This window comes from Miscanthus floridulus, chromosome 15, assembly GCF_019320115.1.
Source record: "Miscanthus floridulus cultivar M001 chromosome 15, ASM1932011v1, whole genome shotgun sequence".
In the NCBI taxonomy this organism is placed as follows: Eukaryota; Viridiplantae; Streptophyta; class Magnoliopsida; order Poales; family Poaceae; genus Miscanthus; species Miscanthus floridulus.
This window is the reverse complement of record NC_089594.1, coordinates 23,677,872-23,749,960: the sequence shown is the minus strand read 5'-3', so window position 1 is coordinate 23,749,960 and position 72,089 is coordinate 23,677,872. Positions and strand designations below refer to the sequence as shown.

Sequence of the window (72,089 nt, the reverse complement as noted above, 5' to 3'; positions counted from 1 at the left end):
CACCCTGGGCTTGGTCTAGAGCTTCGAGCATGGACGCGACTCCCACATCGAGGCTCTCCTGCTCCATGCTCTCGGCAGCGGCGTCGAGGGTGAAGAACGTCGACGCCAGGTCCTTCAGATTTGTCCACCAGAGTAGGGGTTTGCCCTGCATAGGCAAGTCACCACCAACCAACATCAGGGCCAAAGATGACTCCTTGCCAGCTCCAAGCGCCGCTGAGCCCTCTCGCCGTGACATTCCCTCCAGGACGCCCCCTTGAAAGGTCCTAATGGCTAGAGGGGGTGAATAGCCTATTAAAAATTTCTACAACAACACTTAACAAACCGGTTAGATAATTATGAGGCAAAGCAAGTGTTGCGCTAGCCTACAAAAATGCAAGCCACCTACCACAATTCTAGTTTCCATTGTTTCTAACCACACAATGACTAAGGCACTACACTAAAGAGCTTGACAATTAGTTTGTGGTAATGTAAAGAGAATGAGCAAGATAGTTATACCGCCATGTCGAGGAGTGAACCAATCAATCACAAGGATGAATACCAATAAAGACCAATCACCTCAGAATCAAATGATGACACAATGATTTTTTACCGAGGTTCACTTGCTTGCCGGCAAGCTTATCCTCGTTATGGCGATTCACTCACTTAGAGGTTCATGCGCTAATTGGCATCACATGCCAAACCTTAATAGGGTGCCGCACAACCAACATAAGATGAGAATCACACAAGCCATGAGCAATTTACTAGAGTACCTTTTGGCTCTCCGCCAGGGAAAGGTCAAGAACCCCTCACAATCACCATGATCGGAGCAGGAGACAATCACCAACCTTCACTCGACGATCCTCACTGCTCCAAGGCATCTAGGTGACGGTAACCACCAAGAGTAACAAGCGAATCTCATAGCAAAACATGAACACCAAGTGCCTCTAGATGCAAACACTCAAGCAATGCACTTGGATTCACTCCCAATCTCACAAAGATGTTGAATCAATGATGGAGATGAGTGGGAGGGCTTTGGCTAAGCTCACAAGGTTGCTATGTCAATGCAAATGGCCAAGAGAGTGAGCTTGAGCTAGCCATAGGGCTTAAATAGAAGCCCCCACAAAATAGAGCCATTGTACCCATTCACTAGGCACTGCTCGGGGTGACCGGATGCTCCAGTCAGATCAACCGAACGTTATACCTCAGCGTCCGGTTGCCTGATGCTTGCCACATGTCATCGGCTTCAAATGATGTTCATCAGATCTCAACGGTCAAGTGTTGACCGGATGCTCTGCATAAACTAACCGGATACTCCAGCACCAGTGTCCGGATGTTTCTAGTAAGGTACCAACTATGACCGGATGTGTCAGTTAGATCACGACCGGTCGTAGGACCTCAATGTCCGGTCGATTCCAGTAAGCTTCCACGCATGACCGGACGCGTTCGATCAAGCCCGACCAGACGCACCTAGCATCCGGTCACACACTGCCTCTTAGTGTGCTACCATGTCAGTGCGACCGGATGCAGCCATCTAGCGTCCTTTTCAACTCTATCTTCTTCACCCTTGCTCAAATATGCCAACCACTAAGTGTATTTCCTTGTGCACATGTGTTAGCATATTTTTACAAACATTTTTAAGGGTGTTAGCATTTCACTAGATCCTTTTCAACTCTATCTTCTTCACCCTTGCTCAAATGTGCCAACCACTAAGTATATTTCCTTGTGCACATGTGTTAGCATATTTTCACAAACATTTTTAAGGGTGTTAGCATTCCACTAGATCCTAAATGCATATGCAATGAGTTACAGCATCTAGTGGCACTTTGATAACTGCATTTCGATACGAGTTTCACTCCTCTTAATAGTGCGGCTATCAATCCTAAATGTGATCATACTCGCTAAGTGTCTTGATCACCAAAACAAAATGGCTCCTATGATTTATACCTTTGCCTTGAGCCTTTTGGTTTTCTCTTTCTTCTTTTCAAGTCCAAGCACCCGATCATCACCATGGCATTGTCATTGTCATGTCATGATCTTCATTTGCTTCACCACTTGGAGTGTGCTACCTATCTCATGATCACTTGATAAACTAGGTTAGTACTTAGGGTTTTATCAATTCACCAAAACCAAACTAGAGCTTTCAATCTCCCCCTTTTTGGTAATTGATGACAACACTTTCACAAAGATATGAATTGAAATTCAATTAAATCCGTGTTGCTTGTCCAAGCATATTTACTATGTGTCAAAGGATATGGACAAGTTTCATGAACCCCAAATGGTAGCAATTTCTCCTCCTACATATGTGCTAAGAGTTTGGATTGTAGCTTGCACATATGCTTAAATAGGAAATATAGGAGACAATGTCTACCAAATGATGCTAAGGTATAAAAGATGGACCTTTGAAGCGTGATACCAATCAGAGTGCACCAATATACCATCCTTAGCACCATGGTTAGCTCTATACCACTTGGAAATGAAGTCACTATATAACCTATGTATGCTAGTTTTTTATTTTATCATCCAAACCTACAACTAGCATATACCACACAATCATGGATATTGAAATTTAAAACTTGTGCCATGCAAGCAAACATATGAAATGCACATTCAAAAGCACTATACAAGTTCATGAGCTTGCCCCCCTACTTGTGTGCTCAAAATTTTAATTGATCCCCTTCCTTTGTCATTTCTCTCCCCTATGACAAATTCTCCTTTGTTGTCTTTTCACTATCTTTGTAAACTATTTCTCCCCATGTACTAATATTACTAATATCTTTGTTTTTCTCCCCCTTTATCATCAATGACCACAAAGGCTTAAATTATAGATAGGTTACGATTATCAATGTCAATCAATGGGGTGAGGATCATTTTCCCAAATTTGGTTTAATATAGATCATTTGCCAAAGATATTTAACTCGGTTTGATCCGAGGACAAGCTTCTTCACACCTCCAAATAAGGGTTATCTTGTACCATGTTGAGTTAAACACTTAGAGCTCATTGTCTAGATTAAACACTAGGTTTACAATCCCACAAACATGTCATATGCTACCACTAGATCAAAATAAGCATAGAAGCAATAGTGGTACCATATAATCATCAAATTCATTTGATTTTCATGAATGACCCTATTAAATGTGAAAGATGTCTAGATGCACAAAGCATGTCCTTAGCAAGGATGTATGCCATGCCAATCAACTTTTACCTTGGATTGCTCAAAGGAGAGGCATGCCATATAAGTGGGGGGTGCATCAACACATATTTGAGAAATCCATTATGTTCAACTCATTCCTTAGCTTGCAAAACCTTTTCTCATCCAATGGCTTGGTGAATATATCGGCAAGTTGATCTTCGGTGCCTACACTCTCAATGCAAATATTCCCTTTTTGTTGGTGATCTCTTATGAAATGATGGCGGACATCAATGTGCTTTGTTCTTGCATGTTGAACCAGATTCTTGGTCAACTTGATTGCACTCTCATTGTCACATAGCAATGGCACTTTCTTGAACTTGATTCCAAAGTCACTCAAAGTAGCCTTCATTCAAAGTATTTGTGCACAACAACTACCGGTGAAAATGTATTTGGCTTCGGCGGTAGATAATGCAATACTATTTTGCTTCTTTGATGACTATGAAACAAGTGATCTTCCCAACAATTGACATGTGCCCGAGGTGCTCTTCCTTTCAACCTTACATCCCGCAAAATCCGAGTCAGAGTAACCAACTAGCTCAAACTTTGCTCCTTTGGGATACCACAAACTAATATTTTGGGTATGCTTTAAGTACCTCAATATTCTCTTTGTAGCCTTCAAATGACTTTCTCTTGGTGAGGATTGAAATCTTGCACACATGCATACACTAAACATGACATCCAGCCTCAATGCGGTTACATAGAGTAGACTTCCAATCATAGACCGATACAATTTTTGATCCACCATATTTCCACTTGCATCACTATCCAAGTTGCCATTTATTCTCATTGGTGTGCTAATGGCTTTGCTATCACGCATGTCAAACTTCTTGATCATGTCCTTGATATACTTTCCTTGACTTACAAATATACTATTCTTCAATTGCTTGATTTGAAGACCAAGGAAGTAACTCAACTCTCCAATCATGGACATCTCAATCTTAATTGGTTGATCTAAATATGATGTCATCAAGATAGATTTGCAATACAAACAAATCTTTTCCAATCTTCTTGATGAAAAGAGTGGTGTTAACCTTGCCTATTATGAACCTTTTAGAGAGTAGGAAGTCCCTCAATCTCTCATACCATGCTCTAGGTGCTTGCTTCAAGCCATACAATGCCTTCCTCAACTTGTACACAAGGTCAGGCTTCTTGTCATCTTCAAATCTGGGAGGTTGCTCAATATATACTTCTTCATTGATATAACCATTGAAAAATGCACTCTTAATATCCATTTGATAGAGCTTAATATTGTGGGCACAAGCATAGGCTACCAAGATTCTAAGTGTTTCTAATCTAGCAACTGGGGCATATGTTTCTCCAAAATCAAGACCTTCAACTTGTGTATATCCTTGTGCTACCAATCTTGCTTTGTTCCTTACTACTATCCCATCTTGATCTTGCTTGTTTCTAAAGACCCATTTTGTTCCAATCATATTGTGTCCCTTTGGTCTCTCCACTAGTTCACATACTTGATTTCTTATGAAATTATTTAATTCTTCATGCATAGCATTCACCCAATCAACATCCTTCAATGCTTCATCTATCTTCTTTAGTTTGATAGATGACACAAATGAGAAATGCTCACAAAATGAAGCCAATCTTGATCTAGTTTGCACACCTCTTGAAATATCACCAATGATAGTGTCCAATGGATTATCCCTTGCAACATTGGTTGGTTGGAGGATTGGAACTTGATTGCTTATACTTGTTTGATCATTGGGTTGAGATGATGTACTAGCCACTTGATCTTGTTCATTATCATGAAGGCTACTTGTACTAGCTTGATTTGTATCATCTTGCACATTTGAGTTAGAGAGCACTTGCACTTGATCATCTTCATCATCATTCAATTGCCTAGGCCTCAATTCACCAACATCCATGTTCTTCATGGCATTTGAAAGTTGAATGCCTCTAACATCTTCCAAGTTCTCATTCTCTTCATGTGAACCCTTGGTTTCATCAAATTCAACATCATAAACTTCCTCAAGAGTACCACTATTCAAATTCCAAACTCTATATGCTTTGCTTGTAGTGGAGTATCCAAGTAGAAATCCTTCATCACATTTCTTGTCAAACTTGCCCAATCTAGTGTCTTTCTTTAAGATATAACATTTGCAACCAAAGACCTAAAAATATGCAATATTGGGCTTTCTACCATTCAAGAGCTCATATGGTGTCTTCTGTTTTAATGGGTGACAATAGATACAGTTGCTACAAGAGCAAGCGTGTTGATAGCTTCAGCCCAAAAGGATTGACTCACATTGTATTCACTAAGCATAGACCTTGCCATATCAATGAGTGTTCTATTCTTCCTCTCAACAAGGTCATTTGATTGTAGAGTGTACTTGGTCGAGAATTGATGTCTAATTCCAAATTCATCACACAACTCATCAATTCTAGTGTTCTTAAACTCACTACCATTGTCACTTTTAACTCTCTTGATGATTGTTTCAAACTCATTGTGAATGCCCTTGACAAATGATTTGAATGTTGCAAACATATCACTTTTATCCACTAGAAAGAATACCCATGTGTATCTAGTGTAATCATCCACTATCACAAAGCCATATTTATTACCACCAATGCTAGTGTATTGTGTTTGCCCAAACAAATCCATGTGCAATAACTCAAATGCTTTACTAGTGCTCATCATGCTTTTCTTAGGATGGGTGTTTTCAACTTGTTCGCCGGCTTAACAAGAGCTACAAAGCTTATCATTTTCAAACATAACATCTTTCAAACCTCTAACTAAGTCATGCTTAACTAATCTATTCAATTGTTTCATTCCAACAAGACCAAGCCTTCTATGTCATAACCAACCCATGCTAGATTTAGTGAACAAACATATAGATAATTTAGCTTCACTAACATTGAAATCAACTAAGTATAGATTCTCATATCTAAAGCCTTTGAAGATCAAGTTAGAGCTATCTACACTTATGATCTCTACATCATCTATCTCAAATATGCATTTGAATCCAAGATCACACAATTTAGCCACAGATAGCAAATTGAAGTTCAAGCTCTCTACTAGCAACACATTAGAAATGCTCATGTCATTAGATATTGCAATCTTACCAAGCCCCTTGACCTTGCATTTACCATTGTCACCAAATGTGATACTATCATAACCATCATTGCCATTGGTGTTGATTGAGTTGAACATTCTCGCATCACCAGTCATGTGTTGAGTGCACCCACTATCAAGAACCCAATACCTTCCTCCGGCTTTGTAATTGACCTACAAAAGAAGATCAATTCTTTTTAGGTACCCAAACTTGCTTGGATCCTTGAAGGTTAGTGACCAAGCTCTTTGGCGCCCAAATGACTTTCTTCTTTGAGCCCATCCATGGTTTATCAATGAACTTAGCCTTTATACCATTTTCACCCTTGGTAAGCATATAGAAAGAATCAAGCTTAATGAAGGATACATTAGCTTGTGACTTCTTGTTCATGCACTTTTGCTCTACATGACCAACTTGCTTGCAACTAGTGCAAAACCGACCATTGTTCTTCACAAAACTAGTCTTGTGAGGAGCAAAGGTCGCCTTGGCTTTCTTGGGGATATAGCCCAATCCCTCTTTGTAGAGAGAAGCTCTTTGGCTACCCAAGCACATAAGCAAGCGGTCCTCACCACCATAGGCCTTAGCCAAGGTGTGAGTGAGCTTATTGACCTCCTTCTTGAGGTTCTCATTCTCAACCATTAGTGAGGCATCACAAGTGAGATCATCACTACTAGATGAGGTGGAGGTAGAAGTACTACAAGAAGAGTTAGTGGGAGCAACAATGATAGGCATAGATTGTGAATCGTCAATTATATCACAAGTTAAACCTATATTACAAGTTTTACCATGCTTCTTTTTATTTTGCTCATTAAGCAAAGAGGAATGAGCTTTTTCAAGCTTCTTGTGAGCCTTGCCAAGCTTCTCATGGGCTTCCTCTAGCCTCTCATGAGTTTCTTTGAGCTCATCAAGGGCTTGCTTAAGGGCTTTTACCTCCTTATTCAAGCTCTTGCATTCCCTTCTCTTAATGTCCAAGTATTCTTTAGCATCTTCTAGCATGTCAAATAATTCATCCTTAGTAGGTTCATCATCATCACTATCACTATCATTTTCATTATCATGTTCATCATCACTTTCATCATCACAAATTTATACCTTAGTGGCCTTAGCCATGAAGCATGATGGAGTGTCGAAGAGAGAAGGCTTCTCATTGATAGCAATGTTTGCAAGTGCCTTCTTCTTGGTGGTCTTGTCATGATCACTATCATCATCATCACTTGAGGAAGCATCACTATCCCAAGTGACCACATATGAACCACCCTTCTTCTTCAAGGTCATCTTGTCCTTCTCTTTCTTTTTCTTCTTCTCCTTCTTCTTGTTCTTCTTGTCATCATCTTTGTCACTATTGTATGGACATTGAGCAATAAGATGATCTTTGCTTCCACAATTGAAGCACCTTCTTGACTCTTCCTTGTTATTGGATGAAGATTTTCTTTCTTCTAGCATGGTAGCCCTTCTTCACCATGAACTTGCTAAATCTTTTGACAAAGAGAACCATCTTCTCATCATCATCATCCCATGAACCATCATCTTCACTTGATGTTTCTTGCTTTGCCTTGCCCTTGAATGGTGTGACCTTGAATGCCACACTCTTCTTCTTCTCATCTTTCTTCTCCTTCTTTTCTTCCTTCTCATCATCATCTCTATATGTATCATGGGTTATTATATCTCCCAACACTTGGTTTGGTGTCATGGCATCCAAATCACTTCTCACTAGAATAGTGACCAATGTGCCAAATCATGAAGGTAAGCATCTTAATAACTTATGGGAGAAGTCCTTGTCCTTCACCTCTTCTCCAAGTGCTTTGAGATCATTGACAAGCACTTGAAGCCTATGGAACATCTTCGGCACACCCTCATCCTCCTTCATCTTGAAGTTTGCAAACTTCTCTTTGAGAATGTATGCCTTTGCACCCTTCACGGCTTCAGTGCCCTCAAATGATTCCTCCAATTTCTTTCAAGCCTCATGAGCTCTCTCAATATTCTTGATTTGCTCAAATGTTCTTTGATCCAAAGCATTATGGATGGCACTAAGAGCAATGTCATTATTTTGGAGTAGCATCTCTTCGGCAGCGGTGGGAGCCTCTTCATCCTCAATCTCAATCTTGGTCTCCACCACTTTCCAAACCTTCCTATTGATTGACTTGATATATGTTGTCATCTTAGCCTTCCAATAGGGATAGTTGGAGCTATCAAATTGGGGTGGCTTCTTGATGTTGTTGATTTGAGCCATTTTTACACCGAAGGTTGTTAAGCCTCAAATTATGATGACCTCGGCTCTAATACCACTTGAAAGGTCCTAATAGTTAGAGGGGGGTGAATAGCCTATTAAAAATTTCTACAACAATACTTAACAAACTGGTTAGACAATTATGAGGCAAAGCAAGTGTTGCACTAGCCTACAAAAATGCAAGCCACCTACCACAATTCTAGTTTCTATTATTTCTAACCACACAATGACTAAGGCACTACAATAAAGAGCTTGACAATTAGTTTGCGGTAATGTAAAGAGAATGAGCAAGATGGTTATACCACCGTGTTGAGGAGTGAACCAATCAATCACAAGGATAAATACCAAAAAAGACCAATCACCTTGGAATCAAATGATGACATAATGATTTTTTACGGAGGTTCACTTGCTTGCCGGTAAGCTAGTCCTCGTTGTGGTGATTCACTCACTTAGAGGTTCACGCGCTAATTGGCATCACATGCCAAACCCTCAATAGGGTGCCACACAACCAACACAAGATGAGGATCACACAAGCCATGAGCAATTTACTAGAGTACTTTTTGGCTCTCCACTAGGAAAAGGTCAAGAACCCCTCACAATCACCATGATCGGGGGCGAAGACAATCACCAACCTCTGCTTGACAATCCTCGCTGCTCCAAGCCATCTAGGTGGCGGCAACCACCAAGAGTAACAAGCGAATCTCACAAGGTTGCTATGTCAATGCAAATGGCCAAGAGAGTGAGCTTGAGCCGACCATAGGGCTTAAATAGAAGCCCCCATGAAATAGAGCCATTGTACCCCTTCACTAAGCACTGCTAGGGGTGACTAGATGCTCTGGTCAGATCGACCAGACGCTGGACCTCAATGTCCGGTCGCCCGATGCTTGCCACGTGTCATCGGCTTCAAACGCTGTTCATCAGATCTCAACGGTCAAGTGTTGACCGGACGCTCTACACAAACTGACCGGATGCTCTAGCACCAGCGTTCGGTCATTTCTAGTAAGGTACCAATTGTGACCGAACGCGTTAGTTGGATCATGACCGGACGTAGGACCTCAGCGTTCGGTCGATTCCAGTAAGCTTCCACGTGTGACCGGACGCGTCCGATCAAGCCCGACCAGACGCACTCAGCGTCCGGTCACACACTATCTCTCAGTGTGCTACCATGTCAATGTGGCTAGATGCAGCCATCCAGCATTCGGTCACATCAACGCCAACGTTCGGTCGAAGACCGACGCTGTGCGTCTTCAGCAGCAACTGACCGGACACGCCAATCCATCTGAGACCAGCGTCCGGTCACTACATGACCAGCGTGACTAACTCCTTTTCAACTCTATCTTCTTCACCCTTGCTCAAATGTTCCAACCACTAAGTGTATCACCTTGTGCACATGTGTTAGCATATTTTTATAAATATTTTCAAGGGTGTTAGCATTCCACTAGATCCTAAATGCATATGCAATGAGTTAGAGCATCTAGTGGCACTTTGATAACCACATTTCGATATAAGTTTCACTCCTCTTAATAGTAAGGCTATCAATCCTAAATGTGATCACACTCGCTAAGTGTCCTGATCACCAAAACAAAATAGCTCCTATCATTTATACCTTTGCCCTGAGCCTTCTGTTTTTCTCTTTCTTCTTTTCAAGTCCAAGCACCCGATCATCACCATGGCATTGTCATTGTCATGTCATGGTCTTCATTTACTTCACCACTTGGAGTGTGCTACCTATCTCATGATCACTTGATAAACTAGGTTAGCACTTAGGGTTTCATCAATTCACCAAAACCAAACTCGAGCTTTCACCCCTCCGGCGACAGAAGGGGTTAGCGGTACGAGCGCTGACCTCTCTCCCAGCACCACGACGTCTAGGGACCCCTTGGCCATGTCCCCCTCCATCTGGCACACGCCAAACTCTGTTGCCTAGGCTACCGACGCCATTGGTCGTGCTGGTACATCAGGCATCACCATGATAGCGCCCGACTATGACCCACCTATCACAGCCGCTGCCACCTCCACCTGTGTTGGTGGGGTCATGATTGGCTATGTCGTGACCACCATAGTTAGTGCCACGAGCACGGTTGGTAGCCCCATCCACCCCGTCATTGGCAGCGATGTCGCTACCATCGCTGGCTGCTCAACGATCTCCAAAGGCACCACTTTTGTCCCATGTCTGCCCATCCCGCAAAGGGCACAGGCACCACCATCAGCGGTGCCTGCCTAGCCGACGACGCAGTCACACTAGCACTACTCCTGCCCAAAACAAGCATGACACCAGCCAATGGTTGCCGCCTTGCTTGAAGGGCGACGCTCCTCTTTGGCGCCAGCGCCAACGGGTTATGCCACCTCTCGACGCTGCAACAAATGAAAAACATAAGTCATGATGAAATCCACCCAAAGCAGAGGAAGCAAGAGAGCTGATGACTCACATTAGTGTTGTTGGGCAACAAAAAAGTTTGGGGGTGAACCCCTAGGCCTCTGCACGGCCTCATCAGGGAGAGACCATTTCAAGCCTGCCCCTTGCTCCTAGGCAGAGGGGCTCATTCTCATTGGATCTTGGGGCACGACGGCAGAGCCACCTGCCTCTGCTGGCACCTCGGGCGCAGCAGCAGAGCTGCCCACCCCTATTGGCTCCTAGGGCGGGCCAACGGTTTAGCCCGTCTCCGCCGGCTCCACGAACATGCCCTCCCCTCTATGGAACGGGAAAGGTCTCGACTCCTACTTGGACAAAGGTGATGTGATGATCCGATGATCAACACCTTAAGCAAGACCTTAGGAGCACAAGAGAAGACCCAAGATATCAAGCAAAGTCCAAGCATAAAGATAGGAACCAAGCTGCACATAAGATCATGAAGAAACGAGCTCACAGAGGTGACCGGACGCTGGAAGAAAGTGACCGGATGCTCCGACCAGTGGCTCGACAACAGTAGGCGTTAGCAATAGTGACCGGACGCCAAACAAGTGAATCGACCGGACGCACCGATGACACTGTTCATCAGTCCAGCAACACACTTAGCAAGTGACCGGACACTGGTGATAAACTGACTGGACATAGGATAGCAGCGTCCGATCGAGTACAGAGAGGTTCCACAGTGGTGAACTTATGATCGGACGCATCCGGTGGCAAGTGATCAGATGCTGGCAGTGTTCGATTAGTTGTTCGTGGCTCCAACAGTCGGGACGACTGGATGCGTCAGATCTGGACGACTCCAGCGTCTGGTTAGTAGCAGAAAAGCGGGATTTCATCCCCAACAGCTACTTTCTCAGTGGGGCTTATAAATACAACCCCCAACCGGCCAAACGAGTTATGTAGAGCTAAGGAAACATACCAAGGGTGTTGATACACTATTTTAGTGATATCCACTTGCATAGTGCTTAGTGTTTTATTAGGTGATTAGCGTAGGTACTTTGCGAAGTGCTTAGGTTGATTAGACCACCGCTTATGCGCTTGCTCTAGGTTTAGGCCTAGTGTTTAGTGAGGTTTGTATACCTCTTACCACTCGGTGCTTGTGCGCACCATTGTTGTATAATGGAGGGGCCTGTAGTCTTGCGAGATCACACCAACCGAGTTTGTGGTGTGGCCCCACCGTGTACCAGAGGGAACAAGGCCCGCGGCGTTTCGGTTGGAAGCTTGATAGTGAAGACGGCAGGGAGCATCCGGGAGAGGCTTCCCGAAAGGCACGTCGGAGACCCACTTGTGCCTGGGGAAGGCCCGAGGCTATCCACGGAGTTACCCGACCGGGAGCTTGGCCCTTGCGAGGGGCTCCAACGAGGACTAGGGGGAAGCTTGCGCGCTTCTTGATACCTCGGTAAAAATACCAGAGTCATCGACGGGAGTTTACATATCTCTACCTTGCTCTTTAGCTTCCACATTTACACTGATTGTATTACTCTTTTGCGGTAGAGATAGCAACACACTAGCCAAACTGTTGTTGCACATTTAGATAGTTTATCTTTTGCATAGGTTTTGCTAGGGTTAGAAAAAGAGACCATAGTTTAGAGTTCGATTTTTAAATTGCCTAATTCACCCCCCCCCCCACTTAGGTGTCACGGTCCCCTACAATTGGTACCAGAGCTGGTTGGCTCAATTTGGACCTTTGGCTTAACCGTTGTTGAGCCAACGCTATTTAGAGTGGTTGGGATGGATACCTCTAGGCCTCCGCACTTTGACGGCACTAACTTCACCTATTATAGAGCTAGAATGGCTTGCTACCTTGAGGCGGTTGATTTAGGAGTTTGGAGAGTCACACGTGATGGGATGAAACCCATTAAGAATCCCAATAAACCCACAAAGAGTGATGAAAAGAAAATTCATTTCAATGCTAGAGCTAAAATTGCTTGTTTGAATCTTTTAGCATGGATGTATTTAACCAGGTCTTCACTTTAAATACAGCACATAAAATATGGTTAAAACTCCAAGAGCTCCATGACGGCACATCTAATATCCATGAGCAAAAGCATTGTCTAGCTAAGCAAAATTATGATTCCATTACAATGAATGATGATGAGCTTGTTCATGATATGTATTCTTGTTTGAATCTAATTATCAATGAGCTCCATTCAATAGGACTAACAAAGCTAGATGATGCGGATATCGTGAGGAAGATCATCTCCGTGCTACCACAAAAAAAATATGCAAGCATCATCACCATCCTTCACAACATGGAGGACTTGAGCACCATGACCCTGGCCATAGTCATTGGCAAGATAGTGGCATTTAAAATATCATGCAAGATGGGTCAAGAAGAAGCCTCTTCATCAAGCAAAGGCAAAGCCCTTGCATGTGGTGAGAAAAAGAAGATGAAGAGTAAGCTAGTTGAGACAAGCTCAAGCTCAAGTTCCTCAAGTGAAGAAGAAGAAGAAGAAGAGGATGATGAAGATTCAAGTGATGATGATCAATCTTCCTCCTCCACCTCTGACTTTGATGAAGAATCAATCAAACTAATCAACAAGGTGGAGAAGATGATCCAAAAGCTCAATGTCAAGGGTATGCCCATCCAAATCCAAGATCTCATTTTCACCAATCAAAGAAATGAGCAAAGAAAGAGAGGATGCTATGGATGAGGCGAGTTGGGGCACTTTGTTGAAGTTTGTCCAAACAATCCCACACCCAAGATAAAGAAGAAGGCGTGTAAGAACCAAGCCCTCACATCAATAAGATCATGGGATGATTCTTCAAGTGAAGAAGAACATCATCACAAGAGGCAAGGGCACAAGCACTCATCATCAAGCTCTTCTCGTATGTGCCTTATGGCACAAGGTAATGAAAGCTCATCCTCTAGTGAGAGCGATGTGATGATGAAATGCCTTCTTATGAAGAAATTGTGCAACAAATCTTAATTATGCTAAAGTTTGCACTAGTGAACAAAAGAAGCTCGAAAAAATAAAAGAAAAGCTAGATAGTTCACAATAAGCATATAAAACTTTGCTTGAACAATATGAAAATTTTTCTAATCTAAATGTTGAACTATCTATTATAATTGAGCAACTTAAGGCTAGTGCAACAACAAATGCATGCACAATTAATGATGAGCAACTTGTTAAGAAAAATGGAAAATTAAAAGAAAAATTAGCTAGCTCACAAGATGCTTATAAAAGTTTGCTTGCTAAAATGGAAACCATGTGTAAACATTGTGATGAGCTAACTAATAAAGTTGCTAATCTTGAAGCCATTAGTGCAATGCCTGGCATCTAAAAAGAAAAGTTCTAATATGTCTAAAAAGGATGCCTCTACTTTTTGTAATGATTTATGTTTAGACTCATCCTTGTGCAACCAAGTTTGTGTTGAGAAAGTTGTTGTAGATACATGCACACAAGAGATTGTAAAGGAGAATGAGCAACTCAAGCAAGAAGTAGCTCGCCTCACCAAGGACTTGACTCAAGTGAAAGGCAAGGCGAAGCAAGCCTAACTTCATCAAGATAACACCATCAAGGGAGTGAAGAAGCTTGATGAAGGACAAACCGTGGTTTGCTACGTGTGCCACAAGGAAGGTCACAAGTCCTATGAGTGTAAGGTGAAGAATGGGGGAGGAGCAAAGAAGAAAGAGAAGAAGCAAACAAGTAAGCTCTCCAACACCTACACCAACAAGGTGGACAAGAAGGCCTCCACACCATACTTGCTAAAGAAGAAGAAAAATGACAAGGTGGTGGCCATCAAGGTAAACAAGCAAGCCAACAATGGGGTCAAACGCTTTTGGGTACCAAAGAAAATCATCTCCAACATGAAGAGCACCAAAAAGGTTTGGATCCCAAAAGAAAAGTGAGAAGTCCTATAGACTTTGGGGAATTTGGAGACTTGGCAAAGTATGGATGCATTTCATGGGGTGCATCATGATGGATAAAATCATTGCCAAGTGGGTTAGTGAATACTATGAACCCAAATTTCTCTTCCCATGTTAGGTAACTAGATCCAATTTCCTTCAAATGGTATTAGATTTAAATTTTCCTACAATTGGTATTTTTTAGCATCTAGTTACTCTTCATGCCTAGGTTTGCATTTGCATAATTATATCCTTTGTCATGCATACACTGGGTATATCATATGGTAGGCTTGCTCGGTTTCATTCTTAACACTTGGAGCAAACATACATGGTTTAAATTTCTTAGAAGCACGGCACATAGCTTGTCTTACATTTGTTCATCTAATATGTGCCAAAGTCCAAATTATAGATAACTTCTCCCAAATATCATCTTCAAAAATGACTCTCACATTCATGTGATGTCATCTTTCAAGTGGTATTTTTATTCTAAAATCAATGTACATGTTTCCTACAAGTATTCCATACTTGTGTGCACAAATTTAGGGGGAGATTGCTCTACAAGTTGGATGCTTTGAGACTAACACCTTTTCAAGCTTATCATGTGTGTAGTAGTCTCATTGCAAGGAAAATGGAGTCCCCGGAGTTAAGCATCATACTTTAAATATCCACCACCGATTACAAGTGGTAGAAATCAAATTGGTTTCCACATGTGGTATTTCTAAACCGATATCATGTTAATTTCATTTTATAATTTATATGCTTTCTCCATGCATTATATAGATTAAATTCCCTTGAGCAAAAATTTGCCAATTGTGCATATGCTTTGTCTTCTACCATATGTATGCATATATTTAGGGGGAGCTTAGTCTATATAATGTGAGAGTCAAATTTTATGATCTACTTCACTCTACACTCAAAGGATCACAAAGTTTGACTCTCCCTTGTGCTACTAATGTCTTCCTTTTTGGTGTTTGATTCCAAAGGGGGAGAATTTAGAGGACCAAAAGCAAGCATTAATTTATAGTAATGGTCCGAGAAAGGGAGGATAGTGGATTATGGATTAGCCTATGTAATGGGGAGAATTTGTAGGAAGCAAGGCTTAAATCCATAATACAACATGGGGACATTTGCAAGGGCAAGTTGAGTTTTTATGTAGTCTTACAAGTAGTATCTTTTAGCATCATATAATCTTGTCCCTTGCATTGCATCCTAGCAAGTAGGTAGTTTTTAAATTTCAAAATTCTATTATTTGCTTGCTTTGGTCATGTTGTCATCAATCACCAAAAGGGGAAGATTGTAAGGAAAATAGACCCTAGGCCCATTTACTTTGGATTTTGGTGTTTGATGACCAATACAACCAAATTGGACTAATGAATTTGTAAGTGATTGTTTTGTAGTTCAATAGGATGCAAGATGTGACTTGGACAAAGGCGACGTGATGATCCGATGATCAACACCTTAAGAAAGACCTTAGGAGCACAAGAGAAGACCCAAGATATCAAGCAAAGTCCAAGCATGAAGATAGGAACCAAGCCGTACGCAAGATCGCGAAGAAACGAGCTCACAAAGGTGACCGGACGCTGGAAGAAAGTGACCGGACGCTCCGATTAGTGGCTCTACAACAGCAGGCATCAGCAGCAGCGACCGGATGCTAAACAAGTGAATCGACTGGGATGCATCGATGGCATTGTTCATTAGTCCGGCAACACACTCAGCAAGTGACCGGACGCAGGATAGCAGCGTCCGATCGAGTATAGAGAGGTTCCAGAGCGACGAACTTACGACCGGATGCGTCCGGTGGCAAGTGACCGAACACTGGCAGCGTCTGATCAGTTGTTTGTGGCTCCAATGGTCAGGACGACCAGATGTGTTCGATCAGGATGACTCCAGCGTCCGGTCAGTAGCAGAAAAGTGGGATTTCATCCCTAACGACTACTTTCTCAGTGGGGCTTATAAATACAACCCCCAACTGGCCAAATGAGTTGTGTGGAGCTAAGGAAACATACCAAGGGTATTGATACACCATTTTAGTGATCTCCACTTGCATAGTGCTTAGTGTTTTATTAGGTGATTAGCGTAGGTACTTTGCGAAGTGATTAGGTTGATTAAACCATCGCTTATGCGCTTGCTCTAGGTTTAGGCCTAGTGTTTAGTGAGGTTTGCATACCTCTTACCACTTAGTGCTTGCAAGCACCATTGTTGTACATCGGAGGGGCTTGTAGTCTTGTGAGATCATAGCAACCGAGTTTGTGGTGTGGCCGCCACCGTGTACCAGAGGGAACAAGGCCCGCGGCGTTTCGGTCGGAAGCTTGATAGTGAAGACGGCAGGGAGCATCCGGGAGAGGCTTGCTAGAAGGCACGTCGAAGACCCACTTGTGCATGGGGAAGGCCCGAGGCTATCCACAGAGTTACCAAACCAGGAGCTTGGCCCTTACGAGGGGCTCCAACGAGGACTAGGGGGAAGCTTGGGCGCTTCTTGATACCTCGGTAAAAATACCGAAGTCATCAACGGGAGTTTGCATATCTCTACCTTGCTCTTTAGTATCCGCATTTACACTGATTGTATGACTCCTTTTGCGGTAAAGATAGCAACACACTAGCAAAACCATAGTTGCACATTTAGATAGTTTATCTTTTGCATAGGTTTTGCTAGGGTTAGAAAAAGAGGCCATAGTTTAGAGTTTGATTTTTAAGTTGCCTAATTCACCCCCCCCCTCTTAGGCATCACGGTCCCCTACAGTCGCCGCTATCGGTGTCCTCCCCCCACTCCCACACCTGCAGCTTCCGCTGCCTCTTCTTCCTCGTGTCCTCCTTCACGTTCCTTAGACGCTCACTGTCGGCGTGATTTGCCGCCCTCATGGACGAATCCCTCAGCAATGGAGCCAAGTGATCCATGAAGATGAGATCCCTCGGCTGGTCCTGTCCCTCTCAATGTTAGTATCAAGAGGTTAGGAAATCAATTGAAGAGGAGGCGGGAGGAGGGGAAACTTACGAAGACGACATGGTCTGGTTCTGGCCGGATCAGAGGATGTCCTAGCACCAGGCAGATAAAATCAAGGGGGGCGCCCATGTCATCCCGCGAAGGCTCCATTGCCTTCTTAATGCGCTGTACGACCTCAGAGTGGGAGAGTGCTCCCTCGGCAAGCACTGTCTCGTCGAATGATGCCTTGGGCGCCATCGCAAACAGTGGGAGCACGCGCCTCATCAACGGTGCCACCCTTCTCACTAGTAGGCCCCGATGATGCCTGACCCCTTCAGGCCGCTCTCCTTTAGGATGTGGATGGCGGCGAGGTGGTCCCAAATCTTCTTCTTGTCCTTCGGGACACCCACTTCCTCCATGACTCCGGGGCCTCTTCGATCAGGCGCCTGGTGAACTTTGGCTGGGGGGCGGCAGCGGCGTTCTTGAGATAGAACCACTATGAATGCCACCCCTTGTTGGAGGTCAACAACCGCATCAATGGGTACTCGCCGACCCAGTTGTTCTAGAGGTGGATGACGGCATATCCCATCGGCGTATGCAGCTTCCTGCCTACCACTCTTCTCCCTCTTCTTCTAGAGGGTGACAGTGAAGAAGTGTCGCCACAGATCAAAGTGGGGACTGATCCCTAGGAATCCCTCGCACATGGTGACAAATGCCTCCATATGCTGAATCTTGTTGGGATTAAGGTGCTACAGCTTGATCTTGTAGTAATGAAGTAGTCCTCAAAGAAATCTATGGGCAGAGGTGGTGAACCCACACCCATGGAAGTGCGCGAATGACACCAAATAGCCATCAGGCGGCGATGGCACATCCTCCACGCTGGGCAGCAACCACTCCACGGCCGAGGTCTACATGCGAAGAAGGCCTTGATGGATGAGGCCTGTCATGTGCTGGAAGGTGATGTCAGAGCGGCACCATGGATCCATTAGAAGATGGGGACAGGTGGATGTAAGCTCGACGGCAGTGGGGATGCAGATGCAGGAAGCCTATGCGATTGGCGGCGACGGTTGCAGATGCAAAGACAAGAAGGCAAGGTATGAAACCCATGAAGCGAACCCTTTGGTCTTATAGGGGCGACGTGCATGAGGAAACCAACCGCCTGCCTGGATCTCCACGCCAGCCATGATCTACCACAATGTCATGCCGTGGAATATGCGTATGCAATCTCTATCCGTTCTCTCAGAAAACTTGCTAGATGTTTCGCTTCTCTGGATGGGTCATGACTCATTACAAGTGCAAGGAATACGGATCTAAAAACCTCTACAGCCCATCTAGGCCTAGGAGCTCAAAGGTTGGCCCATCGATGGGTTCGACAACCACTCTGGGTACCTTCAAGGTACGGAAGTAGAAAGGGGTGGGTCCGTAAGTGGCTAGTACCTAGGCGCACGAGCGCCACGGGCATCTCGGCTCACATTTGAGTCTCGACCGGTTATGATCCTTGGTTTTTCTCGAAGAAAGGCACATAGCTCTCAGGACTAGTTGAATGGACTCGAGAACTATACAGATCGACCGCTAAGAATCTAGGGTTGGTCACCAAGCTGACCCTAGCTGGATCCCCACGAATGGGATGTTGGGATCCTAATCGAACTACCAGCTAACAAACCACCAAATCTCATGAACATACCCATGAAGGGTCCGGTCGTGATGAAAGGGAACCACCGTTCCCAAGTTATGTCATGGGCTACAGAAGAAGGCCAAAGCCCTCAGAGTACTCCCATTTGGAAGAATCTCTGAAGGAGTATTATACTCCTCCGAAGGCTCGAGGGCTACTATCGGGGACTAATACTAGGGTACCCTAAGAGGAGAGGCTAATGGTCGTCATATGTGAATCTATCTAGGCAGTCAAGGGTGCGACTATAGCTCCAACCGACACCGAGGCCACTGGCTCCACCTCGCCCGACGCCTGAGGGTGAGCTCTGCTTGGCCCGACCCCCGAGGGTGGGCTCTGCCTCGTCCGATGTCTAAGGGTTGGCTCCGCCTCCCCCGACGTCTAAGGGTTGGCTCTGCCTTGCCCGGCGTCTAAGGGCTAACTCCGTCTCGCCCGACATCTACGGGCTGGCTCTGCCTCGTACGACGTCTGATGGCTAGCTCTGCCTCACCCAATCCCTCGGGCATGGCTCCTGACAGAAGCTCATGTCGCCGCCAACCACTACGGGCTAGAAAGTACAACCCAAGGTCAAACTTCTGGCATCGTGCAAGGAGCGGTCATGTCTCAACACGACCTGTCCCTGCGACATGTCATTCTAGGGGACTCACATCACCCACAGTGACGAACGCATGGTCACTGTGCTGCCTACTCCCTGTATGGTCGTTGATCAGCACGCTGGGTCGCCACGCCATCCATCGGTGTGGGATGAGACGTCACGACCCATTGACAACGCCAGGGCATGGCATCATCAGGCGGATAGGCGCCCGACGTGGGGCTATCCCTGTCACCATCGGTCATGTCAGCGGGGCCCGCACAAAGGAAAGGAAAGGCCTAGCGACCCTAAAGGGCTTCCTCTCCCTCTCGTTCTTCTCTTTTCTCCCGTTGTAACCCGTGCTTTCCCTTGGCCTATAAAAGGGAAAGCAGAGCATCTCACTAATGGGGATCGCATCGCACAAGAACTGATCACACTGCATCAGATCAGTTCAGAACCACTAGCATCAAACCTCGAACATACAGCCGAGCAACGACGAAGCTCTGGGCTCCCATTTGTTCTTTCCATCAGAGACTTAGGACATGTCCCTCTCTCATCCGTTTGTAACCCCTACTATGAACTTTTCAGTGCTAGTAACACTAGCAGTAGCAACGAACTAGACATAGGGGCATTCTACCCGAACCAGTATAAACATCATGTCCTCTTAGCACACCATCAGAGCCAGACGCATAATAATACAAATTTATTCGTTGGTGTTTACTCGAAACACCGACAGAAAGGTTGTGTTGATTGAATGTTCGTCTCTTTTTACAATAACTAAGGTCTAATATTTATACCCAGAACCTAAACATGGATCCTACCCAAATACAACTCATTATAATTCTTGGAATAAAAGAAAACTTCCAAACTTAATAATAATTTGTACCTCAATTTTCCTTATTCATAGAGTCCGACACATCTCCCTGACGCCACTCAAGTATAGCCCATTGACGCTGTCTGCTGACATCATCATAAAATAGCCGATTCTGACATTACATCTAAATCAGTTGATACCAATTCTCATCCAATCGATTCCTTAATGACACAATCTTGGAAGCTTCGAGTTCACGCGTTCTTCTTTCCAAATTTTGGTGTAAACAGTTTCCTACTGTGATAAGACCACCCCTCTATATATATGAGAGAATCATGGCCAATTGAGTTCTCATCTATCTAATCGACACAAAAACACAACAAATCAATCTACTACCTCTTTTTACCCTCTTTTTCCAATCTACCTCTTCTCCTCGTTCTTCGCCGGTGTTGCATGGCTGGAGGATCGACGACGACGACGCTCTAGAGCGGTCAAGCCAGCTAGAGCAGCCCATAGTCGCGCGCATGTCCTGACGGGGTCCCTCCCAGGTGTGTGGGGTTTCGGGTCTCAAGAGACCTTGTCGGCGTATCTTGCGTATCGTGCTCCCGGCGAGGCTCCTCCGACGACGTATCTTGCGTATCGCGCTCATCGTTGGAGGCATAAGGTCCAGGTGTGGACATCCCCTAGGCGTCGGCCGATCCTAAAATTGGTTAGGTCCTACATCAAACGATTTAGCTCCTTATCGAGTCTGTGACCTAATTAAGCGCCAATAGGAGTGCTACTGGGCCGAACGTGCTTCTCCTCTGGGTCTTGCCGCTCCTGCAAATTCGGAGCCCAAACTGAAAACGTAGTATACGGTTAACTTTTAACGGATCGACCGGATCGCGAGCCCAAACCCAAACCCACCGGCGCGTTTGGCCGCGTCTTGGTTTGGGCGCCGCCGGCGTCCTTGAATGAATGCGCCGCGTGGCGCCGCCTCCGAGATCGATGCGAGCCACTGGATCCGGGCAGGTCAACGTCTAGTTTACGATGTGGAATGGGGGCCGCGAGTCCGCGACGGAGACGGAGGTTGCGACGTGCATGACTTACCCTACGGTGGCTTCGGACGATGCAAAAGGCGCCTATGCAGGTGCACAGTGCACGCAATGTAAAGTGCAGTGAGTTCAAAGCGAGGCACCCGTACCGAGATGGATTACATACGTATATATACCAGTGCGAGTACACACAGTGTGGTCCAGCTTATATAAGTTGTCTAAAATAAAACTGAAACTGAAACCCAAACATCACGGTTTTTTTTATAACTTTTTCTAGTCGTTTTCTCACCACAGCGTTCATTTATATCAAAATACAAAAGTTATTTTACAACCAACTTATCCTGACATTGTTTTCCCACCGTTTAGGTACCTTTCGTAACGGAGTGTTTCTTAGACTTCGCTGAAATTTATCTTATGCTGATGCTTATGCTGATCTGTTGTAAGAGAAAATGTCGTGTCAAATATGATCAAGGCCAATGGAGGGGCACTAATTTGCATTGTAGAAAGGAGCCACGCTACTACAAAAAAACATTTATAGGGCGGCTGGCGATGGTTTGTAGAGACGGCTCGGCTAGCTACCCCTACCATACCGTCTCTACAAATCATGCATTTGTAGGGACGGTTCGCAGACCGTCCTTACAGATCAATTTGTAGAGGCGGTTGGTATTATCAGCCGCCCCACAAATCGATTTTGTAGGGACGGCTGGAGCCGTCCCTACAAAATCGATTTGTAGGGGCGGCTACCGTACCAATCGCCCCTACAGTACATTTTTCTGCCAAAGAATTTTTAAATTACCAACACGTGCTCCCCCAAATCATCCTGTGACGAGTAAAATACATGAAGTATCCTGGCAAACTTGACTATAATATTGTGGCCCAAACAAAATTATTTAGCCAAAAGTTTCTAAACATCTTCTATAGTATAAGAATAACAATAACAACAAACAGACTCATATTATGACAACAAAACATATATCTATATCATAAAAAGACCAAGCAAGCACTCAAGTGCTAACAAAACAAAAAATAGAGGTAGTATGTGTAGTACAAGTAGATATGTCTAATATGTAATAAATTGGCAAAGAGGGTCAGAAGTTTCTTCTCATTTCATCAAGAACTAATAATTCAAACATTGAAATAAGCCCGGAGATGCAGCAAGTGTAGGTCGGCTTTGAAGGATATCGCACGGCTGAGCTCTGCCATTGCATCGTTCTCCTTGTGGCTATCCATCAGCACTGTGCAAATCAAAACCAAAACAATATTTTAACCAGATTTATATACTGTGCAGAGCAATACATGAAAGACATGAAAAAGATGAATCATTGTCTAACACGTTATTCATCTTAGCACTTTCACAAAGACATGAGTACATGACATGAATAAGGAGTACTTTCATAGGTATGAGAGTTTTCACAAAGATGAGGTTGTTACGCCTGTGCATATTTTTATCCTAGCATAGGGTGGCTCTAAGTTTAGCATAATCTACTTGATTCTCGGCTGCTGCACTAGTCAAAGTGATGCAAGGTTCAAAACTTGTGACCAATTTATGTTAAGAAGAGGAATTTTGCAAAGCGATACAATCCAGAAAAAAGGATAAGTGTTTGCAGCGATAGTCCAATGAACTTCATGTTAAACAATAAAGAGAAGGTAATCACCACCAGGGTAACACAGTAAAAAATGAGTAATTAAGTGCACTATGCTTAAAACAAAGTTTCAGTATTAAAGCTATATTTGAATGATGGCTACAGTATCAGACATTTTAGATAAGAAACATAGTATTTCCATTTCAATCAATACACTTTAAACCGTAAAACATGGGGCCAGTAGCAACAGGTAAAAGTTATTCAAAAAGAAAGACAGCTACCAAAAAAATTGTACAGAGAAACACTAATATTGCATAATGCATCATCTTAAGGCATGATCTATTGGTTCTCAATACAGAACTGAAGATGATGTAAAATACAATGCAGACTTTTGCCTTATTATAAAAATTTATTGTAAGTTATCACCAAACCAGAAGAAAAGTTTCAATTTGATCCAACCTGCTGCTCGATATCTGTAAGGATAAACACGTAAAGGATCCAATTGGGTCACGGTTTGCAAATCTGTCATAGTTTGTTCCTGTTCGCAATATTCTGAACGTTTCTCATAAGCCTAAGCATTGTTTTTAGCTTTTTCTATCAACTTTGTCATCTCTTCATATGCAGCTTCCCTTTGTTCCTGAGAAAATGAACACGAGTAAAATACATGATCAAGTATCCTGGCAAACTTAAATGTAATATTGTGGCCCAAACAAGATTGTCTAGCCAAAAGTTTCTAAACATCTTCTATAGTACAAGAATCACAATAATCATAAACAGACTCATATTATGACAACAAAACATATATCTATATCACAAAAAGACCAAGCAAGCACTCAAGTGCTAACAAAACAAAAAATAGAGGTAGTATGTGTAGTACAAGTAGATATATCTAACATGTAATAAATTGGCAAAGAGGGTCAGAAGTTTCTTCTCATTTCATCAAAAACTAATAATTCAAACATTGAAATAAGCCAAAGGAATGGACTACATATATGAGGACGACAGTATTGACAATCAGCTGTGACCACAGCTTAGCTGTTCATGACAACCAATTTTATGCGAGAGTCCCACACGGCAGCCTGTTCGTTTCGGCTTATACGATCGTGGATTATAAGCTGCAACAATATTTTTCTCTCACACCAAACCAGCCAGCAGTACTTCTGGCTTATAATCCACGATCGTTTCAGCCGAAACGAACAGGCTGTTACAGCCTCACCCTAGCTTATGCAATAGCTACAATTAACATATAAACTAAACACAGCAGTAGAAAAACAAAACGAGAAATTCACCTTGCCGCTAAATTTCTTCTCAAGCTCCCTAACGAGCCTGACGTGGATCTTCCTGAAGGCCTTGCGCAGGCGGTACGGGGCGTGGATCACAATAGCCTTCCTGCTCCCAGCAACATCCATCTGGCTGCAAAGTCACAACAAGCATCGTCACCCAATGTCCAAACCAAAAACCACAGGCTACTACATCTCAACATGCGACAATAGATAGTAGGAAGAAACGGTAACCTTACATAGCATTGTTGATGTACAGGTCCTTGAGGTCACTTTTGAGCTCCTGGTTGCCGTTCTCTAGGTTGAAGAAAACCTGCAAGTACAGCAAAAAACCAGCCGAAAACACATCACAACCCTGACAAATGGGCAACCACACACAGAGCACCAGTCCGAAGGAAAGGAAACACAACAGTGGGGGAGAGAGGAGGGGGATTGGCACTCAGCTCACATGGGCGACGGAGTCCTCGAACTCGGAGGGCTCAAGGCCCTTCTCCTTCTGGATCTTCTTCCTCGCGGTGTACATCTTGCCTTCCCTTCGCCGTCGGGCCCTGCGGCCAAGGAGGAGATTCGAAAAGCAGAGCATGGATTAGCAACCAGTGCATGGGGAGATAATAATCAGAGAACGCGGCGCCAGATCGATGGTGGACTCGGAGGCGGAGATGGGATACCTGAGCGGGAGGAGATGGGGTCAGGAAGCGAAGTGGAGGCACCGACGCTAGGGTTTGGAGGAGGCGTGGGTGGATGCTCAGGTAGGAGCTCTTATACGCTTCGTTAAAACCCTAGCCCCGGGGAGTGGGCCAACCAGGCCGTGAGACGGCCGAGTATTTGAGAAGCCTATTTTATGGGCGGACTTGAGAGGTGTGCAGGGGCCTCTACATACCAGCCGCCCCCTACAAATCGACCCATTTGTAGGGGCGGCTTGTATCACCAGTCGTCGTTACTGTGCAATTTGTAGGGACGGCTAGTCTCGTGGATCTCAAACACGCCCACTGTAGAGCCGGTTGAGCCGTCCCTAAAAAAAAATTATCCTGTTCCTACAAACTTTTTTTTTTTGTGTGTAGCAGTGACTCACCACACTTGCTCTGTTTCAAAGCGCACAGAACCGAGGTTACATGATCCTAGCATCTGAGGCTGGGTGGATCACGCTGTCGCAGCCTTGCAGCCGGGATGAAACCTGCCTGGTCTAGACAAGGATTTCGTGACGTTGGATTTTATTCGCCCAAGGTCCAAATCCTTGCAGTCAATCCTCAGGGCAAAGGTGGCAACCAACGAAACAAGCTTGAAGTGTGCCGCGGATCGAAAGAGTACCCGGCGAAGGCTCTGATTTCGTGTAACCAAGCTACAACCCCTGCTCTTATTTGCCCGGTCCGGCCGGCCCTGATGATGACATCCTGACAGGCATGCAAAGCAGGTTTATGCTCCTAAATCCTAGTCCATCTCTAACCAACGCATGCATGGATGCACATGCGCTGACATCATGCGTGGAGTCAGTAGGTCCCGACGATCTGCTGATGCATGGATACGATGCAACAAATTTGCCTCTTCCATTGCCTGCGCCCTGCTGTCACGGCTGGACCTCGATCGATCGCATGCAACAAGTTGTGTTGCGCCCCGGGCCCCGGCCCATGTACGTGAACTAGCTGCTGCTCACACTTTAATGCCAGGTGGGGTCCTCGTCATCAGATCATCACTCGCCTAATTAATCATGGATTTGTACTGTGCAACTACAGAGACAGGAAAAAAAAAGAGGGCTCATCGCGCCGGCTTAGGCTATGTACATGTTCAGTAGGAGAGGAGGTATGCATGCTGCACATAAATACAGGCACATGCAGCTCTCACTCAGTGAGCGTATTAAATGGTGGGGCTCTGGTAGGCGTACGCCGCCTGCCCTTTCTATCAGGATCTGCCTCACCTACCGGTCGGTGCCGGTCCGTGTATTAACCGGCCTGACGAGCCTGTTCGGGCTGGTATCAGCCGGCTTATTCTGTTTTTAGTTTGTAGCAGTATTTTTTTCTCATAATATTTTAGTATAAACTGTATTTTTCAATACGACCAGTAAATAATTCCATTCAGCCGAACCCTCGTGAGATCAACGTAAACTAGGCCGGTGATTGGAGGATCCAGTGTGTAGTAATACTGAGGATAAGCTCGAGATTAACTCCACAACGAACTCCATGAATCGTTGCTGAAGCGAGGTGTGTGTTCATGGAATGAATATAGTAGTGTAGAGATGAAAATCACCAAAGTTTTGACCTAAATTTTCTTTATAAATTTATACCCCTACTACTAAGGCCCTGTTTGCCTGAATCTGGAGAAATTTGAATAAATCTGAAAAAATTTATGAGAAAAAACACTGTTTCACATGAAAAAAAGAAGCCGGTCAAACCGGCTTTAAAAGTCACGGGGCCTAAAAATGAAAATCGCCAGCTTCTCTTCCTACACATACAATTAATACTATACTACTACTAGGCCGCGTTTAGTTGCCGACCAAGGTGGGCGCCGCCAAAAAAGAGAGATCACTGTAGCATATTGTAGCATTCGTTTATATTTGGTAATAATTGTTTAATCATTGACTAATTAGGTTCAAAACGTTCGTCTAGCAAAGTACAACTAAACTGTGCAATTAGTTTTTGATTTCGTCAACATTTAGTACTCCATACCTGCACCGCAAGTTTAATATGACGGTGAATCTTCTTTTTAGGTAGTGCCAAATTTTGGATTTCTCTGGAAATCAACATGGCCCTAGTGGTACATTGCATTGGATCCTTCGATCCGCGCCTACTACCACTAGTACATGTCACTAGTATTAGTAAAAAAAGAAGAAGAACTCCGATCAATCAAGGGTGTAGCGACAGCGTCCAATTAATCATCCTGTCGTTAACTAATTGGCTTCGTTAATCATCGGCAGAACACTAAGAATGAGCAGGCAGGAGGTAAGGTATCGAGATTAGCAGGTCATCCATTCAGGCGACAAGCCGCAGTGGAGCACTACGGCTACCAGTGGCGCGGACACGAACACGATCGCCGTCGCTGCCAGTACCAGCACTCGCCTCGTCACCCTCCACCGCCTCCACGTCCAACTGGACGTCGGCCGCGGTAGGACGGGGAGGATGAGGAGGAGGAGGAGCAAGGGGCGACATGGTTTACTCCGCCACGCTGATGCTCCACCACCGCTGCTGCTGGTGCGGCGGTTGTGACGGCGTCGCTGGTGGTAGCGGCCGTCGTGCTGGTGCAGCGGCTGCCGGTGGTGGTACTGCTACTGCTGCTCGTGGTGGTGGTGCTAGTCGTCTCGGCGGCGGTACTTGAGGGCGGGGAGGACGACGACGACAGGCCCAGGAGCAGGTCCACGAAAGCGCCGACGATGAGGTGGTGGTGCTGCTTGCCGTTGATCCGGAGGTACCACGCCAGGAGCTCCTCCAGTGCCGCCCAGTCGCGGAGCCCGTGCGCGGTCACCATCTCCTCCATCGACGCCCGGAAGTCGCCGTACGGGTCGCCCGAGTCCACCGCCACCGCCACGCTGCGCTCCGCCAGAGACATCTTCGCCGCCGCCGCCCTCGGCTGCTTCTTGACGTCGTCGTCGTCGTCGTCGTCCGCGTCATCGGGGCCGCCGGGCGTATTTACCGTCGTCTTCTTCGCCTCCTCCGTCGCCGACGACGCCGAGACCGCCTTCTTCCACGCCGTCGGCTCGGGGGCGTCGGCGGCGGCCGTGGCGACGATGGAGTTGGACGCCGGCAGCGGGCCCGGCGGGTCGAAGAAGAAGCGATCGGTGGACGTTCGGCCCAGGATGCGGATCACGGCCTCCGACCACTCCTCGGACGCCGTGGTGGTCGAGAAGCTGTCGTCGTCGTCGTCATGGAGCGCCTCAGCTGCCCCCTCGTCGCCGTCGCCGGCGAGGGAGAAGAAGTCCGCGGCGGGGTCGTCGAAGTAGACCGAGTTGACCGTCTTGTACATTTCGCCGGGCGCCGCCCCGTGGCCCATCACCATCGTCGGCTTCCCGGCACCTGCAGGGCTCCGGCGACCGGCTGCTGCCGTCGCCGTGCAGCATGGCTCGTCGTCGTCGCCAGCGGCGCCTAAGCGGAAGGAGGCCGTCTGCGGGTTGGTCCCGCACGGCGGCCACGGCCACGGCGAGGAGGCGGAGGCGGCGGCGGACGTGGAGGAGGGAGCGCCGGAGTCCACGAGCCGGGAGAAGATAGAGACCAGGCCTTTCCTGCCCATTTCTGGGACTGGGTGGGAGGAACGGTGGATGGATCGACGTCGACGGAATGCAGTGGGCGATGGGTGGTGGTGGTGGATGGAATGGAATGGAGTGAATTATTGCTGTCGCGCGGGTACTCGAGTGACGAGTCGAGCTCGAACGAATTGATGACCAGACGGATCGGAGAGGGAGAGGAACTCAAGTGGTGGTTGAGGAGACGGGAGGAGGAAGATGAGATGAGATGAGATGAGAGTAGGATGCAGAGGCTGGGCCGCAGCTGGGCGCGTGCAAGCAAGCTCTGGCAGTCTGGCTGGCTGCCTGCAATTAAGGTCTCCAGAAAATTTTGCAAAATTTTTTAAGATTTTCTATCGCATCAAATCTTTAACGTATGCATAAAGCATTAAATATAAATAAAAAATAAAACTAATTACACAGTTTAGACGAAATTCACGAGATGAATCTTTTAAACTTAATTAAATTAAGATTGGATATTAATTACTAAATAACAACGAAAAATGCTACGGACAGACCCTAAGAGGAAGCTTGAAGAACATGGGGGTGGGCCCGTGGCTCATGCATAATGCCCGTACTACTTGCGTTCTGTTCGTTAGATGGTGATTAGCAGAATGGACACGATTGGGCACAAGAGACGACTGTACCATTTCTTTTTCTTTTTCTTTTGAAATTGAAAAAATGAAAGGGACTGTGCCATTGTTTGGTACGCGCGACACTTCTGTAGCACAAAATGCCAAATTCAAATTTTGGCAAGTTGTTCCCACCAAAATTTGGTTGCGCTTTTTCTCCGCTCACAAATTACTGTGGTCAAAGCGACTGTAGCCGAACGTGCCGCATAAGTTAAAAATTTGGCATGTAAGTTTGCATCCAAATTTAGTTTTTTCTGGCTACTCTGAAAAAACCAGTGGGTGTTTGTTCCCCCTACTGAAATTTAGTCTATGTCACATCAAATGTTTGGACACATGCATGTAATACTAAACGTAGACTAATTATAAAACTAATTGCACAGATTGAGACTAATTTACGAGACGAATCTATTAAGCCTAATTATGCTCATATTTAGTTTTTCTAATTAGTATCTAAATACCCGATATGACATCTACTAAACTTTAGTCCATATCATTGTTAACGACAAAAAAAAATGTCAATTGGTTTGTTGGGCGAGTGTATGGATTCACTCAGGCGTGGTTGGATGGATACATAAGTTTTGATGACGACATGAATGTCGGTTTCATTCGGATTGGTCGGCCGAGTGGATAAGTTTATTTTTACTCGATTATATTTCACTCGAAATCGGTTTAGTTGAGTCGGGTCAGTCGTCAACTTTGGCCTCGTTCGGCTTATCCCATATCCGGTTTGTTCGGCTTCTTTTTTCAGCAGAAACAGTGTTTTTCTCTCATAACATTTCAGCCGGAACAGTGTTTTTAGCCAATTTCAGCCAAGATTCAGCAAGCCGAACGGGGCCAATGGGTGATGCCTTTAGATTAGTAGGAGACAAATTGGCGGTGCACTCAGACCAGTAAAGCCTCGTTCGGTTGTTCTGGAATGAGGTCAGGATTTGTTCCGGCTATTCAGTCACTATATAAATTAGCCTATTGCACCTGGAAATCTTCCATGCCACGATTGCGAGAAAAACCAACGGGCCCTAAGCAAGAAGTGCTAAGATAGGCCTCGTTTAGTTGGCGAATTTTTTTGGGGAATTGTACTGTAGCACTTTCGTTGTTATTTGACAATTAGTGTCCAATCATAGTCTAATTATGCTTAAAAGATTCGTCTCGTGAATTTCGTCTAAACTGTGTAATTAATTTTATTTTTTATTTATATTTAATGCTTTATGCATACATCCAAAGAGTCGATATGACGGGGACTCTTGAAAAATTTTGTAAAATTTTGGAAACTGCACATAGTCTTGTTAGTTGTTAGCACTAGAAATCTGGCCAATCAACGCTTACACGTATGCATCGGGAGGGAGATGGAGTCCGCATTAAAGACCTGCAAAGCTCATTTATATGCAGCTGTGAATGACAAGAAGGGAAAAGAATACCTTCTGAAGGAGAATAGAGTTGCTGTATACAGTCTGGACTTTAGATTTTCTACTAGCATAAATGTAAGGGCAACAGCCAATTGAGGAAACCCAATCTGTCTTTTAAGCCCCGAGGAATGAAGAAGTCCCGGCCTCGAAACCCTACATGCAGTCCTTTAAAACAGTGGTAGTGCCGGTTCAACAAAACCTCTCTTTTCGCTTCACATGAAATGGTGTGATTTGGATGAATCTCTAACACCAGAATGTGTTTGTTTAGTTTGTTCAGCCTTTCCAGTAACATTGTACACAACTTTTGTACTAAATCCATATCCCATAAACATGTAATTTTTGTGGTGGTTAAGTGCTTTAGTGCAATGAAATTACATAATTAACCATCTTTTCCAGCTGAACGGTGCTTCAAACAGAGTAGATGCTCTTGATTGATAACCAAAGGTCACCAGTCACCACGCCGAATTATTTGCACCACGCGCACACTTGCTTAGATCAGCGTTATTTGTTTCGTGACCGCACCTTAGGCATGCCATACTTGCTTAGAGTTGTTTTCATCTCTTCTCGTGCCAAAAGTGTAGCATTTGGGGCATATTTGGAAGGCAACTCCAACTAGCCGTGCGAAGGCGAAGCCTACCATGCCATGCCACGAGTGTGCGCCGAACAAATTGTCCGCTAAACTTTTATTTGGTCAGACAGCATGTGAAAATGAGCGTCATGCTTGTTCCTCTATGTTTAATGGCGTTGTACGAGATCAACAAAGTCTGCATTTTGCTACCCTCTTAATGAAATACACGCTTCCAGCGCGTTCGCGAAAAAAAATGAGCGGGGATGCGGACGTGGAGCGGATGGCGCGCCAGAACCTTTGGTGGGCAGCGGCACGAAGGCAAACACCTTTAAGGGAGAGTGCAGCTTGTCTCAACTTCTGCGTGGTTGGTTTTGATCGGCTCCCAAATAGACCCTTGTTTTGCTCGCCACGTGCTCTGTTCGCTTGGTCGATAAGCCATGACTGAAAGTATTGTTGTCTGATTTGCTGTGAGGAAAAAATACTGTTTATTGACTGAAAAAATACTGCTTATAAGCCAAGCGAACCGCTGACGGGTTCGATGCAGCCAAATTGCCAGAAACCCAACATGGCAAGTTTACAACACATACCAAACACGCGGCGCGGCAAGTTCTGCATGATGACTAGCTACATGACGCGGCAAGCGGATGGAGTTTTGAGCATACAAGAGGCAAGGCTTATCGAGCTAAGCACCCTGTGACCCTGACACTAAGCGCTGCCATTTACATGCGCGGCAAGTAGACGCGGAAAGCAGTTGGCGGATGCACGATGCGGGATAAGGGGTGGCTAAAACAATGAAGATGTTGATTTGCATAAAGATTTAATGGTGAAATCAAACTTTTGCTACAGTAATTAGGCTTGAAATCAAGCCATTAGGGGGGCTGGAGGCCCCCCCCGCCCCCCCCCCCCCCCCGCGCCGGCGGAAAGGATTTCGAAAGAGACCTTGCACGAGTGGCATAGCAAGTACTTGCAATTGCAAATGGGGTTACTTGTTGTGGTTGACGGGTTGGTGGCCGCAGTGAATTACACGTTCTGGGGTTTGCCTGTTCTGGTTGGCAGTTTGGCACTGTGCATGCATGGTGGGCACTGGGCCGGCAGCGGCAGGCAATGGCAATCTGTGCTGTGCGTGTGCGAGGGGCTGCGGCGGAGACCGTGACCGCACTAGCGGCGGGGGAAAATGAAAAAAAAAATGCAGCGTTCCGCTGTAGGTTCGCAGCGGTTCAGACTTCAGAATAGCAAAATGCTCTGCCGCGGAGATTTCGTTGTCGATGCTTGCATGTGCATGTATAGTGTATGGGACATGTTTGTTGCCGAGTATAATCGTTGGACGGTAACATCGATTTCGTCTAGAGAAGGAAATATAATTTTTGGGACCTGACAGACTAATATATTGCTAAGTATGCGTAGTAGTTTAAGACGAGTAAAGAGTTCCTAATCTCATCTCCCAATATATACTTTCTCTGATGAGTTGAACAACTTTACGGTTTTAGAAAGAAATTCGTAACTGTTGGAGATGCTCTTAACATCTTTAGCAGTAACATGCATGTCCTGGTAACTAAACTACTAAACTGGGTAGGTTTGAACATTTGGGCCTTCTTTCACTCCCTATAATAATGGGCTACTGCTGTAGTACTTACACAGAAGCACTGTTCCGTCATCCGTGGGTGCGGAATATAGGGGGGAGACAGGCATTTATGAACACGATAAAAATGGAAGATTCGCACCGTGCACGTTCCAATTCGTGGCCATGTGCGCGCATTGCTCTATTTTCCAGTCTTTTTCACTCTCAACACACACACCCCCCTCCAAAAAAAAAGTTTAATAGTCAGTAATGACTAATTTAGATAGGTAAAAAAAAATCTATCCCTAATAATAAAAAGACAAAATTTCTGTCCGCTTTAGATTTTCGTCCAGCCCAACTATTCGCTTGGTTTCGGCCTGATACTGGTCGGACTCATGTTGGGCTTCCGAGTTGTATTCAGCCCGTGGCTTTCCTTTTTTTGTTTTTCCCGCTTATCCTATTCCAATTCCAATCGCACGCACGCTGTACCTTCGTACGCACACGCCGCACGCCGCTCCGAGTTCGCCTTCCCTCCCTCCGTCTCCGTCACAGATCCGCAAGAACGCTGCGCCGCCGTACGCACACGCCGGCGTCGCGCCGCTCCGAGTTCGGCTCGGCCCTCCCTCCCTCCGTGTCCGACGCAGCGCCGCCGCTCCTCCCGTCTCGCGTGCAGCGCCGATGCTCAATGGAGCAGTCTGCGCTGCCTCCTCCCGGGCCCTGCTGCCGCAAGCTGGCGCCGCTGCATTGGTCGACGTTCATGGCATCACCGACGCTCCATCCACGTAGCGAGTTGGAATCGAAATCCAATCCAACGAAGAAACCAGCTCGAATCGGGAAAAAAATTCAGGGATTTTAAACTTTTTTTTTTCTATAGTCACGGATGACAGTCTTTCGTTTGCCACTTTTATTTGCTCCTACCATCCTAAACAGTGAACTTTCTATGTTTTTACTATTTTTATTGATATGGCACCTCAGGCGGGCACGCAGCGTGGTAGTGAGCCTGAGAAGCCCTATAGAGCATGCTAAATAACCTATTCACCCTTTTGTCTTGACCTCTGGCCATCACCCGAAGCCGAGCGACCCGACGGCGAGCAGGCTCAGGCGGCGGAGGTGAAAGGTATAATTAGAGGGGATAAATAGCCTATTAAAAATTTCTAAAACACCCGCTCGAATCGGGAAAAAATCCATGGTAAGTCTGACATGGACTCCACGTTCAGACACAAATTCCTTCACTTTTTTTCTATTTATATATTAGAGATTTCGGTTGAAACTAAACTTAAAAGGTGCCATTGGGATATCCTGTTTTTGTAGGCTTTAAATCCTGATCTCGCGGATCTGAACAAGTACAGAAGCCTGATCTTGCCATGCTGAACAAGAACAAAAACTCTTGATGTCACCGTACACACGATCCAGCAAGGTTTGCTTCTTGATGTTGCTATAAGTAGTTTTAGTTTTTTTTTTCTTTTTCTCTTTTAAACTGGAGTAGTTCATATGCTATTCTCTTTGGATTCGCTAGGTTTAGTTAATACTAGGTATTCATATGTGCTTTCTTCTTCTTACATAACACTGAGTAGTATACTAACAAGAGTAGTTGGTATGCTATTCTCTGTGAGCTACCTCCGCGGCAGCGGCCTGGGGGAGGACTGCATGGAACGCTAGGAGGACGAACTGGAGTATGAGCTGATGTTTGGAATTTCTTATGGACAGTATCTTTCAATGTCCTGTCTTGCAGTGGAACTGAACCTTCCCATGCCCTGATCTATGTGTGATTCAGTTCACTTAAAATTGGGAATTAGTTGCCTCAAGCATGGCAGTGCAAAGGTATTTCTGTACAGGTTCTTATTATATGTTAACTCCAGGTCAATCACTTTCTCCGCCACTATCCGCTATTGATTTATTCAGTGCTGCTTTAGTTTTGTATAAATTTTGTGGCACTTGTATCTTTGCAAATTGAATTATGCACTACACTGTACTGAGTACTCCTTATTGCGTATTTATTTTCTGCTGTATGTACTAGCAAGACTAAATGGACATGGCAATGTGTTTCAGGACATGAAGAAGATTATTAAAAGTTTGAAGGGGCGCATTATGAAGCTTGCTCTAAGTGATTTTGGATGTCTTGTGAGTAATGACTATTTATTTAAAATTCTTTTGCTCTTAAACTATGAGATATTGTGACCTGTGAAGCATTTCTCCCTTTTCTAGACAAGATTCAAGTTTGTTCTTGCAAATGCTTTGGATTTACCCTCAGTGCTCTACTAACACATCTCTTTTTCATCCAGTTCCTTATCTCCATTATTTCCATTGTTGATGACACAAAGCTTGTTTCTAAGGTTGGTTAGCACCTACAGTCTGCTTTCTGAGAAAATCATGTCTCTTGTTGCAAGCAGTCAGAAATGGGCAACACTAAAAGTTTATTTTTGGCCTGGAAGATTGTGATTCAAGAGCTGGCCAAACATTTAACGCAAATCATTTTTGACAAGGTAATAGTTTTCCTTTGTCCAAATAGTTTATCTTTATTTCATATTTTGTAAACTTGCGCACTTAAGACTTTACTAATGGATTTATTTGATGGAACAGAATGTGAGACAACAATTGCTGCAACTACTTCACCCTCTTTGCTCACGCTTTCTCTGGATGATCTGGCTTGTCTAAACTACAATGTGCCTTCTCTTAGTTCAATGGAGGCAAGTTAGCTACTCTTTTATGTCCAAGTATTCTATGGAGAAAGATATCCTAAATAGTTGATGTTTCTGGTTCAGGGTGAGATATCAGAGACAGCTACCGAAGTTAAATTAGAAAATAAAGTAGATGGTGTGATTGATGACGATCCCAATGGCTTAATAGGCATGCAAATTGTGTCTGAGAGCAAGAAGGATCCATTACAAAGGCGACATGAACTGTTGATCAAAAGTGAGCTTGCTGAGGTGATGCCCGTACCTATTTCATTAAAGTGACCAATATCACTCTTTTAAGAAGTGTGTTAATTCTTGCAACATGGGTAGATACAGTTTAATCACAAAACCTCTAATTGCAGGCTGCTGATCTCAGTGCACAATGTTTTGTGTGAACAGCCATGGTTATAGAAAGGAAGCAATAAGTGGACAGTAAATTATGTGCAGTAGTAGGTCACCTGCAGCATTGCTTGTGTATCCACCCTTTTTATCTGCATAGTGACTATTCTGTATCCAACCCTTTGAAATAATATAGGTTATTGCCAGCGACGGAGGCAGCGGTGGGGCTGGGGGGGCTCTAGCCCCCTCTATCGATCCTGGGCACGTGGAGCCTCCCTAAGCCATTCCTTAAAATTTTATGTATATATGTATTAGGTAGGAGGGGCTAAGGTTAAGAGAAGATAAAAAAACCTTTATTTTTTTGTTCAGCCCCTCCTAAATTTTTTTCTGGCTTCGTCCCTGTTATTGCCCTTCTGTTCTGAAGTTACCACTGATTCTTATTGTATTTCTGCACCTTGGCCTGTCTTGTCGTTGCACTTATCTCGATGGAATTCTATTTTCTATGTACTAGAAGCATACTTACTAAATACTAATGGCACCGCAAATATGAAATACCTCGTGGATGGAAATGGATGTATTCCAGGTTACATTCACTCCTGTTTGCAATCTGGCTCTGAGCTTAGGGCATGTATAATGCAAGGTGCTTAAGCATTAGTGCTTAAAGAGAGAATACTACGTAATTAAGCACGCCCTTATAAAAATTAGTCCCACCACCAATACAAACGGGTTCTTAAATAAGATCAACTAACTTTTCTGTACACTTCAAGCACCTGGAGTAAACATAAACATCTTATCCTCCTTATAAGCATCTCATGCAGTTAGATGATTGGATTTGGTCCTAATATATTTTTTAATTTGTTTGCAGGCTCTCGTCCAATCATGCATTGAAAATGTTGGAGAATTAATTCAAACAAATTTTGGTAAAGAAATATTATATGAGGTGATCTGCTGTTATCCATTGCTCCATGGAGATGAGAAACCTGCTCTTTACTGTTTATGAGTTTTTATGAGCAACTCCTTTTGACATCATGACCTCGATATTCAATTTGTCCTTAGTATGGCATACCACAACATTGATTTGTATAAGAACTGTTTTTTACCCACCCAACAATGACCATTGCTCATTGTTCATGCCATGTTAATTTAATGTAGAAGTCCAAAATTGATTTGAAAGACAATCATTTTTCCTAACAATGACCATTGTCCATTCCTTATTAGTTTTATCTTCAAGTACAAAATTGGACCGACAAATGATGACTTTTGTGGACCTTTATGTTAATCTGACTATTGATCTCTATCTAATGTGGAGAAATTTGTATTGGTTAATGGAATCTACTTTCTTTGGGATGAGCAAGATTTGGCTTGCTCCTGCGGGAGAGCCAAATCGGCTTGCTCGACCGAGCGAGCTCCTCGTCGTTCGTGCTGATGCAGCAAGACAAGGCGAGGCGAGCTACGCCCAGAACCAAGCAGACCCTTTATCAACCACTATCATCAGTCCAACAGTTCCTTAGAAATTTTTAATCTCTAAATGATGTTATTTACTCAAAACTGCCCCGTTTGTTTTAGATGATGCACATGTCAGCTGATCATCTCATGAATATAAAATCAAAGGATGCTTTGTTGATTTATAAGTTATTGAACCATATTTCGTTGGTGATATTGAAGTAGCGAAGTAATATTGTACTACATGTTAATGTTCTAGCATCTGAAATTTTGTTACACGAACCCGTTTTATACTTCATGCAAAATTCAAAGCATACAATACATGGTGCTATTGTGTTAGGTAATTTTACATGAAAGTCCTCAATGTTACAGTTAATTATAAATTCAGTGAACAGACTTGTTCAATTATAATTAAAAAAATAAATGATTTTTTCTTATTTTGTAAATTCATTTCCTATGTCCTAGGATTAATTTCTTCCCGTTGTAAAGCACGGACACTTTTGCTAGTAGTGTATAAATTTGGAGAACGTGACAAGCAAAAATTACTTATCTTTACTTTCTCTCATTTCAACTACGCAGATGATTTTTACAATCGCATACCCTTTTCTTCAAGGGTGGTTTATAGCTTGATAAAGCTGTCCATGGAAATCTTCTGATTTTCAGGGGTGTCAATCACCTCTGAAAATAGATGTCGAACAAATAAATTCATATCTTTTTAAATTTAATTCAGATGGAAACAAATGGTATATCAAAAGTATAGAGCTTGACGAGATCTAAAACTTTGCAATTTTCTAAGTTTTCTATTTGATATCATTTACGGGCCCAATTTTGTAGAGTTTTTGGATCTTGAAATTTATTTTTTTGAATATTTTTTTTCCAAATGACAACGAATGGAGACTCACTATACCAAAACTATATTTTTCGAAGAGATCTAAAACTTTATAGTTGAAATATTTTTAATTTAAAATTGTTTATGAGCCAAAATATTCAATACAAAATTCATAAAAGTTAATATAAAAGGGGTAGCATCCTATATACTTTAGTTACCACCAATTACTACTTTATATATTTTCCATCTCCATTCTATTTTCCCCTTTACATTGCACCTACACATTCAACTTTTTATTTGGCTTGGAATCGATCACTTCATGCATATATGAGCTCTCCAAGCTTGAGTTAATTTGTCTATATTAATAATAAAAAAAAGGATAACTTAGAAGCATGTAGAGAAGTGTTTTGGTATTTCTTATAATGATATGTGTATGCCATTTAACTTTAGAGGTTGCTTTAGGTTATGTTTTTAAATGTAAATTATATTGAAGGGTTACATTGTAAAAAAAAATTCATGATGGCATATGTGAGCTAGGAATCTAGATGATGACCAGAGGGGCTACTTTACAAGTTTACATAATGATGATGGTGAGTAATCTGGGTCAAGATCTAATGGGTTACTAGACTATTCTTAAATGACATATATTGAGCAGTTTTCTTTTTATATATATTTTTTTTTGAAAGATCCGAGGACATATGTTCCAGCATATAGTGAGCAGTTTTTTCGTTATATTTTTCGCTATATAGAAAGCGGAACAATTATGGTGGCTTTTAATATTAATGATGATTATAGTCTATCAAAAAGTTATTGGTCATATGTTTGTGGTATTTATTCGAATATCTAGGTTTAGAGGTCGATGTGTGCTTGCTTTGACATCTTAAGTTGGGAATGGTTGATCGTAGGCTGGGCTGCCACTGAGGACTAGACTTTTCAGTGTAGTTCTGGTTGCGTGGTAGGGTGTCGAATACTCAAATTTGCCGAATTAAATCGGGTTTATGAACTTAATACCAGATATATATATGTGGTCAGCTATTTCGGGTTCGTGTGATTGCTGATTCAGGACCGGGTTGAGGTGCTGGATTCTGGTATCGGATTTTATGCCAACATTTTATCAGTTTTGACTATTAGTGTGGTAGGAGTGGCTAGTCATAGCTAATGAAATAAGCATCTTAAAGGACAACTTTCATACAAAATTGCCGATTAACTTGTGGTGCGATGAACGCTTCCAGTCTGGATTAGAGAGAACTAAGGATCATATATGTTGGTGTTTTGGAACCGGGGGTCCCTCAACCAACGAGTGAATTTGTACTGCGTGTCCCTAATCCCGGATGGTGATGCAAAGAGACACAAGGTTTATACTGGTTCGGGCAGTCGAGGCCCTACGTCCAGTCTGAGAGATTGATCTTGTATTCCTTGCACCGGAGTGCTCGTGGTAGGGGGTTACAAGCTGAGTGAGAGAGGGAGCTAGCCCCAGGTCTCGGCGAGGGTGGTGCGAACTGCTTGGGACGTTGCTCCCAAGCAGCGTGGAAGTGCGTGATTCTATCGGTGTGTTTGTCCTTCTGCCCCCCCAGAAATGGCCCTGGCTACCTCCTTTTATAGTTACAAGGAGGAAGCGAGAGGTACATGAGAAGGCTACTATTTGCTGACGTATTCCGCTCCCTGAAGCAGTATGGCGTCGTGGGAGTTCCAGTCGATGTCTAGTCGGTATGGTCTTCAAGGCTGACGACATGCTGCGCTCTTGTACTTTTGTTGACTTGGTGAAATGCCGAGGCCTGGTGGCTGCTGTAGTAGGCTGTGTCGAGACCTATCGCGCTGAGGCCGAGACCCACTGTGCTGAGGCCTGCTGTGCCGAGGCCTTTAGCGGGTGGCAATGTGAGGTCTGGGCGGCCATCGCCGATAGTTGATTTGGGCGGAACAGTGCCGAACATGCGTCTACAGGATACGGTGCCCTGTATCGTCAGTAAGGGATGGTAAAAAGGCGATTTGACCGTTGTCCTGTCGCGGCATACTGCCGATCGTGACTTTCGTAGTGAGGGCAGCTGGGTGCATTAATTGGATGCGATAGCCTGCCAGAGTGACTTTTGAGGTGGAGGTGACGAGATTGCGGGACGAGCCCAGCCTCGGGCGAGGCGGAGCATGGCCAGTTCGCCCGAGGCCCTACCGGGAGTCTCGGGCGAGGCGGAATCCGAGGCTCATCGGGGGTCTCGAGCGGGGCGGAGCGGTCGGTTCGCTGGCCCCGAGGTCACAGGAACCCGGTTCTGACTCCCCACGTCGTGTCCGTCCTTGGTGCAGGAGTTTAGGCAGCACAGTAGCCGGTAACCCTTGCACAGTCCCGTCGTGGATGGCAGGGTGCTAACGTGACGGACGTCTGGTCTGCCACGTCGCTGCACTGCGCCGTCGTGTGATTTGTCGGAGTGGTTGAGCGCCTCGATGGGACGTGCGGAAGTGACATGCTGGTCGTACTCGGTCTTGTGCGTCGTGGGGCTCCAGTACGGCTTGATGCAGGACATGGTGGGCGACGTGCGGGTTGCCGTGTAATGACGTCGTAGGGGGCAGCGGCTATACCGAGGCCGAGCCATCGCGGGGGGCTCGGTGGTCATGGACCCTCAGGCTGCCGAGCCCGTGAAGCAAACTGTCGAGGTCCTTGGGGGGAGTTATTGGCCTTGGGTACTGATTCCGAGGCTACAGTAGCCCAGATGTGGCTCCCCACGCTGCATTGTCCTCGGTGCAGGAGTTGGCAGCATAGTGAGGCATGGGCGTCACGGTGGTTAGTACAGTGGCGGGTAACCCCTGCCCTGTCCTGCCTCCTGTCCCATCGGCCATTCTGCTGTACTGTGCCGGGCGTGCGGCTGTTGTCAGGGGCAGCAGTTGGCTGAGTTGTCGTGACACGACGTTTTGCCAGAGGGACGGGAGAAGGAAGAGGTGGCGGAGTGCTGCCGAGTCCGCCTTGCGCGAGACAGAGGGTCGGTGGCCCGGCCGAGGCCTTTGACGGGGAATCGGCCGAGGCCCGTGGTGAGGGGCCTCGGGCGAAGCGGAGGGTCGGCCGAGGCTCGCGGCGATGGGGCCTCGGGCGAGTCGGACAACCGGCCGAGGCCAGCAGCGTTTAGCTGGTTTCGATCTTTACGAAGTCTAAGCAGTCGTTTTTTGGATCTTGCTTAGGGTACCCCTTCTCACGGTATCCGACAATATATATCCTTGAGGATTAGAAATTGAACCTCTACATAGAGTTATGAGCAGGCAGGGCCTAGCGCTGGCAGATCAATTAACAATAGGCAACAGTGGACACTGTCGTCGGCTGGTCATGCAATCCCCATGAAATTCTGGCAAAGTTAATCATTGGCTGTGCGTGGTCCAATTGACGCTTGTTCCGATCGGGATACAGTCATACAGATCCATGTACAACGGCTTGGCAGCAGCAGCTAGACGATCGAGAACGACTACTACACCAGGCATCGATCGATCCAGACGTACGCTGTATGCACTACCTGTTCGATCGTTTTTTTTTTGTCGCAATGGCAACTGTGCAGTCTGTGATCCTGTATGTACGCCGTGCGCTGGGCAATCATCGTCACCCGCTGTATGATGCACACGGACACGGTGCAGCTCTGTAGCATCATGTGCAACGATGTTCCGGTCATCCTCATGTGTATACGACGCAATCTGTAGCAGGCAGCCAGTCACGGTCGCTTTGCATATGCATGCATGTGTACTCGCTCTGTCTAAAAAGAATGGTCTATTCTGGTTTCGAGAGAAAAAAAAATCAAATTCTACCAGATTTTCTAGAAAATAGTCTCTAAATTTTATATTGTAAAAATAATTTCCATCATTTATTTGGTGATATTTATTGAATATAATAAATATTAATGTTTTCATATCATTTAGTTCATTTTGAGATGGATTGACTTTTTCGAGGAAGCGAGTTTTAACGGGTTTTTCTTCTTCTTACGGTTCTGCTCGTGCCGGTAATCCTATGCTACTACAATAGAAAATCTAAGGGCAAAGCCCATTTTTCCTCCCTCATCTCTTACAGTCGTCCGAATTTCCTCCCTCAACTACAAAACCAGGAATCTTTCCTCCTCCATCTATAAAAACCGGTTATTTTTGCACATTGGTTGGTTTCGCAGACTGTTTGTGCCTACGTGGACCGCCGACACGGCAACCACGCTGACGCCGTTTCAAAGGATGCGGCCAGCGGCCGAGTGAAACCCTAGGCCATTCCCGTCGCTCCTTTCCTCTCTCTCTCTCTCTCTCTCTCTCTCTCTCTCTCTCTCTCTCTCTCTCTCTCTCTCCACTCTAGTAAGACGGTGACGACGACGGAGAAGAAAGTTTCCCAGTAGAGGTGGCGGCACTGAGGTTCCCTGCCGCGGCGACACTGGATCCCGTCAGTGGGCAGGCCACGACGCTGAGATCTAAAGACAGTGGAGAGGTTAAGCCAACTAATCCCCAAATCTTTAGATTTTATATTCTGATGCTTTGGAATTGGTGTGTACTGTAAGGTTAAGAATATGTTGGGGGCTTAGTTAGGGGTTTGTTTATTCGATTGCCTAGGGCACACGGTTGATTTGGAGGCTAGTTTATTCAACACAGTTGCTTAGTTTATTACTTGTGCTGCATAGTTGAGATCCAAGTGATTTGAGTATAGGATGTACTTATGCATCGGGAGTTGGTTATGTCAATGAGTTTTTAAATAAGTAGATGCATGTTCTAAGAACCTGATTGAAGTGCATTCTACTTGCAGTGTGGACATGGATGTTTTAAACACCCTTGTTGTGAGGTTCTATTTCAATGGTCAATTTGTCAAAATTGGTAACAGATTGGACTATTTTGGTGGATTGGAGGCAATGTCTCACATTGAGAGGGATAAAGTGTCTTTGCTAGAGGTTGTTGGTCATCTAAAAGATCACTGCACTATATCAGAGGGGGCTTTGCTGCACTGGTTATTCCCTAGTAAAGAACTTGATAGTGGACTTCGTGTTCTATTGGACGACAATGCTTGCATTCAAATGTCAGATGCTATCGAAAAATGAGTGGTGGCTGATATATATGTTGAGGATCCACAGCAAGATGAGGCTGCAAATGAAGAGTACTACTCAAAAAAAGCTAAGAACAAGGCGCATGAGGAAGAAGAGTCAAGTGCAGACAGTGACTACATGCATGGAGACTCTTGCTCTTCTGAAGACGATGATGAAGCTGCAGAAATTATCAAAAAGTTCAGGGATTTAAAAAAGAAGATGAAGGAGGGACAAAGTGCAACACTAGATGATGTGGTGCTGAAAGGCTCAACTGGTATGCTTGCCGGATTTGAAATTATTGAAGATGGGTATGGTACTCCATATGTAAAGAGCAGTGAAGAAGAAGCCTCTGAAGTGGAAGCTCATAGTGAGGGAGAATTAATAAGAAACAATGATGGCCTACCAAGGTTTAAGAAGAGCCCAGGTACTCCAATTTTCTCCTTGGGCATGAAGTTTAGAAGCAAACAACAATTTAAGAAGGCAATAATTAGATATGGCCTTGCTAAGAGGAAATGTATCAAATTTGTAAAGGATGAGCCAACAAGAGTGAGGGCAAAGTGTGAATGGAAGCACTGTCCATGGGTCATTTTGTTATCAACCAACACTAGGACTGAGAGCTGGCAGATTGTCACATTTAATGAATTCCACACATGTCCTCCTAGGAGGGACAACAGGTTGGTTACTGCTAGAAGGATTGCAGAGAGGTATGAGAAGTTCATAATGGCCAATCCTACATGGAATTATGGAAGCATGAAGCAGACTGTGCAAGAAGAGATGTTTGCAGATGTTAACATTGCTAAGCTCAAGAGAGCAAAGGCCATGGTCATGCAGAAGGTACTAGACTCCACAAAAGGATAGTTCAGAGACTATATGACTACCAGGATGAGCTACTGAGAAGTAATCCTGGCAGCACTGCCATAGTGGTAAAAGAACCACATGTGGAGCCTCCAACTTTTCAAAGAATGTTCATTTGCCTGGATGCCTTGAAGAAAGGTTTCATTGCAGGTTGTAGGAGAGTTGTGGGACTAGATGGATGCTTTTTTAAAGGTGCAACTAATGGTGAATTGTTGTGTGCTATAGGGAGGGATGCCAACAACCAGATGTACCCTATTGCATGGGCTGTGGTTGAAAAAGAAACAAATGAAACTTGTGATTGGTTTTGTGGTCTGTTGTTTAAGGACTTGGGTGTTGGTGATGGCTCTGATTGGGTGTTTATTTCAAATCAGCAAAAGGTATGTGTGCTGCCTTCATCATATTGAGCTTTACTGCATTACATGTGTTACGAAAAAGTATGTAACTCTAGGTTGGTTTATTGTAGAGAATTTTAAATGCAGTGCAAAACTGGGCTCCAAATGTAGAACACAGAAATTGTGCAAGGCATATATATGCTAATTGGAAGAAATATTTCACTGAAAAGGAGTGGCAGAAGAAGTTCTAGGCTTGTGCCAAGGCCCCTTGTCTGATGTTGTTCAACTTGGCTAGAGCAAGGTTAGCTAGGGCAACAGTTCAAGGAGCTCAAGCTATTCTTAACACTCATCCACAACACTGGAGCAGGGCATGGTTCAGGTTAGGATTAAATTGTGATAGTGTGGATAACAATTTGTGTGAGTCATTTAACAAGGGATTGTCGAAGCTAGATATTTTCCAATAATCACTATGTTAGAAACAATAAGAAGGAAAGTGATGGTTAGGATCCATGACAATGTTACTAAATCACATAGGTGGTCTACCTTCATATGCCCTAACATTTTGAAGAAGTTGAATTCTTACATCACAATGTCAGGCCACTATCATGCAATATGTAATGGGGCAGAAAAATTTGAAGTGGTGCTCTAGGAGAATAGATTTACAGTTGACTTGGATAAAAAGAGTGCTCATGTAGATACTGGCAGCTATCAGGATTGCCATGCCCACATGCCATATCATGTATATATTTTAAGACTAGCAGCTTAGAGGAGTACATTGCCAACTGCTATTCAGTTGATGCTTTTCGGAAGACATATGCCTACTGCCTTAACCCAGTTGAAGGCATGACCAATTGGCCTGTATCAGATAGACCCCCACTTAGAGCTCCAGGATATGTGAGGATGCCAGGTAGGCCCAAAACCGAGAGAAGGAGGGACCCAACTGAGCCACCCAAACATACAAAAATGTCAAAAGTTGGGACTATCATCAGGTGCTCCAAATGCAAGGTTGCGGGGCATAACAAATCTTCCTGTGACAAAAAAAACAGCTGCAAGTTCTTCCAATCCTGGGCATACAGGAATAGGTACTGCTGCTTCTTCCAATGATGGCTATGCACAGTCGACGGCTCCTATTCATGGTGCTTCCAAAGCCATTGTGATGATGTCAAACACTGATGAAACCTACTCCACCTCAAAAAAAGGAAGAATCCTACAGTGACTACATGCCAAGGCTCCAAATCGAACGTAACAAATGTCTTCCTTTATATTGTTTCTAAATATCTTGCATACTATGTTGCCTAACACTCTTCCTGGTTTCTTGCATTCTAGAAGATGGTCACCAGTAAAGCAAGTGCAAAGGTAACAACTACAACCGGTGGTTCTGCTACTATGCAGCTTTCAGCAAATGCGCCAAGACCTCATGCAAGTGCAAGTGTTAGCATCAACATCACCTCTGGGACAGCATCTGCAAAAGTATCTGCCACTGCTCCACGTTTGGGGAAGGCTAAAAAAGTAACCCGCGCCCAGGACCTATGCTCATGCTTCCACCATGGGAATCAGCAAATCTGTGATGCTCTAGTTCATGTGCAAGCAGACTTATGTATGGATGTGTGCTATTTGTACCTAAACTTATGTATGTGCAACCAGACATGCACGTGTTTGTGTAACTAGACTTGTGATATTTGTGCTTCAGACATTTGCAGACTTATGGATGGATGTGTGCTTCAGACATTTGGAGACATTTCTCGTCTTTTGGTTAAAGTTCCGTTTTTTGTTAATAACTATTTTTACAATAAAAATTACCATATTTCAGTAAAACACAAACACCATATTCTCTTCACAGATTATAATGTGCCAAACAATACATCAGTACTACACATTACATTAGAGATTAACATTACATTATGGGGTACCCAATCTAGACAGCATTTCTCTTCCTTCTACACTAACCTCAAACCAACTACTACCATGACTAGTCCCAATAACACCAGAAACAACACAAGCCTCTGCATCTCCATCTTCACTTTAGCAAGGGAGGCAACACGTTCTTCATCCTTGGCTAATAAGCGTGCATTCTCTGTTTTCGCTTGCTCAAGCTGCTTCCCGACAGCAGCAAGTAAGCGTGCATTCTCTATTTTCTCTTGCTCAAGCTGATTCCCGACAGCAGCAAGATCTTGTTGTAAATTGCCCCTCTCCCTTTTTAGATTCCACACGGCATCACGCAAATCGACTAGAAGATCTCGTACAAAATCATCATGCGGAGGTTCATACCACCCACGGAAGGAACATCCACCACTCTGTGTAGAAAATTTTCCCCAAATTACCATCCAAAACCAGAAATTGGCAACCAAAATCAAGGATTCAGAACACCATCAATTCAACATTCACTCACCCGAGCACGATAGCACTTGAAATACCTACAGCCTGGATTATCGTCGCTCCATGAGATCTAGTGAGCAGCCTTCTGCCCGCAGTAGCACAGCACCGCTGGCTCATAGGCGAGAGGACCGACCCGGTAGGGTATCGGCGACTGTCGTACGCCTCCATCGCCGGCCCAGGATGCGCGCGATGAGCTCGTACTGGCCGAGGCCGACATCAATGGCAATGGTGGAGCTTTGGTTACGGTTCAGTGGAGAATAACGGGGGAAAGAGGAAGCGGAGAGAGAGAGAGAGAGAGAGGAAAGGAGCGACGGGAATGGCCTAGGGTTTCACTCGGCCACTGGCCGCATCCTTTGAAACGACGTCAGCGTGGTTGCCGTGTCGACGGTCCACCTAGGCACAAACAGCCTGCGAAACCAACCAAGGTACAAAAATAACCGGTTTTCATAGATGGAGGAGGAAAGATTCCTGGTTTTGTAGTTGAGGGAGGAAATTCGGACGACTGCAAGAGATGAGGGAGGAAAAATGGACTTTTGCCAAAATCTAAAACATAATTGATACAGGTATCATTTTTGGGCCGACGACAACATACACTGTGCTGTGCAAGCAGGTTTAATTGCAGCCGGCCGGGCCCTCGCGCGGTTCTGGCCTGTTGGGCTTCTCCCATAGGACTCAAAAGCTAAGCGACGCCATACCACACACACGGCCCAAATGAAGCACACGTACTCCAGTGTAATGGGCGCGTCGGCACCCATGCAATGCACCATCGGGCATCGGCTTCGTTGGGGGTATACGTTAGGGCATCAATGCGATTGCGATGGACGCCCGTGGCCATGCATGCGCGCGTATGCAGACGAGACGATGGTGGTGGGGGAGGAGGAGGTCATGGTCATGGGAGCCATCGGTACGTGTGCCACTCTCGTCTATGTACGTACGTGTGTGCACCATCAGCGGTGTGACAATTTTCATTAATTTCCCATCACGTACGCACGCGCCGCTATGTCCATTATTCCATCCATATATGTTTTGTTGAAACCCACAAGGAGGAACTCTGGAGTTCATGTGGAATATAATATATATACGTGCGTGCTGTATTTACGAGCCAGCTGACTAGTAGCTCCTATGGAACATATATACGTGTGTTCATCTCATGTAAGCAGGTACACTGTTAGTGTACACGTATAAAAAGTCTCTATTTTTCAGAGAACTTGGTGAACGTACATATAATTTTTTTTCATAAAAGAGAGAGAGTTTACAAGGGTCACTAAAGCAAAGCGTAAAAATGATTGGGAAAAATATTAAGGTCCTTCCTAGCAAGGTTTTTGTTGGGGTTTATCCACCGGCTTAATTTAAAAACCTACCAAACGAGCACGCATACGAGAATGGCTTCTAAGGTCAAAACCAAGCTAAACACTGGAGCCGTTTTGGGGCCGAAGCCATTTTGGGGCACAAGCCAAAACCACTAAAACGTGCCTTTTTTATATTTGTCTATTTTTGGAGAAACCGGAACCCTACCAACAAAGAGGGTCTAAGTAAAATAGAACGGCCATTGCAAGGCAAAACGAAGTGAACTCAACTCAACAAACTTGACCTAAACGACCGGTGGTTGAGACAGTGAATAACGGTACCACGTAGCCACCAAACAAAAAGACCAACAAGAGGTCAATGGAGGTGACAGCCATGGAGAAAAGTAAGATTCTGCACCTTCTAGAAGGAAACAATGCCAAGAGCGCCTTCATATCGTCAATCCATCTATACCCATGGGCGCAACCGCTAGCGCTGCTAGCAACAACAAAAGTTATGTAAAACTTTCACCCGTGACAACTCGACTCCAACCATGCACAAAATCCACCGAATACTAGCACATAAGTCCACTAGGTGGCTATGAAGGCGGGGGAGTCCATAGAGAAATGATGCGGTTCGCATATAGGGCATAGGTGCATAGTCGAACCGCAACGAGCAGAGCATGACAACAAGAGCCACATTAGAATCACCCAAATCTCCATACACCATCACCAACCATAGCCACATCAACGCTACATTGAGCCAGATCCCTTCACGTGGAATGGTCACTACTACACATTTGCTTTGTAGGGGCGGCACCTGATGATTTGTAGGGACGGTTTTACCAACCGCCCCTACCAAAAGGTGGCTACAAATGACCGATTTGTAGGGACGGATGGCCAGCCGCCCCTACAAATCAGATTTGTAGGGGTGGCTCACTATTTGTAGGGGCGGTTGGATATTGAGCCGCTCCTACAAATCTGTTTCAAAAAATTCACAAACCCTAGCCAAAAAATAGGATTTTTTTTTATCCGGGGAGGTCCCCACCGGTCAGCCACACGTCGCGCGCTCACAAGCTGCAAGTCGGGCATTTTTTCGTGACCTCGGGCTCGCGCGTTCCCTCCTCTAACCACTCTACCCATCACTCACTTGTATCTATAATTGATTTCCTTTCTCTACATACTATGCTAAACTAAGTTTAAATTGATTATTTGAGGCCCTAAATGAAGTCAAATGAAAAGGTTGTCAATTACAAAGTTTCATAACTTTTCGAGATCTAGAACTTTCATTTGGTAGTTTCTCCATCCGAGGTCGTTTACAAAATTTGAATTTCAAATTTAAGAAATTCAAACGTAGTTTTCCTTGATAAGATGATTTCAAATCAAAAAGTTGTCAACTATAAAGTTTCATAAATTTTTGAGATCTACAACTTTCATTTTTACTTTTTGTCCAACTGAGGTCGTTTAAAAAATTCAAATTTCAAATTCTTGGAAATTCAAACATAGTTTTTCTTGACGAGATGATCTCAAATGAAAAAGATGTCAACTACAAAGTTTCATAACTTTTCGAGATCTACAACTTTTATTTTGGTAGTTTCTCCATCCGAGGCCGTTTAAAAATTTTGAAATTCAAACGTAGTTTTCCTTGACTAAATGAATTCAAATAAAAAAGTTGTCAACTAAAAAGTTCTATAACTTTCTGAGATCTACTACTTTTATTTTGGTCATTTGATCATCCGACATAGTAGTAGTAAACATTGTTCACAAATTTTACGTATCCCTCTTATAGTTTATGGAACTATAAGAGCAATATGTAAATTTTGTGAACAATGGTACTACCACTTTGTTGATGAAGAAATGATCAAACTAAAAGTTGTAGATCTTGATGAGTTCTACAACTTTTATGTTCATGACTTTTTCAGCTGAAATCATTTACTGTTTCAAAATAACGTTTGAAGTTGGTATTTTTTGAAATTCAAAATTCAAATAGATAAAACACAGTCACATGAAAAGATGGACAAAATAATAGATGGAAGAACATAATAAATTGATAGAGCATTATTTTAAATTTTTTTTGGAAAAATCATCAAATTTGAAGTTAGTATGAGGAAGAAAGACTAGTTACAAGTTTTAGCCAAAGATTAAAAAGAGAAATAAGTGTTCTTCGATAATTTTAAAATTGAATTTCAAACAGCATTTTGAAGCAGTAAATCATTTCAAATGAAAAAGTTGTAAACAACAAAGTTTCATAACTTTTTGAGATCTAAAACTTTTATTTTGATCATTTCTCTATCCGTGGTCGTTTGAAAAAATTTGAATTTTAGTGCTTAATTTTTACTATTTGGCACCTATTTGTAGGGACAAATCAAGTCATTTGTAGGGGCGGCTGATAACGCCAGCAGCCCTTACAAATGGATTTGTAGGAGCGGCTCGTTTGGGCACCATTTTTAGGGGAGGCGCAATATAGAGCCGCTCCTATAAAAAAGGGGCGTTGCTATAAATCCTTTTTGTAGTAGTGGGTAATGACATCATCACATCATGTTATAGCAATGGTCACGCCAACGAAAACCACCACAAGCAGTGCTAGAGATATCTAGGGTAGCATTGTTGGATACTGGATCCCTATTGTATTTCTTGTTATGTACAAACTCTCCATGCATTGCACCTATTCAAGTGCATCCATGGATTGTTTTGCACTTTTAACTAGTTTGAGTCCATGTACAAACTTAAGAGACATGAGTATTTAAAGTTGATGGATAGATTTAATACCTATATAGATATTGTGCTATTTTCTACCCAGTCGTGAAAAACTTACCGTTTGGTCTTATTTTTTCTAGGGTGGAGATAGGGCTATATTTATAGGGGCTTAGCCTAGACCCCTAACTGGATGACCTTTTTTTTTTGGAAAAGACCGTCATCATCTAGTGACGTAGCTTCGCCTTTGATTTTTCACCCATAGCCATAGTTTTTATCCCTCTGCAGCACACCTTGATGTGTCTTCAATATGTGTTCATTAAGACATTAGCTTAAGTTATGACAGATCTTTGTTACCTCCCATGTCTCATAATGTCATCAATCTAGATTTTGACTTTCAAAATTTTGATCGTATTAATTGTGTCAAATTTTGTACACACTTGAAACTCTTGTGCTTAATGTACATTTCATTTCAAGTTCTCATTTTGTTTTTTCAAAACAGTATGACATATCTTGAAACTCTTGATTGATATAGTGACATAAATAATAGTCATATAAACATGTACCATGGGACTAAAGATTCTCGGTGGAGAGGGTCCAAAATGCTAATCTCAAGTGAAAATATGAATATTTAAGTGTAATAGCCACTGCTTACTCTAAAATAATCTAAAAAACCAAGTAGGTTATGGCCACCTTTGGTTTACACTAACATCCTCACCACACACAGGATGTTGTATTTCCTCTATCTATCAAAGAACATATGTGTGGCTGTATTTAATAATTTGTTTGATAACCAATAGAGAGCATTTACATTGTATACTACTAATATAGACATGTCATAATGTTTCAGTAAAGTTTGTATGAATTATCTGTGATTGTGATAGGTATATGAGTCATTAATGAAACACCTAAAACATATAAATATACATTTGTCACTCGTGTTTGTATGTGTATTTGATCTACATAATGGCTTGACAGGTATGTTTACTTGAAGTTAGCTTTTTTATATATTATAATTATAGCATAAGTCAACAATTCAGAAACATATGTCATCACGGGTAATGGCAATGGTTATTTTAGATTATTATACTTCACTAGCAAATATGCCCGTACGTTATAACGGGAGAAAAAATTATTAGATATTTATGCAAAACGATAACATGAATGGTACATATCTACTTATGTTTTATGCTTTTATAATATATTTTATGATGACCATCACATCCATAATATAAGTTAATGTTGACAATAAATAACAATGTCCTATTAAACATGTATCAAATTAAAATACACCTTGGCATATTTTTCCTTCTGTTGCAAAGCGCATAATTATTTAGATATAAATATATCATAACTTTAATTTTTGGGGCTCTTGTGTTCTTGCCCTTACTTTGATGTGCAATTATGATTTTACCCTCGTTTTTCTAACTTTATGATTTTGCCCTTAACTATTCACAAGTCAACGCGGTTTTGCCCCTGGTCAACGGTAAAAACAGGGGCAAATTCGTGTTGACCAGGGGCAAATTCACGTTGACTTATGAACAGTTAAGGGCAAAATCACAAAGTTAGAAAAACGAGGGCAAAATCATAATTGCACATCTGTGTAAGGGGTAAGAACACCATTTTCCCTTAATTTTTTATACTACCCATGTGTTTCTATGTGTCGGTGTTTCGGACCGGGGGGTCCTCAATCGACTAGTGAATTTGAACTACGTGCTCCTAGTCCCGGATGATGATGCAAAGAGACACAAGGTTTATACTGGTTCAGGCAATCGGTGCCCTACGTCCAGTCTGAGAGATCGATCTTGTATTCCTTGCACCAAAGTGCTTGTAGTAGGGGGTTACAAGCTAGGTGAGAGAGGGAGCTAGTCCCAGGTCTCGGCGAGGAGTGGTTCGGGCTGCTTGAGACGCTGCTCTCAGGCAGCGGGGGAGCGTGCGTGAATTGAGTGAGTGCGTTTGCGCGTGAGGGCCTGCGTGGTCCCGTTCCCTAGAAACGGCCCTGGCTGCTTCCTTTTATAGCGCAAGGAGGGAGCCAGGAGTACATGAGAGAGCTACATGTGGAGCCTTAGCGAGGAAGGAAGATCTAGTACTGTGGCCTATTCCTGTAGCAGCACAGTGTTAGGAATGGCAATTGGTACTTGATTACTGGTGTGTCATGCCGGCCTTACCCGAGGCTGTTGAAGTCGTAGGGGTCCTCGTTGACGTCTAGTCATCATGGCCTCTGCTGTAGGTGACATGCGTGCCTTGTGAATTTTTGACTTGGTGGCGCGCCGAGGCCTGGCAGGTGTTTGTGGCTGACTACGCAGAGGCCTAGGAGGTGACCTAAGTATGATGCGGGGGCCTCGGTGGTCAGCGTCGTACCCGGTTTAGGTGGAAAAGTGCAGGGCATGTGGCCACAGGGCATGGTAACCCCTGCACCGTCAGTAAGGGATGGTAAAAAGGAGATTTGACCGTTGTCCCATCGCTCCTATTGCTGTACCCTGCCGGTCGTGGCTGACGTAGTGGGTGCATTCAGGAGCATTAAATGGATGGGACAGCCTGCCAGAGGGACGGCCTCGGCAAGAGGGCCTCGGTGAGACGGCCTCGGCGAGAGGGCCTCGGCGAGGGGCCTCGGCGGGGCAAATCGGAAAATCGGCTGAGGCCTCGTGGTTGTCCTTCGGCTTTGATATTTGTAAGGTCTAAGCAATCTTTTCGGTTCTTGCTTAGGGTACCCCTTTTTATGGTATCCGACAGTAGCCGCCGATCCTCGGGGGGAGTGCGAGCACTCTCCCTGAGGGTTTGTCGAGACTTGGCTTGCAGCTGCTCTCGTCGGGATTGTGTTTTGTTTTTTGAGGTTTCGGTGGGTGCGCGCGAGCACACCCGCCGGGTGTAGCCCCCGAGGCCCTAGAGGAGTGGAGTTACTCCTCTAGGGGCTTTTTTCGTTTTCGTGTTTGAGTGAGGAGTTTTTATTATGTTTGTCGAGCCCACAAGTGCGAGTTCAGGTCACGGGGGTTTCGGCAAGGTCACAGGGAGAGCCCCCGAGCCTCTACACGAAGCGAGAGGGCGATCAGGAGTTCCCCTGGCTTTTTGTGCGACCCTCGGACCTCCCTGCCGGTCTCGGACACGATTTATGTCGTGGCAGAGGACGATGAGAAGGCCGAGGAGGAGGTGATGAAGCTTGGTGGAGGCGGCTGAGGCCCCTAGCACATCGCTGGCCCGGCTATTCGAAGAGGAGGTGGCTCCTCCTACGCCGTCCGTCGACGCTGGCGACCCCGTATTCTGACCTGGGCCAAAGGGGTCATGTAATAGATTAGGACGTACATCATTGTACCATAACGTTTGTGGCCAGCGAGGCCTTTTCAGTACTTGTGTATATATGCTTTTTAATCATTTTCTATTATGTTTCCCAGCCCTTGCCCTCTGCCCCGTTTCTGAACGTATCACTTGCAAAAAACTTCCTCGGAGCCCAAGCTGCCCCTGTGGTGAAAGGTGGTGAGGGAGTTGCCATAGCCTAGAGGCGTAGGCAGTCTCGCGGCTCGGCCGGCCTTTTGGCCTCGAGGCATACTTTCGGTCCTTAGGTTTTTTACAATTGATTTGTCAGAGTACGTGAGAGAGTTTGGCGTAGAAAATTTTCGAAAAGACGAGTAAAAAATGGTTTCCCCCTGTCTCGTTTTTAGACAAGTCCTTTGCAAAAACTTCCTTGGAGCCTAAGCTGCCCCTCGGGTGAAAGGTGGTGAGGGAGTTGCCGTAGCCCAGAGGCGTAGGCTGTCTCGTGGCTCAGCCGGCCTTTTGGCCTCGAGGCAAACTTTTGGTCCTTAGGTTTTTGCAAGCGATTTGTCAGAGTTCATGACAGAGTTTGGGATTAGGGGGGGAGGTTCCCCCCTAGCCCCTGAGGGAGGCTCAGTTCTACAGAGGCAGAGTCGAGTCTCCCCCCTAGCGTTATCGTAACGCCGAACCCGTATCGATGGGCTCAGGGGGTTCCTCAAAAATTTAGAACAATTAAAGAACGCTTCTTTATTGTATTTCGAGAAAAATTGTATGACGCTTGGGAATTTAAGGGTAGAAGCGACGTATCTGTTCTATGTTCCAAGTGTTGGTGAGGATTTCGCCCTTCTCGTAGGCTAGCTTGTAGGTCCCGGGCTTTAGTACTTGGGCGGGCCAACAACTTCCAAGTCGTCGACGAGGTCACTGGCCTTCCTGGACTTGTCCTCGATGTTGTCCACGCCGGCCTTGATGGTTCGCCTGATGTGCTCTCCAAAGACCTAGGTGGTGCACCGCTGGTACGTGGCCCCTACGTTTCTGAGGCCGAATGGCATAGTCACATAGCAGTACATGTTGAATGGGGTGATGAAAGAAGTCGGCTCCTCAGGAGGTGGCGGGGCAGAGCTTGATGATGAGGCATCGCTGCGCACCACTGGCATCTTTCCCTTGCCCAGGCTCAGGCTAGACAGGCCCCTGACCAGGGACCTTGTGCCAACAGCTGGGCATGGGATACCGGCGGAGTGCGGTGCGTCACCCTGAGCTTGCGCGGTGCTGGGGTGGTCCCGCTCATGCCATGCCTGGCGAGCGTGATGGGAGCGGTGGCTCGAGCGCCGCCCGCGCCTGGGTTATTGGTGTGTGATGTCGCCGTCGGTTGATAGGGCTTTGGGTGGGAGGAGTACCATGTCGTACTCGTATCTTAGAGACATGAACTCTAGGCTCCCGAACCAGATCATCGTGCTGAAATGAAGTGCTTGTAGTGGTCGTATGGGGTCTGCCATCTGGAACTTGTTGGGATAATTAAGCTTACACGCAGTATTCCCCTACCTGGCGCGCCAACTGTAGGTGTTTCGAACCGGGGGGGTCCTCAATCGACTAGTAAATTTGAACTGCGTGCTCCTAGTCCCGGATGGTGATGCAAAGAGACACAAGGTTTATACTGGTTCAGGCAATCGGTGCCCTACGTCCAGTCTGAGAGATCGATCTTGTATTCCTTGCACCGAAGTGCTTGTAGTAGGGGGTTACAAGCTAGGTGAGAGAGGGAGCTAGTCCTAGGTCTCGGCGAGGAGTGGTTCGGGCTACTTGAGACGCTGCTCTCAGACAGTGGGGGAGCGTGCGTGAATTGAGTGAGTGCGTTTGCGCGTGAGGGCCTGCGTGGTCTTGTTCCCTAGAAATGGCCCTGGCTGCTTCCTTTTATAGCGCAAGGAGGGAGCCAGGAGTACATGAGAGAGCTACATGTGGAGCCTTAGCGAGGAAGGAAGATCTAGTACTGTGGCCTATTCCTATAGCAGCACAGTGTCAGGAATGGCAATTGGTACTTGATCACTGGTGTGTCATGCCGGCCTTGCCTGAGGCTGTTGAAGTCGTAGGGGTCCTCGTTGACGTCTAGTCAGCATGGCCTCCGCTGTAGGTGACATGCCATGCCTTGTGAATTTTTGACTTGGTGGCACGTCGAGGCCTGGCAGGTGTTTGTGGCTGACTGCGAGAGGCCTGGGAGGTGACCTAAGTATGATGCGGGGGCCTCGGTGGTCAGCGTCGTACCCGGTTTAGGTGGAAAAGTGCAGGGCATGTGGCCACAGGGCATGGTAACCCCTACACCATTAGTAAAGGATGGTAAAAAGGAGATTTGACCATTGTCCCATCGCTCCTGTTGCTGTACCCTACCGGTCGTGGCTGACATAGTGGGTGCATTCAGGCACATTAAATGGATGGGATAGCCTGCCAGAGGGAGGGCCTCGGCGAGACGGCCTCGGCGGGGGGAATCGGCCTCGGCGAGAGGGCCTCGGCGAGAGGGCCTCGGCTAGGGGCCTCGGCGGGGCGAATCGGAGAATCGGCCTCGGCGAGAGGGCCTCGACGAGGCGAATCGGAGAATAGGCCTTGGCGGGAGGGCCTCGGCGGGGCGAATCAAAAAATCGGCCTCGGCGAGAGGGCCTCGGCGAGGGGCCTCGGTGGGGCGAATCGGAGAATCGGCTGAGGCCTCGGCGAGGGGCCTCGGCGGGGCGAATCAGAGAATCGGCCTCGGCGAGAGGGCCTCGGCGAGGCGAATCGGAGAATCGGCCTCGGCGAGAGGGCCTCGGCGGGGCGAATCAGAAAATCGACCTCGACGAGAAGGCCTCGGCGAGGGCGAATCGGAAAATTGGCCTCGGCGAGAGGGCCTCGGCGGGGTGAATCGGAAAATCGGCCTCGGCGGGGCGAATCGGAAAATCGGCCTCGGCGAGACGGCCTCGGCGAGAGGGCCTCGGCGAGGCGAATCGGAAAATTGGCCTCGGCGAGAGGGCCTCGGGGCGAATCGGAAAGTCGGCCTTGGCGAGAGGGCCTCGGCGGGGCGAATCGGAAAATCGGCCTCGACGAGAGGGCCTCGGCGGGGCGAATCGGAAAATCGGCGTCGGCGAGAGGGCCTCGGCGGGGCGAATCGGAAAATCGGCCTCGGCGAGAGGGCCTCGGCGAGAGGGCCTCGGCGGGGCGAATCGGAAAATCGGCTGAGGCCTCGTGGTTGTCCTTCGGCTTTCATATTTGTAAGGTCTAAGCAATCTTTTTGGTTCTTGCTTAGGGTACCCCTTTTTATGGTATCCGACACTATGACTCAATATCAACCTTTGTAGCTTTTTTGATGCATCATATCAACCTCCGTAACATTTTTGTTGATGTGTCAAGGAATGGTCTGTCCGCCAATCATTATGACGGGAGACCTCTCTTGATTTTTCACACGGCAATCCTCGTCAGGAATTACATAAATACATACATTTATTTAGATTTCATTAGACAATAATGTACCCAAGATTCTAGTTCACAAAATAATTAGTTGTACCATTGACTAATCCATATTTTAATATAAATTAGTTTATTTCTAATCAAAACTACACCCGATGGTGTAAATCTTTCTCCTCAAAACTTAATGCGCAAACTAACATAATAAGTGCTGAAAAGTAAGGGTTATGCACCGGTGCTCTTGGGTAGGAACCGAAGAACGAAAAGTTAGCGAAAGCTTCGGGAAAACCGACGACGAGGACATCCTCCTCGTACTCCTCTGCCACCTCCGCGTATTTCGGGTCTGTCAATTGCACGTTCTCAGTCATCAGCGAACCTATATGCATGCAATATATGTAAGGATGATTTAACACACCTATAGACAAAGCACAACCTGACAAGATTCATAACATCTATGGATATATCACATTTTTATGAAGCTAACAAAATTGGTTTGGCATTTTTCTGATTTTTCTATGATTTTTGGTTAATTGTGCAAGATCTCTGTTTTTATAGAAAAAGAGAAAAACGAGAGAAAAGGAAAAATGCTTGCATAGGCTTGGTTCAACCCACAACGAAGCTGGCCCAACTGTAAGGATTCAGCCTGGGTCAAAAGAGAAACCCACCAGGAGAGGTCCACCCGGATCTGAACATTTTTCATCAGAAACCCCGATCTCTTTCAAAAACTATTAAGACCCTCCCACCTTTTATTTCTCTCTAGCATTTTTACATCTGGAACCCCGTATTTCTTTCTATTCTCTTTTCCACTTCTAATCTCCCTTAACACAACGTGAATTGGCAGCGAGACCGATACGGACACGAGCGGCATGGCTGGGCGAAAACTATGGTGCCAGAAATTTTACCTCTCTAGTATTAGGTATAGATAATGACATGTAGTTTAACTAAATGAAGTATGTACTTCATGTTGTTTTTCATAATGATGGTGCGTATTTTTTAGAAATAAAACATTATCCGATATTGCCATTAGTGGTTAGAGTCTACTGGATCCAAACATTTTTAATTTTGTGAAAACTTGTATGATATATCTTATTCCCCTAGGGTGTCTAGTAAAAATTAACACCAATTACTAACTAACCGTATAATAAGATGGCTTACGTCTTACGATCGACTTGATCACCAGGATTACATACATAATCGCACGCTTGCTGCGTGCCGTGCATGCTCTGTGGTCATGGGTTCATGGGAGTAGCAAATGTGGGTGTGTTGGTCAGAAGAGGGAGCCATCCATGCATGATCCATCCATCTCGATCAGCTGCTGAGCGAGACTGACCTGGAGTCGATCTTTTTTTTCTTTTTTTTGGGGGGAATGGCCTGGAGTACGTCGATATAGAGGGACAACAACATAACTCAGCAGGTGGCTTCTAAACCCCGCGCGCAGGTATACACGCATATGCATGCCCAGAGGAGACGAGCTAGCTTCTACGTAGCTAGCTAGCATTATGGCGCGCTGCGGCTGGCTTTGATGTTGCGAGCTGCGGTGCAGGCATCCATCAGGATCAGGGCAGATCGATGCATGCCCAACGCACTAACGCAGAGAGAGAAGAGAGAGATCAGGGATCATCGACGAGCCGCTGCATGTCGAAATGAAGAGAGGAGAGGAGCACGAACTAGTACGTACGGGTACGGCCCCTAAGCTATAGCTGCCGCTTGCCTGCCGCGCTACTAAATTCCTGTGACGCAGCGCAGCACGCAACCATTGCATCGCATCGTCGGCCTGGGCTGAACCCCGTGCACCGTCGCAACGCATTGCGTCGCGCCGCACGCCATTACTCGCAGCGGGCGGGCGATTCCCCCTCTCCATCTCCCAACTGCATGCATTCATGCGGCTCCGATCCATTTTGTTATTATTATTACTGCCGCTGCCGCATATCTATTGGACTTTATTTGATGATGTGCTGTGCCTAGCTCCATCGGTTCAAGTGATGAGTATGTAGTGAGAGCTCTGACGTTTGCTCGCCTCGCCGAAGAAGAAGATGGGGACAGACAGCTAGCGGCCTCCTTATATATATTTTTGAGAGAGAACGAGAGATTGAGAGACAGAGAGTTGCTGGGTCGGTGCAAGTTGGCACTTGGCAAAGATCATCCATCCATCCATCCATCCATCCATCATGATTCATGAACAACGCAACGTTTACATACAAATTCCCCTATTAACACCATAACATTCGATTAATCCTGGCAACACAACACTTGCAGCATCGTCCACCGATATGTGCTACACACACGATCGATCGAAGCAGGATCGACCTTTTTCTGTCCATAATGTTTGCACCCTTTTACCTGTCTCTGATATGATATGGAGCTTTGCATCCTGACCCCGGTGACTGGTGTCTCGACCGAGTCCCGACCAGGTAGAGAAACGCAGATGATCCTATCTCAGCTCTCCCCTGTCCGCCGAGACGGACGTCTCATCCTTGTTCCCGCCTGCAAGCAACGCAAGCGAATCCTGGCCCACGCGCCAGTGACCACCTCTGCTCCCCACTCTCCTGGCTAGCCTGAGCCTCCCTAGCTTCACTCTCTCTGTCTCTCTCTCTCTACTCCATCTGTCCCATATTATCTGTCGTTTCCAATTTCCGTGCCATAAGTTTGACTCGATTTGTAGAAAATACGTACAACATTTGTATCTTCAAATAAATTTATTAAAAAACTATATTCAAATATCTTTCCAATGATACTAATTATGTACCATAAATATTAATATTTTTATAATATATATTTTATCGAAGTTGTTTCTCGGAAAGCGAAAGCGACAGATATTTTGGGACGGATGGAGTACTCATTAATTAAATAAGTTGATGCGCCTTAGGTCCCGTTTGGAGGAGCTCCGCAGGCTCCGGTTCTGGTACTGTTCATGCACTGTAGCACAGAGCCCGAGGAGCTCGAAATCGTGGCTTCGCCGGCTCCTCCTCTTTCTGGATTCTTTTCCGTTCATTTTGCGCCTCGATTTTCGAAACAGCTCCTGCTACAGTGTCGCTACAGTCACGAGGTGAGGAACCGGAGCCGCCAGGTGCTTAACCTCAGATCCTGCACGGTGCACGCGCTCGGCCTCTCCTACTGAATCATTGAGTAATGATGCTCTCCTTATTTGCTTCAGACCTTGCTTCAGTCTCAGAGCGTGCGCGTACGTACGTGTGTGTTACTACTGGGTTGCAGTGGGCGCGGCACGGCACCAGGATCTGTTGCACGTGCCAGAGACGCTGCCGCTGCTTTCAACCATGCATCCGCGCTCCATCTGCGCCACCGGTTCCCCATCCCACGGCCATCGATCACCTCGTATCAGTGGCCAATCAACTCTTCCTCTACAAATAATTCTGATTAAAAAAACACGTAGTACAGAAGTACAGGGTATTCAAATACCTACGCATACTGCTCTAGTCCTATCCTATATATTATTTATGGACGTTGAACGACGCCACACAAAACATTTACTGGTATTTATTTATGGCAATGTTCGTTTCTCTTATAATCTATATTTTTCAGCTTATTTTTTTAGCTGAAGCAGTGTTTTTCTCTCACAACAAATAAGCCAGAATAGTATCTCAACTTGTTTTTTCAGCGAAACGAACGGAGCCATATATATTTATTAACGTCCATGAAGCAGGGATAGATGGAGGACTACAATGCAAGCCACCTCATTCAGTGATTCAGACCGCGCTCTCCACGACGTCAACATGCGTTTTTCTTCGATGCTCCTGCACATACCAGAGCAAGGTCAACTATTATAGAGCAATCGCCTAGCCAAGGGCGTCTCTAATGGACTAGCTTAGAGCTAGCTGAATCAATTTAAACAATCACTTAACGGTGCAAAAAGCAAGAGGCTGGCGTGGACTAGGAGAACCTGTCATATTTCACGATGCATCCCTATTTCACAGGACGATGCTCAAGGTTACTTATTGCCGTCTCTCTCCTCCATATTTACTAGCTTAGAGCTAGTGCTAGCTCATACTATTCGAGAGCCCTAAGAGCATCTCCACTGCATCATCTTTCCCCTTTCCTTTAAGGCCCGTTTAGAGGGGCTACTCTCGGCTCCGACTCCTCCACTATAACAATGGAGCCGGGAGAAGCCCGACAACTGTTGCTCATCCAGCTCCTACGTTTCTTGGTTCATTTTCGAAGGAGTAGGAGCCGTTTTTATGTGCTACAGTATGCTGCAGTGTTTAATAGTACTATACGATTTTTTGAAGTAGGAGTCGGAGCACCCAGAAGCCGCACCAAAGGAGACCTAAAAATTAGCTATAGGGGATTGAGAAAACATAATTACATGATATAGGGGAGTGGTTCCACAGCAGATTGAGAAAACCTTATACCCTATTAAGTAGGACCCACCCGTCAATCAATACAACTCCTTTTCTTTCCTCGTTTTCTCTTCTCTCCTCTCGCTCGTTGATTGTGCGAAGCCCGACGCTCGGCGCTCACCCATGACTATGCAGGGCAGCGGCATAGCCCGACGGCTAGCCCTCACCATCGCGCATAGCCCTAGAGTGGTGGTGTGGCCCGTGCCCTTGCCCACGTTGGCTCGACCATCACTTGTGTGATGCCCGGCGTGGTAGCGTGACCACCACCCGCCCTCACTTGTGTAGTTGTCCGGTGTGGCGGTATGGCCGGCCCTCGCCCTCTCCCCCGTGCGGAGATCTGTGATTGTCACGAGGGAAGGGGGATGAGAAAAATCTTTGGTTCTTGTCCTTTCTCTGAAGTATTGATGGGATGTTTTGAGGGATCGACAAAAATTATAGGAAAAGAAGATGTAGAAAGGTGATCTGTTGGTGCTAATTTTTTTGCTATCATATTCTTTTATCACTGGTTATTGGAAAATGTGACTGAGTTTTCTCAATCTGGTGGAGAGACGCTTTAAGTCAAGTTACAAGAGATAAGTTATACAATAGTTATATCTCCTATTTACATACAAAAAACTTTTCTTTTTTATTATTATATAGTACCATCTCTCATGCTTAATCCTCTTATACATTTTATCTAAGCCCACCATTATATATGTGTTTGACTAGCTTGGCTATAAAATCATTATCGTACTTATTCAAACAGTAGTGCCACAACCAAGAGCATGTTCACTGGTTGGTTTCTGGGCAGATAAGTCCGGCTAGTGCTGGTTTGTTGTGAGAGGAAAACACTGTTGGCTGACTGATAAGCACTGACTGAAACCAACAAGCGAAAAGGCTAGCTTCGCTATAAAATCATTATTGTACTTATTCAAACAGTAGTGACACAACCAAGATCCAGCTAAAATCATTATTGTACTTATATTCAAACAATAGTGACACAACCAAGGCAGCTAGTTGGAGCTGTGGAGCAAACAGGTGGAAGAACACCGGAACAGAGAGTCGCATAGGCCAGCCACAGGTTGCATGCATTGAGATTTGAGAGAGCAGAGCAGCAGCTCATGAACAGAGTTTCCCTTGCAAATGTTTCTTCAGCTGAATGGAGGCTTACAACCGGAAACACCACCACAACCACAAGTCTCCACCGCACATAAACCCACCCCGCCATGATAGCAACAACCTACTCCAACGGCAGCAGCAAGTAAACTAATAAGCTGCTGCGGCTACTACGTACTAGCCTCCTCCTAATGAGGAAGGAAGGGGAACACCCTGCAGGCTGTCCAGTGGATGATCCAACGGCAGTCAGTTGGAGCTAGCTGACCCTCCGTATGAGCGACAGGGGGGGGGGGGGGGGGGGGGGGGGGGGGGGGGTTGTGCTACCCGTGCTCCAGCCCCCCTACGGCCATGATTTACATGGAGCCCGGCTTAGCCCGGGCTACCATCATGAGAAGGAAGAAGAAGGTAAGGAGAGGCTGGAGGAAGAAGAAGAGAAAGCCAGCCCTGGCTTCGTCGATTCCTGGCTTCGTCGCATAGTATGAGCATCCACTGGGCGCGCGGGCACATGCACGGAACGCCGCGTGGCTTCACTACTTGCGCTTGCCGCGCTGCTGCTGCTTATCGCCGGCGGCCTCGCTGGCGCCGCCGCCGCCGCCGCCGGCCTCGCCGTGGAGGAGGTCCACCAGGCACGGCTGCTTGCAGTTGATGCAGGTCGGGTAGTCCTTCTTAGCCACCATGCAGTACATGAGGCACCGCGTGCAGGCGCCGATCACCATCGGCGACTTTCCCCCGGGGCTGCCGCCGCCGCTCGAGCTCCGCCCGTCCGACGACACGCACGAGCTCGGCGACGACGAGTCGCTGTCGTCGTGGACGCCGTCCACCTCCATCCCCACCGGCGGGGACAGGTTCAGCTGCAGCTCCGGCCGAGTGCTCCTCACGCCGCCGCCGCCGCCGCCCCGGCTCATGGCTCACGTTCAACACCTATACACCAATTCATCATCAAAGACACTGTCAAACTTACCACACAACCTATATAATATATCAAAGCATGAGCAAGAACGAAGAACAGCTGTTAGTTACCTCAAGCAAGCTTGGAGAATGGATGGATGCCAAGAGAGGAGAGGTGGGAACAGGAAAGGAGATGAGCTTTGATGCGTTTGGTTGAGCGGCTAGGAGTCAAGTTATATAGGGCAGGCAGGGGGTGCCATTGTGTCAAGTAGGGGAGAGGTCAATGCTTCTCTTTACTTGGCATTAATGCAAAACAACAAAGCCCCCGCGTCCTCCTCCTCCCTACTGCAGCTGAGTATCTCCTCCTTTCTCTCTCTCTGATCGGTGATCCTATCCTAGGCCCAGTTTAGATGCGAGATTTTTTTGCAAAATGAGCACGGTAGCGTTTTCGTTGTTATTTGGTAATTAGTGTCCAATCATAGTCTAATTAGGCTTAAAAGATTCGTCTCATGGATTTCGTCTAAACGGTGTAATTAGTTTTATTTTTTATTTATATTTAATGCTTCATGCATGCATCTAAAGATTCGATGTGACGGAAAATCTTAAAAAATTTAGCAAAACGAAGTGGAACTGAACAGGGCCCTAGTCTGCGAGATTCATGCCTCCTCGACTCCTCCAAGATCATTTTTTTTCTGAACTTTCCATGATCATGTTTTACTAGACAAACATCTTCATAACTAAGGTTATTGTATTTGTATTCAGCTGCTGGAACGGAACCACAAACTGCTCTACTCTACTCTGTCCCAACAAGCATGCCCTGCCTGCAGCTGCAGTAAAAATGTAAATCAGAGACATCCGTGGTGTATGAACTATGAAATCAAAGCAAGGGCAGCAAGGCAATGTTTATCTTCATCAAGCTCGAATTTACTCATCCTTTTGAGATTCTCCTTTCTTTTTTTTTTCTGGGGTCCTCTATGACTCCACCGTGCAGTGCAGCGCTGCTGGCAGGCAGTAGTACGTACCTGTGAGTAATTTTACACCATACTGTTGGCAGCAGCAGCTGCATATAGGCCATGTTGTTTCCAATTTTTTTTTTTTGTCTCCTGCAGTAAAAGAGCATGTTTGGACACATGCATGAAGTACTAAAACTAATTGCACAGTTCTCGACAAAATCGCGAGACGGATCTTTTAAGCCTAATTAGTCCATGAAAATCCTTAAGTGCTACAGTACACACGTGCTAATGACCGATTAATTAGTATCATTAGATTCGTCTCGCAGTTTCCTGATGGGTTCTGTAATTTGTTTTTTTATTAGTATCTAAAAACCCCTCCCGACATCATTCCGACACATCCGATGTGACACCCAAAAATTTTCAACTCCCCAATTAAGGGCGTGTTTAGTTCGCGAAATGAAAATTTTTAGGTGTCACATCGGATGTTTCGGGGGATATCGGAAGGGGTTTTCGGATACTAATAAAAAAACTAATTACATAGCTCGCCTGGAAACTGCGAGACGAATTTATTAAGCCAAATTAATACATCATTAGCGCATGTTGGTTACTGTAGCACTTATGGCTAATCATGGCCTAACTAAGCTTAAAACATTCGTCTCGTGATTTCCAACCAAAATGTGTAATTAGTTTTTTTTCGTCTATATTTAATACTCCATGCATGTGCCGTAAGATTCGATGTGATACTTTAGGGTGAAAATTTTTAGGAACTAGACACCTAAACACACCCATAGTTTTAGCACCTTGAATGCCCCCTTTATGGTGAGATTTATGGCCACAGCAGCTGATCAAAGGGCTTCTACTCTCCATCTGGCAAAGTAGTAAATGTGCATCGATGAGCCGCAGCTGCTTATGATGACGACCACTCGATCTTAGGCCTGTTTAGTTTCTCCACCAAAACAATATTTAGAACACCAAATAAATAAAAAAATTATAAAAATATATTTTATAGTAGTGTATTTATTAATATTAATTTGATCTCGTAAATCTAGATGTTCTGATTTTATATATTTGGTTAAATTTAAAATGTTTAATTTAGAACAGCTCTAGAAATTGATTTATTCACGGACGGAGGAGGTGCCACTCTCTCTTAAAGTAAGTGTACGTCTCGCGTCAAAAGTCAAACTTTTATTTAGTTTCACCAAATATGTGTAAAACTTTTATTTAGTTTGACCAAACTTGTGTAAATAAGTAGTATTAACATACTCCCTCTATCCCATATTAATTATCGTTTTCGGTTTTCGTGCCATAAGTTTAACTCAATTTGTAGAAAATACGTACAATATTTGTATCTCCAAATAAATTTATTAAAAACTAGATTCAAAGATCTTTCCAATAATACTAATTATGTACTATAAATATTAATATTTTTATAATATATATTTTATCAAAATTGTTTCTCGGAAAACGAAAGCGACAGATATTTTGGGACGGAGAGAGTAACACTTATGATACCAAGTATTAACATGACACGCGGACGAGGAGATCGAGGTGCTTCCTGCTCTTCCTTCGTGGACGTAGCCAGATGGGACAACTCAACTGAGCATGTCCCACACCCACGGCACGGTAGCCCGATTCCCCTCGCACTCCCAAGGCACCTTCTGCCAGCCCGTTCGGCTGGCTTTAAGCCGGCTGGCTGGCTGGTTGTCGTTCTTACGAAATTACTGTTTATGTCATGTTAGAATAATTTTTTTTTAATAATAATTAGTTGGAACAGTATTTTTCAGTCCTGCTAGAACAGTATTTTTCAGTATCACCTCACCTGCTCAGGGATGTGACGCTAAATATAGATTAAAAAAATAACTAATTATATAGATTACGACTACTCCGTAAGACGAATCTTTTAAACCTAATTATTTCATGATTTAACAACAAAGTACTACAGTAGCACATATGCTAATGATAGATTAATTAGGCTTAATAAATTCGTCTCGAGGTTTAGTGACGGATTCTGTAATTTGTTTTTTTATTAGTATTCAAACACCACATGCGACACTCCATGTAACATTCAATGTGACATCTTGAAATTTTACACTCTTGATCTAAACACCACCTTAATATTAGAGACATTTCAAGTAAATCTAAAGCCTTTCTTTCTCCATGTTAAAAATATGTAGCCTGTGAAAGAAAAAAGCCCATGCATTACTGAGATATACTATGCCTTTGCGGCCTAGATCCTTCCGGCTCTGTTCGCTTCACTAAAAAAAATCAAAATACTATTATAACTAATTTATTGAAAAAGAAAAATATTATTTTAGTTAAAAGATAAACTAAAAATACGGATCATAAACAAACAAACAGGGCCTCGATGCCGTTCGCTCTGCTTCCATGCTTCGCCTTTTCGTGTCTCAAAAGATGCAACCTGTGAAATGACATCTGACTAAGGCCTTGTTTAGATTGTAAGTTTTTTCACCCTTTCTTCATCACATTAAATCTTTGGACATATGCATGGAGTATTAAATGTAGATAAAAAAATAACTAATTACATAGTTTGATTATAAATTACGAGACGAATATTTTGAGCCTAGTTATACCATGATTGAATAATAATTGTCAAATACAAATGAAAATGCTACAGTGCCCAATACTAATTCCTAACTCCAATCTAAACAAGGCCTAACAGTCATTTAGAACAGTGCTGCGTATTTATTATTTCCATCCTCCCTATCCAAGCTTTTTAGTCGCTTAGAAGTGAAAATGTAGCGATAAGGCCTTGTTTAGTTCGTTTCTCAAAAGTTTATATCATATCTCATCAAATATTTGGACACATATATAAAGTATTAAATATAAAATAAAAAATAACTAATTACACAGATTTCGACTACTTTGCGAGACAAACCTTTTAAACCTAATTAGTCCATGATTTGACAATAAAGTGCTACAGTACACACATGTGCTAATGACGAATTAATTAGGCTTAATAAATTCATCTCGCGGTTTACCGACGGATTCTGTAATTTATTTTTTTATTAGTATCCGAACACCCTATGCGACACCTCGTATAACACCCGATATGATAAGCCAAAACTTTACATACAGTAACCATACGAGGCCTAATTCTATTTAAGGGAAACCAATTCAATCAAAGATGACATTACTCAATTACTCTGGCCAGTTTAATCTGACAAAGAACCTCTAGAGCATTGTAGGGTTGACTCGTAGTACGGATTCTACTGTATACCTATGTTGATAAGTCACTCTATGAGCTACAGTAGCACCCCTATTTTTAAAACCACCGGTGGGACTCTTCAGGGCCTGTATTAATATAGAAGTTTTTTTTTTCAAAAGAAAGTATAAATTGTTTGAGAGAAAATGAAAGAACTTAGCAGACAAGGAGGGTTTGGCCAAGGAAAGCCACTCAGAGCACAAAATAGGACAACACAGGCGCTCAGCTCATCGGTAAGACAGATCTCACTCAGTTTAGCACCCGATGTGCACCGAAGTCTCGCTTCGGCCCCGTTCGGCTTGCTGAATCTTGGTTGAAAGTGGCTGAAAAACACGGTTTTGGTTGAATTGTTGTTAGAGAAAAATACTGTTTCGGCTAGAAAAACAAGCTGAATAGTGCGGATTATAAGGTAAGCCGAACGGGGCGTTCATCTTTATTTTTCCGATGAGCACAAATGTTGGGTGAAGAATTTGTCCATACGTGATTCTAGATTGCCAGCTAGGTGAAGAATTTGTAGTTCAAGGGCGCAAACAAATAATGCAAAATTGTGTCCTTTTAGAAACGAATGGGAGCTACAGATTTTATTAGATGCACAGACCTTATAAATGACAACAACAAAAGTGAAAGATGCCTAACAGAAAAGCATCAGCAAAACATCCTATTTCAGCTGGAGTTTAATTTGCATCTCCCCAGCTGATTCCCGAGATTTTCTGCGCTAGTAACATACTGAAGGAAACGTCCAATCCTCCAATAAATCAGTACTGTGTATGATCTACTCTTTCCATCACCAGTTATTGGTCTGTGACATTTTGCTCAAGGAACCTGGTGCATGATTGAGGGATCAGGATGCATAACATACTGCAGAGACGAAAGTGCGTTATGCAATCAAGCTGTTTTAAGCTTTGTTAGGCCCTGTGTAGATCTCATTCTCATAGTGATTCTAGATGGTGATTTAGAATCCGGATTCTATATAAAAAACGAGAGGCGTTTGGATATCATTCTCTTTTGATTACTGCCTTCGCACGGAGACAATCTACAAATAGTAGTTTTAGGTAGATAGTTGGATTCTAGAATCTCATTCTAAAATTTAAATGTTTAGATGTTATTCTCATTTTCCCACCTTATCCTCATTTTGAGATCCAAACAGTTTGCAACAGTAAGAACAAAACTCACCGGAAGTAAGGATTGGATGGATCCAGCCGAAACTGATGAAAGTGTTGTGGCACGATCCGGTCAGGACCAGGTTTAAGTTATCAACAGTAGAGAAGACTGACCCACAAACGGACCCACTCAAGGTCAAGGTTAGAACCTGGTATGGGCGACATGGCATTCCCCGAGAATGATTTTGCAATCGAGGCCTCTCATCTGCTTGCCTTTAAGTTCAAATATCATAGTAATAAACCAAGTAAAGGACAGCCAGGTATTGAATTCCTATGCAGTAAAATCAGCTACAGTTGAAAGCAGAGCACTTCAATGAGCTTTGAATTACATGACAATTTTACCAGACAGACATGTCGGAACTACGGTTTATCCTGGCTCGTTCAGTTCCTCGCCAAAAGTTCCTCCGCAGAAGTTTATACCCTATCCCATCAGAGGTTGGACACATGCATAGAGTATTAAATATAGACTAAAAAATAACTAATTATACAGATTGCGATTACTTTGCGAGACGAATCTTTTAAGCCTAATTAGTCCATGATTTGACAATAAATGCTAGATTAATTAGGCTTAATAAATTCGTCTCGCAGTTTACTAACGGATTCTATAATTTATTTTTTTATTAGTATCCCAACCCCTATGCGACAGCCCATGTGACATCCGATGTAATACCTCAAAACTTTATACCCTGGAATTAAACAATGCCTCAATATCCGAGTGGCAATATATACACCGAAAATGTGAAACATCTGTGGTGCAAGATTGTTTGAACCATGCCATCAACATGTTAATTCAGACTTCAGTACTTGATAAATATAGCCACAAATTACAGTTTATCAACATCTTTTAATTATGCTATTGTGTTCGTTGTGTCTTAGGATAACTATTGTCTTAGTACATTTTGTGGTACCCTAATCAATATATTGTCATTACTTAAAAACCCAGCAATCTATGTTCTGTGCATCTATGGCAGCAGTCATGGATAGGCCGATACCACTTAAGTTGGCATCTCTATATAGGAATCCTGCCTCCAAAAGAAGGCCAGTGGATCGGGCCACGTCACCCGTTTACTCGCTAGCCGTCGGATCGAGCGTTCATGCGATCTGGTCCATCCGATTGCGGGTCGGTTCGGGCATCGAACCGTAAAGCCACGAACCTTCCCGAGGGTTGCCTGTCGCGCAGAGGAAACAGAGCCGCGCGGCGCAACCACGCTCGACCTGGCCGTCCTCCACCGCCCCTGCGCCTCCCTCATCCCGACGCCCCGCACCTCCCTCATCCCGACGTGGCCCGGTGGACTAGCAGCCCCAGCACGGGCGGGGTGCGTGCGCGTCATTCCCGGTGACCCTGGCGCATGCGAGGTATGGGCGCGGCGACCGCGGCCTCTCCGGTCTCGGACATCCCGGTGCGGGCGGGTGAAAGGTCCTAATATGGCTACAGGGGGGTGAATAGCCTATTTAAAAATCTACAAACCGACTAGAGCAATTTGATTAGTATAACAAATAGCGAAATACAAACTTACTCTAGCTCTACAAGGATTGCAAGCCACCTATCCAATAATTCTAGTTGCTATAATTACTAAACACACAATTTTTTATGTTACTACCCACTAAGAGCTCTCACACTTGCTACACTAAAGAGCTTCATTAGATGAACTTAAAACAACAAAGCAAGCTCTCAATTCTAATTACACTAAAGAGCTTGCTACCACTAGTTTGCAAGAATATAAATGAGTGAGTAGGGTGATTATACCGCCGTATAGAGGAGTGAACCAATCATAAGATGAATACTAAATAAATCACCGGGAGAATACCAAAGGGCAATAGACAACCAATTTTCTCCCGAGATTCACGTGCTTGCCAACACGCTACGTCCTCGTTGTGTCGACCAACACTTGGTGGTTCGGCGGCTAAGAGGTGTTGCACGAACCTCGTCCACACAATTGGACACCGTAAGAACCTACCCACAAATATAGTAACTCAATGACACGAGCAATCCACTAGAGCTACCTTTCGACGCTCCGCAAGGAAAGGTACAAGCCCCCTCACAATCACCGGAGATGGCCACGAACAATCACCAACTCGTGCCAATCCTCCTCCGCTGCATAAGCCGTCTAGGTGGTGGCAACCACCAAGAGAAACAAGTGAATCCCGCAGCGAAACACGAACACCAAGTGCCTCTAGATGCAAACACTCAAGCAATGCACTTGGATTCTCTTCCAATCTCACAAAGATGATGAATCAATGATGGAGATGAGTGGGAGGGCTTTGGCTAAGCTCACAAGGTTGCTATGACAATGCAAATGGCCAAGAGGGTGAGCTAGAGCCGACCATGGGGCTTAAATAGAAGCCTCCACGAAATAGAGCCGTTGGGCTCCTCACTGTATTGAACACGGGCCGACTAGACGCACCGGTCAGATCGACCGGGCGCTGAACCCCAGCGTCCGATCACGCGATGTGTGCCACATGTCCCCTCTCTGTAAATACTGAGCGCCCGATCCCAACGGTCAAGTGATGATCGGACGTGCTGCTGCGAAGTGACCGGACGCTGGACCTTAGCGTCCGGTCGTTTCTAGTAAGGTTCCAATCACGAAATTTCGCGACCGGACGCGTCCGGTCATGCCCGACCGGACTCACCCAGCGTTCGATCACTCAATGTCTTCTCTGTGCGCCCCACGTCAGCGTATGTCAGCACTGACCGGACTCAGACCCTGAGCGTCCGGACAGTTTTCGTGCCAGCGTCCGGTCACAAGACCGAGACCGCGCGCTCACTGCTGTCACTGACCGGACGCTGAGGTCCAGCGTCCGGTCACTGTGTGACCAGTGTCCGGTCACTCTAATGAAATCGTGTCTTCTCTGTATAGGGCGCCGGTGGCACCGTTGGACTGTCCGCACGCTACGGGCAGACACTCCGCCGGTGAAGTTTCTTACCCTTGCTCTCAAGTGCTAAACACAA

General features: G+C 44.9%; 2 protein-coding genes, 1 long non-coding RNA gene and 2 pseudogenes across 3 annotated transcripts; 2 read left to right on the top strand and 3 right to left on the bottom strand.

Annotated features, from left to right (window-relative positions):
- Positions 1–23,881: 23,881 nt before the first annotated feature.
- LOC136507222 (small ribosomal subunit protein eS7-like) lies at positions 23,882–25,113 on the bottom strand. Its single transcript, XM_066502015.1, has 4 exons — positions 25,039–25,113; positions 24,830–24,903; positions 24,600–24,723; positions 23,882–23,947 (listed from the first exon to the last, which is right to left on the bottom strand). Exons 1-4 carry the CDS (start codon positions 25,111–25,113, stop codon positions 23,882–23,884), a joined length of 339 nt encoding a protein of 112 aa, XP_066358112.1.
- Positions 25,114–27,361: 2,248 nt separating this feature from the next.
- LOC136509352 (transcription repressor OFP15-like) lies at positions 27,362–29,070 on the bottom strand (annotated as a pseudogene).
- A 5,198-nt stretch (positions 29,071–34,268) lies between these two features.
- Positions 34,269–35,646, top strand: LOC136508082 (uncharacterized). The gene is made up of 5 exons (XR_010771857.1): positions 34,269–34,375; positions 34,550–34,779; positions 35,008–35,079; positions 35,241–35,441; positions 35,539–35,646. It is a non-coding gene; the product is annotated as an uncharacterized lncRNA (long non-coding RNA).
- A 6,113-nt stretch (positions 35,647–41,759) lies between these two features.
- LOC136507221 (uncharacterized) lies at positions 41,760–45,550 on the top strand (annotated as a pseudogene).
- Positions 45,551–63,230: 17,680 nt separating this feature from the next.
- On the bottom strand, positions 63,231–63,993 carry LOC136506440 (protein GL2-INTERACTING REPRESSOR 1-like). The gene is made up of 2 exons (XM_066501370.1): positions 63,936–63,993; positions 63,231–63,836 (listed from the first exon to the last, which is right to left on the bottom strand). Exon 2 carries the CDS (start codon positions 63,818–63,820, stop codon positions 63,446–63,448), a length of 375 nt encoding a protein of 124 aa, XP_066357467.1. The 5' UTR covers positions 63,821–63,836; positions 63,936–63,993; the 3' UTR covers positions 63,231–63,445.
- Between the last annotated feature and the right edge of the window lie 8,096 nt (positions 63,994–72,089).

Coding starts and splice junctions, on each gene's coding strand:
- LOC136506440 (XM_066501370.1), bottom strand. CDS start 63,820: ATGAGCCGGGGCGGCGGCGGCGGCGGCGTGAGGAGCACTCGGCCGGAG.
- LOC136507222 (XM_066502015.1), bottom strand. CDS start 25,113: ATGTACACCGCGAGGAAGAAGATCCAGAAGGAGAAGGGCCTTGAGCCC. Junction 24,724..24,829: donor CTGTACATCAACAATGCTAT/GTAAGGTTACCG, acceptor GTGACTTTGCAG/CCAGATGGATGTTGCTGGGA. Junction 23,948..24,599: donor AGAAGAAATTTAGCGGCAAG/GTGAATTTCTCG, acceptor TCATTTTCTCAG/GAACAAAGGGAAGCTGCATA.